At 42.6% G+C, this 72,089-nt stretch overlaps 1 protein-coding gene and 1 pseudogene across 1 annotated transcript; one reads left to right on the forward strand and one right to left on the reverse strand.

The window, feature by feature from the left end:
- Nucleotides 1–376: 376 nt before the first annotated feature.
- Nucleotides 377–2,862, forward strand: LOC110485625 (alpha-2A adrenergic receptor-like). The gene is made up of 2 exons (XM_021556728.2): nt 377–682; nt 822–2,862. Exon 2 carries the CDS (start codon nt 1,015–1,017, stop codon nt 2,332–2,334), a length of 1,320 nt encoding a protein of 439 aa, XP_021412403.1. The 5' UTR covers nt 377–682; nt 822–1,014; the 3' UTR covers nt 2,335–2,862.
- A 16,621-nt stretch (nt 2,863–19,483) lies between these two features.
- On the reverse strand, nt 19,484–49,559 carry LOC110487268 (annotated as a pseudogene).
- Between the last annotated feature and the right edge of the window lie 22,530 nt (nt 49,560–72,089).

The raw sequence follows: 72,089 nt of genomic DNA on the forward strand, positions 1-72,089 counted from the left end.
CAATATTGATCCATCAATGATCATCACATGGGCTGACATTGGTTATTTTACCCTATAGGCTAACTATTAACCTTAGGCTAAAGCCAATGTTAACTGGTCAATAGTTTACTGCTTAGTCTATCTTACCATTGACTATGAACCCCAGCCCCTTTCGTTTTTTCTATATCGTTTTAACAGTTTTATAATGGTTGGTGGGACAATAAATGGTGCTTGAAATGGGTTGGTTCGTGAACGGAATGGAGTTGGCGCGCGCCAAGTAAATAAAAAGCCTGTGTTTAATTTCCACGTGGTGTAGGCTCCGGGTGCTGCTATAGCAACCCAGTTCTGGGAGGTTGGGGTTATAAATAGAGGGCGTGGCAGAACTGAGTTTGGAGCGGCCAACAGTAGCATAGTAGGGCGATAGTCTCCACTGATAGAACCGACAGCGGCAGCAGGAGCAGCAGCCACAGGATAACGTGATTACGGATCTATTAGCTCTCAGCTATTGAGACAGACTTAGATACAGAGCTGTGCAGAGGAAAACTGACTGTGAAACCTTAGCTCGCGCTCGTCCATGGAACACAGAAGAGATGCGTGAGAAGCCAGCGGATTCGGGTAACTGACCTGCATGAAGAAGTTGCTCACTGTCCATTCTATTGTCGGCTACTCAAAAGGACCCAAGTGACACAGCACAATGCTTGAGGTAAGAGTTATATTTAGTGTGTACCTGCTATATTCTTGGAAAGTATAACTATAGAGTTATGTTGTATTTGTGTAAATTGACAGTTAAGGCATCTCCAGTTCCTGCTAAAATTCTTACTTCTGCACCTCCTATTTTTCAGATGAAGTGACAATCAGCTGTATTCAACCTAAACTGTTCTTGATCGACCAACATGCAATGGAGCGAAAAATAACTAAAACACTGAAGAGTCCCACACCCTCACTTTCCAGTCTTCCAGTTGCAAACTACATGGTCTCCTGGATGACATTTGCTGACCTTACATGATTGGATCCCTGAGGATCTAAGGAGAATCAATGGCGGGGTGGGATAACATGACGAACGTGACCAATGAGACTCTTACAAGCACGACCATCATGAGCAACATGACCAATGAGACCATCCTTTGGGGTCCGCCCTATAGCCTCCAGATCTCGTTGCCCCTAACGATCCTGGTCGGGATGCTCATCCTATTGACAGTCTTCGGCAACGTCTTAGTGGTCATCGCTGTGTTTACTAGCCGGGCCCTGAAGGCCCCTCAGAACCTCTTCCTGGTTTCGTTGGCGTCGGCGGACATTTTGGTTGCGACCCTGGTCATTCCCTTCTCCCTGGCCAACGAACTCATGGGCTACTGGTACTTTGGTAAAGTCTGGTGCGAGATCTACCTTGCACTGGACGTTCTCTTCTGTACGGCATCCATCGCCCATCTGTGTGCCATTAGTCTGGACAGGTACTGGTCAATCACCAAGGCCATCGAGTACAACCTGAAACGGACACCGCGCAGGATCAAGTGCATCATCGTCATCGTGTGGGTCATCGCCGCGGTGATCTCGTTCCCGCCCCTCATCAGCATGGAGAAGGAGAGCGATAAAGAGGAGGGGCCGGTGTGTAAGATCAACGAAGACAAGTGGTACATGATCTCGTCCAGTATCGGCTCGTTCTTCGTGCCCTGCATCATCATGATCCTCGTTTACATCCGGATCTATCAGATCGCTAAGAAACGGACGCGGGTACCACCGGGCGACCGGAAACCCAAAATGGCGGCCTCAGTGTCGCCGGTGACGGGCAAGAAGGAGAACGGAGCTGGGGGAGTCGGAGGTGACCAACACGCTTGTCACGAGAAGCTCAACGGAGAGCAAGGAGACAGAGAGGGGGATGAACACAGAGGAGAGGACGAGAAAGAAGGGGAGATAAACGGCGTGGACATGGAGGACTCCTCATCGTCTGACCACCAGGTCAACAACCCCTGTTCTATCAAGAAGAAGAAACACACGGCTAAAACCAAACTGAGCCAGATCAAACCAGGAGTGGACCACCCGGCGCTGCCTAAACTGGTGGTGAGACAGAGCTCTAAGGGGAGTCGATGGAAGGGGAGACAGAACAGGGAGAAACGTTTCACCTTCGTCTTGGCTGTGGTCATTGGAGTTTTTGTTGTTTGCTGGTTCCCCTTCTTCTTTACCTACACTCTGACGGCGCTCTGTGACTCGTGTTACATACCTGACACACTGTTTAAATTCTTCTTCTGGTTCGGCTACTGTAACAGTTCAGCCAATCCCATTATCTATACAATCTTCAACAATGACTTCCGAAGATCTTTTAAAAAGATCCTCTGCAGGGATAACCGTAGAATGGTATGATTAGACTTGGGACTTTTTGGTTGTTTGTATGTTTTTTTTAAAAATATAAATTGTTATCGTGCATGGTCGGATCCGTGGCTTTAAACAAATAATGTACCTGTGACAAAACATCTACATGTTTTATGTTGCAAAGGCTTTTTGGGGAAAGACTAAAACCCACTAAAAGCATCAAAATGTTGTTTTTCCAAAAGGTCGGCAGCACTACGCCACACCACAGCTTGGAAACAAACTATCCTGTGAATACAGACTTTAAAAAAGCTCAACCATTCCAGCCACGTTCATTCAACCAATGTTTTTCTACAGTTTTGTGAATGTTTGAATCACAATATTGGATAAACGTGGCCAGGAGTATGATACTATATGTAGTATTTTATGATATGATGTTGAAATAATTGTCTCTTTCTGAGCCACCTTGGTGTGTTCTATTCATTGTTATTGAAACACACGGCCATTTCATATGATATCAAGCTACAACTGGGAGAATGGGTTACCATAGTTATGTTAAAGAATAAACATCTCCCAATGACCATTGTCATGGTTTCTGAACTCTTATATGAAGGTCAACTCTGAGATGACAGCATCACAATAGTATACGTGGTCACACGCACACAAACACACACACACATACACACACACACACACACACACACACACACACACACACAGAGCAGTGTTACTTCTGATGAAAATAATAATAATGCCTTAAGTTCATAGCTAGGGAGAGAACACAGACAATGGGATCGGGAGAAAGAAGTGAGACTGATCATTGTTCATGAAAGAGCTGAAAGACACTGCTTCAGTGTGAGGACAGGGAATATAGTGTGTCATTTCAGAAGTAGCACACTGTATAAGGAATAGCGTTCCATTTTGAACATAGCCTAGCAGCTGTAATCAAAGGAACAATGTTAATTCCCAGTCTGTTCAGACTGACACACGCACACACACACACACTGGTAGTTAGGCAGTTATAGAGCAGGTCTCATCCATGTTGCAGAGTAACGTATCATTTAGAGTTCCACGTACCGCCGCCTCACGCATCATTAAACCCAGGATGTGGATCTAGCTGGCTCATCAAACCAGAACCTGATAGACTGGTCATGGGCAGAACACTCACAAACAAACACACACTCTCTCTCGCTCTCTCTGACTACTGAGCTCACATTTAAAGAAGACATCAAATGAATGTTAGTCTAACCCTAGCTATGAATGTTAGTCTAGCCCTGGCTATGAATGTTAGTCTAGCCCTAGCTATGAATGTTAGTCTAGCCTTAGCTATGAATGTTAGTCTAGCCCTAGCTAGGAATGTTAGTCTAGCCCTAGTTATGCTAGTCTAGCACTAGCTATGAATGTTAGTCTAGCCCTAGTTAAGTTAGTCTAGCCTTAGCTATGAATGTTAGTCTAGCCCTAGCTATGAATGTTAGTCTAGACCTATCTATGAATGTTAGTCTAGCCCTAGTTATGTTAGTTTAGCCCTAGCTATGAATGTTAGTCTAGCCCTAGCTATGAATGTTAGTCTAGCCCTAGTTATGTTAGTCTAGCCCTAGCTATGAATGTTAGTCTAGACCTAGCTATGAATGTTAGTCTTGCCCTAGTTATGATAGTTTAGCCCTAGCTAAGAATGTTAGTCTATACCTAGCTCATAGAGGAGCACAGCATGGTTTTTAAATGCCAATATCGTCTGTGTGAAGATATTGGCTATGTTCCCTCATTTTCAGGCAGAGAAACAGACCATAGACCTTTTTTGTAGATTTTTTACTCCAAACAAACCACCACGCTCTGTGTTCGTTCACTTGGGCCACATAACAAGAACCTCATATGAATCAGCTCAACTAACAGACCTGCTGGTAAGTCTACAGCCCTCCCTACACACGCACACACACACACACACACACACACACACACACACACACACACACACACACACACACACACACACACACACACACACACACACACACACACACACACACACACACACACACACACACCCCCCTCATGGTAATAGATCAACAAACCTGAGTGCTCATTTGTCACCAAGAAGGCCCAACCAATCAAAATAAAGGAATCAATGTCACCCTCTTTCCTGCCATCTCGGACATATCAATTGAAGTTAGGAGGAGATGCTGTGGAGCTGGAATCACATTTGACCTGACTGCCTCACTGGTGATGTCATAATACCGTATAGTGGAGGAGGGAAATGATGATGAATCCAACACACCTGCGTAATATTCTGACCTCCAGTGCACTTTCAGCAAAAAACATCAGCTTTTTCAAGGGGCCTACCCAAACATACCAAACAATATCATCGGGGCAGAATAGGGCAATATGATTATGGGCATTGGTGTGATGACGAATTGTACAAAGCTGAAAAACATACGCACATCCAGGTACTTTTCTCAGGTACTGGAGTTGTAAGCAAACTAATGGACAACAGGAAGGAAAACGCTGCACACTGCTGCTCATGCTCCCAGGTGATATTTATTAACAACAAGGTTTCGACCCTTAGGTCTTCATCAGGCATCCATAACCCAGGTGGGGGCGGAAGGTCCTATATATAGGGGCAGTACTCAGTGACATCACTTCCTGAAACAGGTAAGATAGGTCAAATAAATTATAACACAGTTTCCCAATGTTAACATTCAATGTATCAATATATATGATCATACACAGGGAATGTGATCAATATTTACAGTAATATACATACACATACAATATTCAATTAGGATTTTTTTTAAACACAGTTTAGACATATTGAAACTATAAAAACGGTTTCAAGTCAAACTCGTCATTAAGGCCAAGAGGAGACAGTGTGTTGAGCCTGTGGATCCAGAAAGAATCCCTTTGATGAAGTTTCCTCTCAGTGTCTCCTCCCCAGCGTGACGTCTTGACCATTTCTATTCCAACGTATCTCAGAGAACTAATAGGAAGTCCTGGTTGTACAAAATGAGCAGCAACCAGATTGTTTTGTCTCACCTGTCTGTATGTTGCTGCGGTGCTCACTGATCCGTGTCTTAAGGCTTCTATGGGTTTTCTCTATGTAAGACAGACCACAACGACATTTCAACATGTAAATAACATTGGTGGACATGCAAGTAATCAGGCCCTTAATCTTAAATCTTTGGGGGGTGAATGAGTTGCATTTGTATGTGAAGCTGCATTGAGCACATCGGCCACATTTGTAATTACCCCCCGGAACCTTGTCCAAAAACGTTTCCCTTTTCTCTGGTGGGTAATCAGTTTTAACCAAAATATCTCTCACGCTCTTTTAAAAAACATACCCGGGGGATATTTCAAAATGGGTTTAAATTGTGGGTCGGTATCAGTAATGTACCAGTGCTTCCTGATAATGTCCTTAAATGCCATCTCCAATGGTGAGTATTGGGTAAAGCATGAATTGACTGATAGTGAGATTTTTAATAAGTGGACGTGGAGGAAAGCTATCACCACTAAGGAGGGTAATTCTGTCCATAGGTTTCCTATAGAGATCTGCAGAGAGGGAGGTTTTGTCCTGAATAACCATCACATCAAGAAAAGAGATTTGCGAAAGGTCATAGTTAATGCTGAAGTGAAGGTGTTCATTCATAGAGTTTAGGTAAGCATGGAATTCCAAAAGTTCTTCCTGGGTGCCTGTATAGATCACAAAAATGTCATCCAAATATCTCAGAATTAGGAGAATATTGGAGAGAAAAGGGTTAAGGTCTGGATTCAGCATCAGCTGTTTTTCATACATACCTAGATACAGGTTAGTATAATTAGGAGCCATAGTGCTCCCCATCGTTGTCCCTTTGGTCTGGAGGAAGAAGTCTCCTCTGAAGAGACAATAGTTGGAGGGTAGTGCCAGTTCAGTCAAGTCCACCATACAATTGGTGCTGGGTAGAGCATTAGGGGGACGTACATTGAGGTAGAACATGAGGGCCTCTTGGCCGCCCTGATGGGGGATGTTAGTATACAGACTGGTAACATCAAAGTACACAGAGTAGAATTTTCAGGTACAGTTGAAGTCGCAAGTTTATATACACTTAGGTTAACAAACAATAGTTTTGGCAAGTTGGTTAGAACATCTACTTTGTGCATGACACATGACACATGCATGAAGTAATTTTTCCAACAATTGCTTACAGACAGATTATTTCACTTATAATTCACTGTATCACAATTCCAGTGGGTCAGAAGTTTACATACACTAAGTTGACTGTGCCTTTAAACAGCTTAGAAAATTCCAGAAAATTATGTCATGGCTTTAGAAGCTTCTGATAGGCTAATTGTTATCATTTAAGTCATTTGGAGGTGTACCTGTGGATGCATTTCAAGGCCTACCTTCAAACTCAGTGCCTCTTTGCTTGACATCATGGAAAATCAAAATAAATCTGCCAAGACCTCAGTCACCTCTGGTTCATCCTTGGGAGCAATTTCCAAACGCCTGAAGATACCACGTTCCTCTGTACAAACAATAGTACGCAAATATAAACACCACGGGACCACGCAGCCATCATAGCGCTCAGGAAGGAGACACGTTCTGTCTCCTAGAGATGAACGTACTTTGGTGCGAAAAGTGCAAATCAATCCCAGAACAGCAGCAAAGGACATTGTGAAGATGCTGGAGGAAACAGGTACAACAATATCTATATCCACAGTAAAACAGGTCCTATGTTGACATAACCTGAAAGGCTGCTCAGCAAGGAAGAAGCCATTGCTCCAAAACTGCCATAAAAAAAGCCAGACTACGGTTTGCAACTGCACATGGGGACAAAGATCGTATTTTTTGGAGAAAATGTCCTCTGGTCTGATGAAGCAAAAATAGAACTGTTTGGCCATAATGACCATCGAATACTTCTAAAGTTGTGGCAAAATGGCTTAAGGACAACAAAGTCAATGTATTGGAGTAGCCATCACAAAGCCCTGACCTCAATCCCACAGAACATTTGTGGGCAGAACTGAAAGCGCGTGTGCGAGCAAGGAGGCCTACAAACCTGACTCAAGTTGCACTAGCTCTGTCAGGAGGAATGGGCCAAAATTCACCAAACTTACTGTGGGAAGCTTGTGGAAGGCTACCCGAAATGTTTGACCCAAGTTAAACAATTTAAAGGCAATGCTACCAAATATTAATTGAGTGTATGTAAACTTCTGACCCACTGGGAATATGAGCTGAAATAAAATAATTCTCTCTACTATTATTCTGACATTTCACATTGATAAAATAAGGTGGTGATCCTAACTGACCTAAGACAGGGAATTTGGCGACGGTGCATGTAAACTTCCGACTTCAACTGTATATGGTCCACGGATTTAAAAAAATGGACGAATTGTAAAAAAAAAAGAACAGAGAGAGAGAAAGAGATACATGAATGTATTTGGCTACCTGTGTTTTCCACAATGAGAATGTAGTCTCCGTGGTGGTAGAATGCCCCCCAAAATGTTGATGATTCATCTGATTTAAAAACCTGTTATTAACTTCCAGTAGGCCTAACTTAATACCTATTATTAAATATGTTAGCTTAATAACGGCAACAATCTATTTGCAATTAGTACTGTTCGTACACTGAGATTGTAGCCTAGAGGTTGGACATACCAACAATAGGTCATGGTAACCTTAATAATAATCTCCATGACAACTACATTATCATTTTTTATTTTATTTAACCTTTATTTAACTAGGCAAGTCAGTTAAGAACAAATTCTTATTTATAATGATGGTAGCTACTGTATTCTAGTCTGGGTGAACACATAAAGCTATTGTTCACTTTAACTGGAATAATCTATTTGATAATGGATTGGGCTGTATGTCCAACACATGATGAATATATGCCAACACCAGTTTATGGTTAACCTTAATAATAACCTTAATAATCTCTTTGATAAATACAGGGAAATGCCAAAATAATGGAAACACTTGATTAAATGAGGGATACAAAGTATTTTGAAAGCAGGTGCTTCCACACAAGTGTGGTTTTCTGAGTTAATTAAGCAATTAACATCCCATCATGCTTAGAGTCATGTATAAAAATGCCCAGTTGCCCATTACTGTGGCTACCATGGCTAGAAGAAGAGCTCTCAGTGACTTTGAAAGAGGGGTCGCAAAGGAGCATAGGGAGTATAAAGTATGTGTGTGTATGTGTATGTGTGTGTGTGTGTGTGTGTGTGTGTGTGTGTGTGCGCGTGTGCGCGTGTGCGTCAGTCAGTCACCAGATCTCAACCCAATTGAACACTTATGGGAGATTCTGGAGCAGCACCTGAGACAGCCTTTTCCACTAAATTATGGAATTTCTCGTGGGAGAATGGTGTTGCATCCCTCCAAGAGTTCCAAACACTTCTAGAATCTATGCCAAGGTGCATTGAAGCTGTTCTGGCAGCTCGTCGTGGCCCAACTCTCTATTAAGACACTTCATGTTGGTGTTTCTTTTATGTTGTCAGTTACCTGTATATGATAGTACCATAGAAATATAATGAATATCTATTTTAAATGAATAGATCCATCTTTCTATGGATAGTACTGTATTAGGCTGGGTGTATTGTATACTATGATGCCAAATTCCCTAAACACAGATTTCCCGGAAAACTATTTGGGTGGACAATCTATTTTCCAGAGCTCATTATTACCGAACGCAATTATCTCTCATCCTCTCACAGACAAACAGAGGACATTTGGGGATTTGATTATTGAACCTTCCTGCCATTCTGAAACACACACAGGCGCACATGCACACATTCAGACACACACAGACACAAACTCTAAACAGACACACATACTCAGCCGTTTTTTCTCTCCTCTCTCTCTGTGCCATCGATGGAAACAGGAAGATTTCCTGTTCACTCTGATAAGAGACATAATATTGATGTTTTCAGTCGCTCACAGTTGCATTAATGAGGCTTTAACAGAATACAGCAAAGACACACACACACACACACACACACACACACACACACACACACACACACACACACACACACACACACACACACACACACACACACACACACACACAATCATAAAGGAGATTCTTCCCATGAACAAACGTCAATCATGGATATTACTGTAGAGTATATTATATTATAGGGTTTAATTCTGATATACTAATGATAGATGAATATAACAGTTATATTAAGACCCATTCTTATTGGTGCTCACTGTTCCAGTGTTCCGGGTGTTCCTTCCTCACTGTGTGAGGGCATACAGTATAAAGACTGTTGTAAAGGAGGGACAGAGCTTCACTGTGTTCTCAAACTCACGTTCAGGGAGAGATATTATTATTTTAATCTGAAGTCACATTGATGTACGTGTGTGTGTATGTGTGTGTATGTGTGTGTGTATGTGTGTGTGTGTGTGTGTGTGTGTGTGTATGTGTGTGTGTATGTGTGTGTGTGTGTGTGTGTGTGTGTATGTGTGTGTGTGTATGTGTGTGTGTGTATGTGTGTGTGTGTGTGTGTGTGTGTGTATGTGTGTGTGTGTATGTGTGTGTGTGTATGTGTGTGTGTGTGTATGTGTGTGTGTGTATGTGTGTGTGTGTATGTGTGTGTGTGTGTATGTGTGTGTGTATGTGTGTGTGTGTGTATGTGTGTGTGTGTATGTGTGTGTGTGTGTATGTGTGTGTGTATGTGTATGTGTGTGTATGTGTGTGTGTGTATGTGTGTGTGTGTGTGTGTGTGTGTGTGTGTGTGTATGTGTGTGTGTGTGTGTGTGTATGTGTGTGTGTGTGTGTGTGTGTGTGTATGTGTGTGTGTGTATGTGTGTGTGTGTATGTGTGTATGTGTGTGTGTGTATGTGTGTGTGTGTATGTGTGTGTGTGTATGTGTGACTACACATGAAATTGTGATGCTGTCATCTCACAGAGTTGACCTTCATAAAAGAGTTCAGAAATCATAACAATGTCCATTGAGTCCATTAATCCAATGTCCATTAATCCATATTCCCTGTAACTTGATATCAGGAGGGACAGAGCTTTACCATAATCAACAGCCTCTCTCTCCTCTCCCTCTCTCTGTAGAGAGCTCTAATCTTCTATCCAGTGGGTGGTGATGGACAGCTTGTGGGTGTGTGATGGAGATTAGACCCAAGTACTCTCCTATTTGGCAGTCTGTAATGGCCTTAAACATAAACTGACATTTCGTTAGTCGTAAACCCATGTCCTCATTGTCTTGTACAAAGGAGACGTTTTGATTTTCAAACTTGATTCTCAAGCAGTGATAGAGTAGTTTGGGTGTTCTCAATAAAAGCTTTTTTATGATAGCAGGGCGTGATGGTTTAATACAAGTAAGCCATTATCCTTGAAGTCTTGTATGACCAGTCTGTGATAGCTTGATGGTGTAAATGGCCATTTTGATAGCAGTGGGATGTCGTGCAACATCATAGTCGTGTACAAAGGTGTTTTGGGTATTTTCTATGAAAGCATCTCTAATATGTTTGTAGTAGAAATTAGAGTAATGATCAGTGTCAGTCTGGCTGAAAAGAGGCCGTTATGCCTCCATCCACAGAAAACTGGAGCAGGCCCATATGCACAAAGCAGCTCATACATAACTAGTGACCTTAATTCATCATTAGGGTTAGACTGACATTCATAGCTAGGGCTAGACTAACATTCATAGCTAGGGCTAGACTAACATTCATAGCTAGGGCTAGACTAACATTCCTAGCTAGGATTAGACTAACATTCATAGCTAGGGCTAGACTAACATTCCTAGCTAGGGCTAGACTAACATTCCTAGCTAGGGCTAGACTAACATTCCTAGCTAGGGCTAGACTAACATTCATAGCTAGGGCTAGACTAATATTCCTAGCTAGGGCTAGACTAACATTCCTAGCTAGGGCTAGACTAACATTCATAGCTAGGGCTAGACTAACATTCATAGCTAGGGCTAGACTAACATTCCTAGCTAGGATTAGACTAACATTCCTAGCTAGGGCTAGACTAACATTCCTAGCTAGAGTTAGACTAACATTCCTAGCTAGGGCTAGACTAACATTCATAGCTAGGGCTAGACTAACATTCATAGCTAGGATTAGACTAACATTCCTAGCTAGGGCTAGACTAACATTCCTAGCTAGGGCTAGACTAACATTCCTAGCTAGGGCTAGACTAACATTCATAGCTAGGGCTAGACTAGCATTCATAGCTAGGATTAGACTAACATTCCTAGCTAGGGCTAGACTAACATTCATAGCTAGGGCTAGACTAACATTCATAGCTAGGATTAGACTAACATTCCTAGCTAGGGCTAGACTAACATTCATGCTAGGGCTAGACTAACATTCCTAGCTAGGATTAGACTAACATTCCTAGCTAAGGCTAGACTAACAACCCAAAAGGCAGACTATTATGTATCAGGCATCTACTATGGTGGAAAATGAAGACAGCAGCTGACAACTTGTGATAAGGCTGAGGACTGCTGGCAGACTTAGCAAGACAGAGGAAATGACTATTCATTAGTTAAAGGACCAGTTTAGAAAATGTATTGAGGAAACAGAATGGATGTGATAATGAGGATTCAGGAAGTCAGTGAGAATGGAACGGATGAAGCAGAGGGCCGCAGATGAAGGATCCAGACTCTGTAGAGTTTGGCTTGGAGTCTCAGGTAGACGTCCCCGTCAGGCTGTGGTAGTAAGGCTGCTGTGGTGATGACAATCCCCCCCCAAGAGATCCTCGGAAGAACCTTATAGATACTAGCTAGACGGATGCAAAACCTTGATCAGGCTCGTAACATGCAGTGTCATTCAACACAACATGCACTAGACTAACATTCATAGCTAGGGCTAGACTAACATAACTAGGGCTAGACTAACATTTATAGCTAGGTCTAGACTAACATTCATAGCTAGGGCTAGACTAACATAACTAGGGCTAGACTAACATTTATAGCTAGGTCTAGACTAACATTCATAGCTAGGGCTAGACTAACATTTATAGCTAGGGCTAGACTAACATTTATAGCTAGGGCTAGACTAACATTTATAGCTAGGGCTAGACTAACATTCATAGCTAGGGCTAGACTAACATAACTAGGGCTAGACTAACATAACTAGGTCTAGACTAACATTTATAACTAGGTCTAGACTAACATTTATAGCTAGGGCTAGACTAACATTCATAGCTAGGGCTAAACTAACATTTATAACTAGGGCTAGACTAACATTTATAGCTAGGGCTAGACTAACATTTATAGCCAGGGCTAGACTAACATTCATAGCTAGGGCTAGACTAACATTCACATAACTGTAAACTCTCAGGCAGAGATTGTATTGCCAAAGAATTCCTTCACATAATTCAAACCAGACGCAAAGAGATTCAGGTTCACAGCCAACAGGTGTGTGTGTGTGTCTGTGTGTGTGTGTGTGTGTGTGTGTGTGCTTGCATTGTGATGAAATTCCTGGCTATCCCCGTCCACAACACCCTAGCAAAACTGAAACCTACTTGAAGGTAACAGTGCTCACTGTTGCCCCTAGTGGCTGATTTCCACGTAATCTCCTGACGTCCTCAGATGGATGGACGTCGAATACTGACTTGTACCGTGAGCTACCGGGCTGGAACAGATACCTACAGAAAGCATATCTGTGTCATTTTATTGGGGTTGAATGTAATGGTGTTATCTTTCATATTGGAACCTGACACCTTGATTCTGTATATGTTATGTTGTTAGAGGAAAGTTTCCTATCAAAGATACGTCTCTTATACTTCCTACTGAGATGCATTGTGATCATAACTCATTTCAATCTCCTGTTACACACACACACACACACACACACACACACACACACACACACACAACTCGCCTTTCCTGACACAGTTGAAACAGTCCGTCTCTGTCCTATTCAGACACAGTCGGCAAATTTACCACGGTAACTCTTCCTCTCTGTCCGTTGGTTTATAATGAATCTATACACCAGCCTAGCGCTCCAGTCTCCAGCAGAAACAGACCGGCCGTAGGGCAGTTTGGCAAATGCCAGATGGGCTGGTCCATTGTTAGCTGAGTGGGCCTGTCTAAATAGTTTTTTCTTGAGCAGAATTATCATTATTTGGCTAATACTGGGGGCCTTGAAGAAAACAATGGGCTAGTTTGGGGGCCTCAAGGAAAACCGGTGTATTAGAAATGCCCAGGCCGATTTCTGGTCCCAGTCCGTCTCTGGTCTCCAGCCCATAAAGCATTATATTATATTAGATTATATTATATTACACAAATCTCTCCTGTCATTCTCTCTCCGCAGTCTCTATGGGGTTTTTTCATTACTGGTACCTACTAAAAGAGAATGCTAGAAATTAATGGAATGCCTTCTTATCCTATTAGAACCCAATGGCCTGTGGAAAGTATTGGGGGCACACACACACACACACACCACTTCCCTCTGTCATCGCAATGCGTCATTAGAAGTTTTATACATTTTTGTATTTCTAGAAAAAAAATCATGCCGGTGATTCATAAATGCAGATTTTTTTATACAACTGCATTTTTCTATGAGTATCTTGTTGTAGCTGGAACCTGATGCACCTGAGGGAGGGATGTGTGTGTTAATGTGTGTGATGGACAACAATCAGCCAGGAGCAGAGAGCTCTTAATGGGATGACATGAATGAAACAGATATTGTGAAGTGGCAAACAGATATTGAAGAGGGCCAACAGATATTGAAGAGGGCCAAGCGTGTCATGATGAATGTATTATTCAACAAATTAGATATTTTCACTCATCTTTGGTAAACTTTTTACAACATTGCTCCATTTCAACTGACACTATTTTTTGTGCATGTTATGGGTGCATTATATAGGGAATAGGGTGCATTATATAGGGAATAGGGTGTTATTTGGGGTGCTTCCTAGAATGCAATTCAGGCCCCTAGTCTAGGTCAATATATAGTAGGAGGAAGATAGATAGCCTTACTGTCATAGTCAGACTTACTACCTGTATGTCAGTTGGGATAGAGCCTTGAGTGCCGGTTGGGCCCTAGCCTGTCAGAGATGTCTTCATGGGCCTGTTCACAGCACCACAGTGTAGGAGGAGGATAGTCTTACTGTCATAGTCAGACTTACTACGTGAATGTCAGTTGGGATAGAGCCTTGAGTGCCGGTTGGGCCCTAGCCTGTCAGAGATGTCTTCATGGGCCTGTTCACAGCACCACAGTGTAGGAGGAGGATACTAGAGGATAACCTTCCTGTCACAGCCTGTGATTTACTACCTATCTGTCTGAAGGGGGGCTCCAGTCTCTCACTCATTCAATTACCACTGTTTTATGACTCGCAGACCATCCACAGAGCACACATGCGCACACGCACACACACAGCATCCCCCAGAGTAAACACAGTAATCTCTGCTCAATCAAATACAGCCAGAGGGCCTCATTCAGATGGGATAACTCACAGTCCTGAAGATGCCATGCTGCCAGGCAGTCCCTACTCCCCACCTTTATTGGTTTGTTTGGGCTTTTACAGCAAATAGCTAATAACTGAGTCTGTCTGGTCTCTACCCGCTGCCGCCACAACACAACAATACAAAAAATGGGTCTGTTTTTTTTACACTAATTTTCTCCTGGCTGTCACTGAGGGAAAGAGCTGTTTGGTTGTTCATCGATAATCTGTTTATCAATATGTTTCCAAGCCCACAACCAAACATAACATGTAATGTTCTACCGTCTATGTTGGCGATGAGGACAAAACAACAATCGGGATATTGACGATTCCTCAGACATTTTCTTTTCTATTTCCTGGCTGTCACTGTAGAAAGAGCCGTTTGTCTGTCCTTCGATAAACTCGACAAAACCTTCCACCGGTAGTCCAAGTAATCACACATTACAAACATCTCGTAGACCGTCTATGTTGGAGATTAGAGCAAAACAACAATTATCACTGCCTAGGCTTCTCCTTATTGGTTCAATGAATCTCAATCACATGCTGGTAAATGATCATAACAATCTCCTTCCACACCTTGCAATAACCCTGATGTAATGTTGGCGCGGTGAGACATCCTCCTCCGGGAGTCTCTGCAAACCTAAGAAGGATGCCGGCAATTGAACCTCTGTCGGTTGCCTGACTGCCTCTAATTTCAACCATTTGAAGCACATCTGTAATCTTTTCCTGTTGCATTACCTTCGGGGTGTGTGTGTCTCTCCAAGGATGAGGAGCTTCTGAAAGAACAAATACTCGTTATTGCTTATCTCCTCGCGCCGACACCAGCCGGTGACGACGGTGGCAGGCCTGTATAGCCTACAGTACAGCCTTGAGTCCCACTCTCTCTTCCATGTTTGTGTGGTTTTATTGGACGATAGGACAGTGTAAAGAAGACAATAAAGGTATGAGTGTGAGACAGAAGGGGACTGGGTAGAGTTTGATCCCATGCCAAATCAGGCCAATCTGTGTCCTGTCCAGGGGGTGTACTTAAACATCAAATTGCCTCAAGTTACAACAAATCAAATCAAATCAAATCAAATCAAATCAAATTTTATTTGTCACATACACATGGTTAGCAGATGTTAATGCGAGTGTAGCGAAATGCTTGTGCTTCTAGTTCCGACAATGCAGTAATAACCAACAAGTAATCTAACTAACAATTCCAAAACTACTGTCTTGTACACAGTGTAAGGGGATAAAGAATATGTACATAAGGATATATGAATGAGTGATGGTACAGAGCAGCATAGGCAAGATACAGTAGATGGTATCGAGTACAGTATGTACAAATGAGATGAGTATGTAAACAAAGTGGCATAGTTTAAAGTGGCTAGTGATACATGTATTACATAAGGATACAGTCGATGATATAGAGTACAGTATATACGTATGCATATGAGATGAATAATGTAGGGTAAGTAACATTATATAAGGTAGCATTGTTTAAAGTGGCTAGTGATATATTTACATCATTTCCCATCAATTCCCATTATTAAAGTGGCTGGAGTTGAGTCAGTGTCAGTGTGTTGGCAGCAGCCACTCAATGTTAGTGGTGGCTGTTTAACAGTCTGATGGCCTTGAGATAGAAGCTGTTTTTCAATCTCTCGGTCCCAGCTTTGATGCACCTGTACTGACCTCGCCTTCTGGATGATAGCGGGGTGAACAGGCAGTGGCTCGGGTGGTTGATGTCCTTGATGATCTTTATGGCCTTCCTGTGACATCGGGTGGTGTAGGTGTCCTGGAGGGCAGGTAGTTTGACCCCGGTGATGCGTTGTGCAGACCTCACCACCCTCTGGAGAGCCTTACGGTTGAGGGCGGAGCAGTTGCCGTACCAGGCGGTGATACAGCCCGCCAGGATGCTCTCGATTGTGCATCTGTAGAAGTTTGTGAGTGCTTTTGGTGACAAGCCAAATTTCTTCAGCCTCCTGAGGTTGAAGAGGCGCTGCTGCGCCTTCTTCACAATGCTGTCTGTGTGAGTGGACCAATTCAGTTTGTCTGTGATGTGTATGCCGAGGAACTTAAAACTTGCTACCCTCTCCACTACTGTTCCATCGATGTGGATAGGGGGGTGTTCCCTCTGCTGTTTCCTGAAGTCCACAATCATCTCCTTAGTTTTGTTGACGTTGAGTGTGAGGTTATTTTCCTGACACCACACTCCGAGGGCCCTCACCTCCTCCCTGTAGGCCGTCTCGTCGTTGTTGGTAATCAAGCCTACCACTGTTGTGTCGTCCGCAAACTTGATGATTGAGTTGGAGGCGTGCGTGGCCACGCAGTCGTGGGTGAACAGGGAGTACAGGAGAGGGCTCAGAACGCACCCTTGTGGGGCCCCAGTGTTGAGGATCAGCGGGGAGGAGATGTTGTTGCCTACCCTCACCACCTGGGGGCGGCCCGTCAGGAAGTCCAGTACCCAGTTGCACAGGGCGGGGTCGAGACCCAGGGTCTCGAGCTTGATGACGAGCTTGGAGGGTACTATGGTGTTGAATGCCGAGCTGTAGTCAATGAACAGCATTCTCACATAGGTATTCCTCTTGTCCAGATGGGTTAGGGCGGTGTGCAGTGTGGTTGAGATTGCATCGTCTGTGGACCTATTTGGGCGGTAAGCAAATTGGAGTGGGTCTAGGGTGTCAGGTAGGGTGATATGGTGATATGGTCCTTGACTAGTCTCTCAAAGCACTTCATGATGACGGAAGTGAGTGCTACGGGGCGGTAGTCGTTTAGCTCAGTTACCTTAGCTTTCTTGGGAACAGGAACAATGGTGGCCCTCTTGAAGCATGTGGGAACAGCAGACTGGTATAGGGATTGATTGAATATGTCCGTAAACACACCGGCCAGCTGGTCTGCGCATGCTCTGAGGGCGCGGCTGGGGATGCCGTCTGGGCCTGCAGCCTTGCGAGGGTTAACACGTTTAAATGTCTTACTCACCTCGGCTGCAGTGAAGGAGAGACCGCATGTTTTCGTTGCCGGCCGTGTCAGTGGCACTGTATTGTCCTCAAAGCGGGCAAAAAAGTTGTTTAGTCTGCCTGGGAGCAGGACATCCTGGTCCGTGACTGGGCTGGATTTCTTCCTGTAGTCCGTGATTGACTGTAGACCCTGCCACATGCCTCTTGTGTCTGAGCCGTTGAATTGAGATTCTACTTTGTCTCTGTACTGACGCTTAGCTTGTTTGATAGCCTTGCGGAGGGAATAGCTGCACTGTTTGTATTCGGTCATGTTACCAGACACCTTCCCCTGATTAAAAGCATCAAAGCATGCTGCCATCAATCCACGGTTTCTGGTTAGGGAATGTTTTAATCGTTGCTATGGGAACAACATCTTCAACGCACGTTCTAATGAACTCACACACCGAATCAGCGTATTCGTCAATGTTGTTGTCTGACGCAATACGAAACATGTCCCAGTCCACGTGGTGGAAGCAGTCTTGGAGTGTGGAGTCAGCTTGGTCGGACCAGCGTTGGACAGACCTCAGCGTGGGAGCCTCTTGTTTTAGTTTCTGTCTGTAGGCAGGGATCAACAAAATGGAGTCGTGGTCAGCTTTTCCGAAAGGGGGGCGGGGCAGGGCCTTATATGCGTCGCGGAAGTTAGAGTAACAATGATCCAAGGTCTTTCCACCCCTGGTTGCGCAATCGCTATGCTGATAAAATTTAGGGAGTCTTGTTTTCAGATTAGCCTTGTTAAAATCCCCAGCTACAATGAATGCAGCCTCCGGATGAATGGTTTCCAGTTTGCAAAGAGTTAAATAAAGTTCGTTCAGAGCCATCGATGTGTCTGCTTGGGGGGGGATGTATACGGCTGTGATTATAATCGAAGAGAATTCTCTTGGTAGATAATGCGGTCTACATTTGATTGTGAGGAATTCTAAATCAGGTGAACAGAAGGATTTGAGTTCCTGTATGTTTCTTTCATCACACCATGTCACGTTAGTCATAAGGCATACGCCGCCGCCCCTCTTCTTACCAGAAAGTTGTTTGTTTCTGTCTGCGCGATGTGTGGAGAAACCCGTTGGCTGCACCGCTTCGGATAGAGTCTCTCCAGTGAGCCACGTTTCCGTGAAGCAAAGAACGTTACAGTCTCTGATGTCCCTCTGGAATGCTACCCTTGCTCGGATTTCATCAACCTTGTTGTCAAGAGACTGGACATTGGCAAGAAGAATGCTAGGGAGTGGTGCACGATGTGCCCGTCTCCGGAGTCTGACCAGAAGACCGCCTCGTTTCCCTCTTTTTCGGAGTTGTTTTTTTTTTGGGTCGCTGCATGGAATCCACTCAGTTGTCCTGTTTGTAAGGCAGAACACAGGATCCGCGTCGCGAAAAACATATTCTTGGTAGTACTGATGGTGAGTTGATGCTGATCTTATATTCAGTAGTTCTTCTCGACTGTATGTAATGAAACCTAAGATGAGCTGGGGTACTAATGTAAGAAATAACACGTAAAAAAACAAAAAACTGCATAGTTTCCTAGGAACGCGAAGCGAGGCGGCCATCTCTGTCGGCGCCGGAAGTGAGAGATAACAAGAGATAAGTTCCTGACCAATGGGCTGTTCTGGCTCCTTTCCTATGGGCCGTTCTGGCTCCTTTCCTATGGGCCGTTCTGGCTCCTGCCCTATGGGCCGTTCTGGCTCCTGCCCTATGGGCCATTCTGGCTCCTGCCCTATGGGCCGTTCTGGCTCCTGCCCTATGGGCCGTTCTGGCTCCTGCCCTATGGGCCGTTCTCAAGCTAGGCTACTTACTTTACTTACTACATCTCAGGCTGCTACGTGTTGTTTTCATATTTCAGCTGAGAGTTCCCACTTAGCCACTTAGCAGGGGGGAGGAGAGGTCCCCAGATGTGAGAGCAATGGAGGGAGGGATGGTGGAGCTGGAGGACGACTGGGGGGGAGAAGAGGGAGAGGGGTTTGTTAGTAAGAGGGACCAGAATAAGCTGGCTGTTTGTTATATTGGCCCCCCAGGGACCCTGAGGATAGACTACTAGGAACTCTGGACAGGCTCCATCTGGCTCCATGCTGAGTGGGTCAGAGAGATAACACACACACACACTCTGGACCAATCACTGGGGGATGACACATCCAGGAAAACGTTCCTCTCTCTAAGATCACATCCTTAAAGTGGGCTATGGGGTAATGTTTCTGTTTATATATATCAATATGGGATCAGCACTTTTCCTTGACCCATGAGACCTGAGATCAGGAAAATACTCCAGTTATAAGAGAACTAAAAGTGTGTGAATGTTTAAATGAGGCCTCTGACTGGACATCCTACTGTACCACATAGTAGTTCATGACAAATGGAATACCACGGACTATCTGCTGCTTTTTGGGGTCATTTTTCATTTCGTGAAAGATTCGATCTCACTATTTTGCTGAGAAAATCCCCCATGGTCTGAGTAATTCCCCATGAAACAAACAAAACTACCAACATGTGAGCAGAGAAAGAGAGAGAGAGAGAAAGAGAACAAGAGAGCGAGAGAGAGTTTAGAGAGTAGAGCAGATGGTTTCCCTCCCCTAAGCTCTCCTCTCCACTTTTCCTGCTGCTGCTCGGATGGACAGATCTGCCTGTTGTGAGGAAAGAAGGATCAAATGATTACTTCATCAGCATTCCACGCAGCAACTCACACGGACAACTGACTCTCTCACTCCTCTCCCTGTACATGGCCCCGTACACACTCAGGTTGTACAACTGACGTACAACACATTTGACACAACTGTTTTAATACAGCAGAGAGTTTGTCTGCACAATTTTACGTAAACAAAGGTTGTCAAGAATCAATGGTTGTGTAATTGCTTTTGTGCAGTGAAGCTCTCCGTTGTCAGACACAACAATACCAGTTGTAACACAACCGTTGTGTCAAATAATTAGCATTTGACCTGCTTTGTGTCTTATTTTTATATTCCCCCATCCTTCCATCCATCCATCCATCCATCCACCCATCCATCCATCCATCCTTCCATCCATCCATCCTTCCACCCACCCACCCACCCACCCACCCACCCACCCACCCACCCACCCTTCCATCCATCCATCCACCCACCCACCCACCCACCCACCCACCCACCCACCCACCCATCCTTCCATCCATCCACCCACCCACCCACCCATCCTTCCATCCACCCATCCCCATCCACCCATCCTTCCATCCACCCATCCACCCATCCTTCCATCCACCCATCCTTCCATCCACCCATCCTTCCATCCACCCATCCTTCCATCCACCCATCCTTCCACCCACCCATCCTTCCATCCACCCACCCATCCTTCCTGCCATCCACTAACCACTAATAAGCTCTAAGGATATAAGGCTTCTTTGTAAATCAAAAACATGAGGCATATGTCTGCCTTTTTCTCAGCGATTGTTGATGTAGAAGATGTATTTAAAAACTTCCCATTTGTCTTTCCCTGTGGGAAGGGATTGAGGGAGGGGTGAGAGGATGGAAGGATAAGAGGATAGAGGGCAGATGTGGTTGGAGCGGTAGAGGAGAGGAGAGAGAGAGCATGGAGTTGCTTCAGGGGCCAAGGCTTATTTCTAAAATGCACTCTTTGTTTCGCTCTCTCTCTCACACACACACACACACACACACACACACACACACACACACACACACACACACAACTGTATTGATTAACAATGTGTTGCTCAAGAGAGATACAAACAAAGTGACTCCCTGCAGACTCTCTACAAGAGCTTCTCTTTACTATGACCTGTGCTGCCATGCAACCAATACATCGGCATAGTTTAAAAGCCTTTTCTTCCCAAACAGTAAATAAATCCATGGGCTGTAAGTGGGATAGAATTCAGTTTTCCACTAGCTGTCAGAAGTATTTGAATATTTTATTTTTATTTGATCCTTTATTTAACTAGGCAAGTCAGTTAAGAACAAACTCTTATTTATTTTACAATGACGGCCTACCCCGGCAGACCCGGACGACACTGGGCCAATTGTACGCCGCCCTATGGGATTACAATTACAGCCAGATGTGATGCAGCCTGGCTAATAATAATGGATGGTTCTGGATACAAGTTGAGCTATCAAGTGGAATAGAATAGTCAAATGACACTGTGAACAAGTCTATCTGAAGAACAGAACAAAGCCCATGCTTTTGAAAGAAAAGTGAGAGATTGTTTCATTATGGTTGTCTAGTAGGCTTAGAGTTAAGGCAATAGACTACGTAGTTACTGTGGATCAACTATTTTAGAGCATATGATCATCTCCGGTTTATGACAATTGATTATTATTTGATATGGATTAGGTCCTATTAAACAGTAGCCAACTGTCATTGCTAATTCAATCTAAAGATTGATAAAAGCATCCAACTGAACCTATTTGCCACCCATTTTCCAGATCAAATAAACGTACAGTATAAACACACAGAGAGAGAGAGAGACAGAGAGAGAGAGAGAGCGAGAGAGACAGAGAGAGAGAGAGAGAGAGAGAGAGAGAGAGAGCGAGAGAGACAGAGAGAGAGAGAGAGAGAGAGAGAGAGAGAGAGAGACAGAGAGAGAGAGACAGAGAGAGAGAGACAGAGAGAGAGAAAGACAGAGAGAGAGTGAGCGAGAGAGAGAGAGAGAGAGAAAGACAGAGAGAGAGACACAGTCTTGTAACAAATGTATATTTGCTAATGCACCTGTTTTTTGTTTTAAGGTCCACGCGACAAGGCTCATTCCCAGCTTAAATATTTGCTCGTCATGTAGGTTTAACATCCGCATTGTTCTTCTAGCTCTCTGAGGTGCATTAAATAACATGTACGAGTAACCACCTCTTAGATTATGTCCCAAATGGAAACCATTGTGTCCCAAATGGCCAATAGGGCTCTGGTCAAAAGAAGTGCACTATGTAGGGGATAAGGTGCCGTTTGGGAAGCATATCTTTCATGCTCTCTCATGTAGCGCAGCACAAAGCAGCACTCCAAAAACCAGCATAAATACAACACCCCTCACTGTTTATATCCTCTTTCTTTGATAGATATGAACATGAAGTTTGTGTACGATAAAAAATTATACTAATGCTCAATTTTACATCATATTCATTTATGTTTTGTTATATTCTTGTCTACATTTACCCTTTTGTGGATCGGTGAAGTAATTTAAGATCAATCTTATATTACATGTCTGTCTGGTATACTCATAACAGCAATGACATTTATATTGTGTGTTTTCCTTTAATCCTGTAACAGCAATGACACACAGCCTGGTATGTGACTGGTGTCAACGTGAAACATGGTCAGTCGCTTTTTTCCAGGAAATACAATTATTTAGATGATGTACACAGTGTGTGTGTGTGCCACAGGAGGCTGCTGAGGGGAGGACAGCTCATAAAATTGGCTGGAATGGAGTCAATGGAATGACATCAAACACATGGAAAACACAGGGTTAATGTACAGTGCCTTGCGAAAGTATTCGGCCCCCTTGAACTTTGCAACCTTTTGACACATTTCAGGCTTCAAACATAAAGATATAAAACTGTATTTTTTTGTGAAGAATCAACAACAAGTGGGACACAATCATGAAGTGGAACGACATTTATTGGATATTTCAAACTTTTTTAACAAATCAAAAACTGAAAAATTGGGCGTGCAAAATTATTCAGCCCCTTTACTTTCAGTGCAGCAAACTCTCTCCAGAAGTTCAGTGAGGATCTCTGAATGATCCAATGTTGACCTAAATGACTAATGATGATAAATACAATCCACCTGTGTGTAATCAAGTCTCCGTATAAATGCACCTGCACTGTGATAGTCTCAGAGGTCCGTTAAAAGCGCAGAGAGCATCATGAAGAACAAGGAACACACCAGGCAGGTCCGAGATACTGTTGTGAAGAAGTTTAAAGCCGGATTTGGATACAAAAAGATTTCCCAAGTTTTAAACATCCCAAGGAGCACTGTGCAAGCGATAATATTGAAATGGAAGGAGTATCAGACCACTGCAAATCTACCAAGACCTGGCCGTCCCTCTAAACTTTCAGCTCATACAAGGAGAAGACAGATCAGAGATGCAGCCAAGAGGCCCATGATCACTCTGGATGAACTGCAGAGATCTACAGCTGAGGTGGGAGACTCTGTCCATAGGACAACAATCAGTCGTATATTGCACAAATCTGGCCTTTATGGAAGAGTGGCAAGAAGAAAGCCATTTCTTAAAGATATCCATAAAAAGTGTTGTTTAAAGTTTGCCACAAGCCACCTGGGAGACACACCAAACATGTGGAAGAAGGTGCTCTGGTCAGATGAAGCCAAAATTGAACTTTTTGGCAACAATGCAAAACGTTATGTTTGGCGTAAAAGCAACACAGCTGAACACACCATCCCCACTGTCAAACATGGTGGTGGCAGCATCATGGTTTGGGCCTGCTTTTCTTCAGCAGGGACAGGGAAGATGGTTAAAATTGATGGGAAGATGGAACGAGCCAAATACAGGACCATTCTGGAAGAAAACCTGATGGAGTCTGCAAAAGACCTGAGACTGGGACGGAGATTTGTCTTCCAACAAGACAATGATCCAAAACATAAAGCAAAATCTACAATGGAATGGTTCAAAAATAAACATATCCAGGTGTTAGAATGGCCAAGTCAAAGTCCAGACCTGAATCCAATCGAGAATCTGTGGAAAGAACTGAAAACTGCTGTTCACAAATGCTCTCCATCCAACCTCACTGAGCTCGAGCTGTTTTGCAAGGAGGAATGGGAAAAAAATTCAGTCTCTCGATGTGCAAAACTGATAGAGACATACCCCAAGCGACTTACAGCTGTTATCGCAGCAAAAGGTGGCGCTACAAAGTATTAACTTAAGGGGGCTGAATAATTTTGCACGCCCAATTTTTCAGTTTTTGATTTGTTAAAAAAGTTTGAAATATCCAATAAATGTCGTTCGACTTCATGATTGTGTCCCACTTGTTGTTGATTCTTCACAAAAAAATACAGTTTTATATCTTTATGTTTGAAGCCTGAAATGTGGCAAAAGTTCGCAAAGTTCAAGGGGGCCGAATACTTTCGCAAGGCACTGTACCTGATACCATTACATCTATTCTACTCCAGCCATCACCACGAGCCCGTCCTCCTCAATGAAGGTGCCACCAACCAAATCAATTTAGAGTTTTCCTTTTTTCAATATAAATTATTATAAAAAAATATTGCAACCAATAGACTGGTATACAGTATATATGGGGGATACGACAATCCCAGCTCTGCAGATTTTGCTGCAACGAGACAGAATCGTTCGATCTGTTTTGATACTGTCCATACGTAGCTGGTTGTTGGTTGCAGGTCCAGGAACAGATGAAGAATTGCAACACATACCTGGAGTTAACTCTGGAGAGAGGGTGATCTGAAAAGTCAGAGTCAATCGATCAATAATATAATAATACTCTAAGCAGAAATGGTTTTCTTTCATTTATAATTTGTGGAAACTATGAGAATAGAGAGAACTTTTGTGAAACGGCACAGTTGGAAAGATATATGGCAAATAGAAATCAAAACTGGATGGTGTTCAGAGATAGATCAGAGGGGTTGAGTGGAGCTGAAGGACTAAAAACAAACTAAATATAACTAATGTCAAATATACTGTGTCTGTAAAATGTATATAGTGTGTATAAGCTGGAAGTAGAAGCCTAAGTGTTGTTGTTCATTAGTTAACTCCAATTACGGAAGGTAGGGTTAGGGGAAAATATTAAAGGAAAATATATATAAATAAATTATAATATATCTACATCTATATTTTTTACATAATATATACACTATATTTATACACTACCGGTCAACAGTTTTAGAACACCTACTCATTCAAGGGTTTTTCTTTATCTTTTGCTATTTTCTACATTGTAGAATAATAGTGAAGACATTAAAACGACGAAATAACACATATGGAATATGTAGTAAGTGTTAAACAAATCAAAATATATTTTATATTTGAGATTCTTCAAATAGCCACCCTTTGCCTTGATGACAACTTTGCACACTCTTGGCATTCTTTCAACCAGCTTCACATGGAATGCTTTTCCAACAGTCTTGAAGGAGTTCCCACATATGCTGAGCACTTGTTGGCTGCTTTTCCTTGACTCTAAAATATTCCTTACACAGCCTGGAGGTGTGTTGGGTCATTGTCGTGTTGAAAAACAAATCATAGTCCCAATAAGCCCAAACCATATGGGATGGTGTATCGCTGCAGAATGCTGTGGTAGCCATGCTGGTAAAGTGGACCTTGAATTCTAAATAAATCACAGACAGTGTCACCAGCAAAGCACCCCCACACCTCCTCCTCCATGCTTTACAGTGGGAAATACACATGCGGAGATCATCAGTTCACCCACACCGCGTCTCACAAAGACACGGCTGTTGGAAGCAAAAATCTCCAATTTGGACTCCAGACCCAAGGACAAATTTCCACCGGTCGCCTCCCGAGTGGTGCAGTGGTCTAAGGCACTGCATCACAGTGCTAGCTGTGCCACTAGAGATTCTGGGTTCATCGCGCATTAGCGACTCCTGTGGTGGGCCGGGCGCAGTGCACGCTGACACGGTCGCCAGATGTACGGTGTTTCCTTCGACACATTGGTGCGACTGGCTTCCGGGTTGGATGGGCATTGTGTCAAGAAGCAGTGCGGCTTGGTTGGGTTGTGCTTCGGAGGACGCATGGCACTCGACCTTCGCCTCTCCGTCCGTACGGGAGGTGCAGCAACGAGACAAGACTGTAACTACTACCAATTGGATACCACGAAATTGGGGAGAAAAAGGGGTGAAAAATCTACTAAAAAAATAAAAGAATCCACCATTGATGGATGTCCATTGCTTGTGTTTCTTGGCCCAAGCAAGTCTCTTCTTATTATTGGTGTCCTTTAGTAGTGGTTTCTTTTCAGGAATTCGACCATGAAGGCCTGATTCACACAGTCTCCTCTGAACAGTTGATGTTGAGATGTGTCTGTTACTTGAACTCTGTGAAGCATTTATTTGGGCTGCAATTTCTGAGGCTGGTAACTCTAATAAACTTATCCTCTGCAGCAGAGGTAACTCCGGGTCTTCTATTCCTATGGCGATCCTCATGAGAGCCAGTTTCATCATAGCTCTTGATGGTTTTTGTGACTGCACTTGAAGAAACTTTCAAAGTTCTTGACATTTTCTGTATTGACTGACCTTCATGTCTTAAAGTAATGATGGACTGTCATTTGTCTTTGTTTATTTGAGCTGTTCTTGCCATAATATGGACTTGATCTTTTACCACATAGTGCCATCTTCTGTATACCACCCCTACCTTGTCACAACACAACTGATTGACTCAAACGCATTAAAAAGGAAAGAAATTCTACAACTTGAACTTTTAGCAAGGCACACCTGCTAATTGAAATGCATTCCAGGTGACTACCTCATGAAGCTGGCTGAGAGAATACCAAGAGTGTGCAAAGCTGTCATTAAGGCAAAGGGAGGCTACTTTGAAGAATCTCAAATATAAATATATTTGGATTTACTTAACACTTCTTTGGTTACTACATGATTCCATATGTGTTATTCCATAGTTTAGATGTTTTCACTATTATTCTACAATGTAGAAAATACTACAAATAAAGAAATTCACTTGAATGATTAGGTGTTCTAAAACTTTTGACCGGTAGAGTATATGGGGGATTGGAAATGACGGAGACAATTAAATCTATCTGCAATATTAAAGCTGATCCACCCCATAAAAATAAATAATTAAAATAAAGTGCCACCAACCTCCTGTGGTGTGTCTTTGCATCTCTCTCTCTCTCTCTCTCTCTCTCTCTCTCTCTTAAACACACACACAGCGTCACAGGTTGTTGAACAGAGAGTGAGCGTAGAGCGTGAGAAAGAGAGAGAGCGTGAGAAACAGAGTGAGAGAGACAGAGAGAAAGAGAGAGAAAGAGACAGAGAGAGAGAGAAAGAGACAGAGAGAGAGAGAGAAAGAGACAGAGAGAGAGAGAGAGAGAGAGACAGAGAGAAAGACAGAGAAGAGACAGAGACAGAGAGTGAGCGTAGAGCGTGAGAAAGAGAGAGAGCGTGAGAAAGAGAGTGAGAGAGAAAGAGACAGAGAGAGAGAAAGAGAGAGAGAAAGAGAGAGAGGGGAAACAACCCTTACAGAAAAAACATTTTGAATTTCACTTGATCACGTGAAGTGTTCCAAAAACACATGTTTTCATGTGATCACGTGGTCTTATGTAAAGTTTATATGATAATGTGACAACATGTAAACCAACGTGATAACATGGAACTATACGTGTTAATACATGTGATCACATATGAAGTGTTCCAAATTAACATTTTCACATGATTTCACATGTGAAAGTTCATGTGAAATCGTGTGATTTTCCACATGTGAAATGATGTTTTTTCCGTAAGGGAACTTGATGAATACTAGAACATGAAGCTTAAGTGACGCTGAAATGCATTGGTTGGATGTTTTTCTATTCAACTCCATTCTCATTGTCCATAAGGGGGTGACTAAATTAATATTGTCTTAACAACGGTACACACACACTCACACACACATACAGTACACTAGTTGCGGTCGGTGTTTTTATGAGCATGGCCTTATTTCCATTACAGCATATTGGATGACTGTCAGTCATATTCCATTCACCCACCTCAATGTAAATATCGATAGGTTTAGGCTACTACAGGATACAGTTTCTCTATACCCATCATGAGGTTGCTACAACCTAGCCTATGAATGAAAGTTTACGACGTAGGTGCACAGGTCGAGAGAAACATTTGAGTAATCAAAGTGACAGACAGTGACACATTCAATAACCCCTTGCACACACGTGCATGCATCTAGCGTGTAATCATTAGCCCAACAGTTCCAAAATATAGTTTCTATTGGAGAAATTCAGGTATGTTTATCCCTGTTTCATTCCTTTTGCTTCCATTTAAGAAACGCTTTCCAACCGAATTGGCGGAATGAATACACCCCTGATCACACGCAGACACGGTTCACTTTCATAGCAGCCACATACAAACAGCATGATCACTTTGCACGTTGTATAATTCCTTCTCGCATCTACGCGCTCTCCTCCTCTCGCCCTTTGCTTGTGGACTTCAGTGCACAAAACATCAGCTGGTTGTGGCCAGGCGGAAAAAACTTTCTAAACCAAATCTTTATACTACACACAGCCTACATTGTTGTCACCTAATTAGCGAACATCATATTAGTCAACATAGCTATTGGATCTAACACTGTTACGGTTTTCTTCGGTTGAAGGAGAGTCGGACCAAAATGCAGCGTGGTAATTTTCATACATGTTTAATAAAGACGAAAGACGAACAATACAAAACAACAAACGTAACGTGAAAACCTATACAGCCTATCTGGTGACAACAAACACAGAGACAGGAACAATCACCCACGAAACACTCAAAGAATATGGCTGCCTAAATATGGTTCCCAATCAGAGACAACGATAATCACCTGCCTCTAATTGAGAACCAATTCAGACAGCCACAGACTTACCTAGAAAACCCCACTAAGCCACAATCCCAATACGTATGAAAATCCCAAGACAAAACACCCCACATAAAAAAAACCATGCCACACCCTGGCCTAACCAAATAAATGAAGATAAACACAAAATACTTCGACCAGGGCGTGACAAACACATTAGTAAACTCACTACAATCATGCAGTACAGTGTGGTCAGCAAGCAGTTTAGCGGTTACACCGGCGGGCCCTGTTGGCAATAAATTAATAAAACCAAAAGATTACCTTAACTTGGAAGAATGCCAATGTTAGATAGCCATAGCCAGCTAGCTAACATAGCATCCCTTTCGGGTTGAGCCAGGTGTTTGAGTAGGCTAAACTAGCTAGCTGCATTCTCTAGCTAAGTGAAAGTGAAAAAAAATACAACGACATATACAGTGCCTTGCGAAAGTATTCGGCCCCCTTGAACTTTGCGACCTTTTGCCACATTTCAGGCTTCAAACATAAATATATAAAACTGTATTTTTTTGTGAAGAATCAACAACAAGTGGGACACAATCATGAAGTGGAACGACATTTATTGGATATTTCAAACTTTTTTAACAAATCAAAAACTGAAAAATTGGGCGTGCAAAATTATTCAGCCCCCTTAAGTTAATACTTTGTAGCGACACCTTTTGCTGCGATTACAGCTGTAAGTCGCTTGGGGTATGTCTCTATCAGTTTTGCACATCAAGAGACTGAATTTTTTTCCCATTCCTCCTTGCAAAACAGCTCGAGCTCAGTGAGGTTGGATGGAGAGCATTTGTGAACAGCAGTTTTCAGTTCTTTCCACAGATTCTCGATTGGATTCAGGTCTGGACTTTGACTTGGCCATTCTAACACCTGGATATGTTTATTTTTGAACCATTCCATTGTAGATTTTGCTTTATGTTTTGGATCATTGTCTTGTTGGAAGACAAATCTCCGTCCCAGTCTCAGGTCTTTTGCAGACTCCATCAGGTTTTCTTCCAGAATGGTCCTGTATTTGGCTCCATCCATCTTCCCATCAATTTTAACTATCTTCCCTGTCCCTGCTGAAGAAAAGCAGGCCCAAACCATGATGCTGCCACCACCATGTTTGACAGTGGGGATGGTGTGTTCAGGGTGATGAGCTGTGTTGCTTTTACGCCAAACATAACGTTTTGCATTGTTGCCAAAAAGTTCAATTTTGGTTTCATCTGACCAGAGCACCTTCTTCCACATGTTTGGTGTGTCTCCCAGGTGGCTTGTGGCAAACTTTAAACAACACTTTTTATGGATCTTTAAGAAATGGCTTTCTTCTTGCCACTCTTCCATAAAGGCCAGATTTGTGCAATATACGACTGATTGTTGTCCTATGGACAGAGTCTCCCACCTCAGCTGTAGATCTCTGCAGTTCATCCAGAGTGATCATGGGCCTCTTGGCTGCATCACTGATCAGTCTTCTCCTTGTATGAGCTGAAAGTTTAGAGGGACGGCCAGGTCTTGGTAGATTTGCAGTGGTCTGATACTCCTTCCATTTCAATATTATCGCTTGCACAGTGCTCCTTGGGATGTTTAAAGCTTGGGAAATCTTTTTGTATCCAAATCCGGCTTTAAACTTCTTCACAACAGTATCTCGGACCTGCCTGGTGTGTTCCTTGTTCTTCATGATGCTCTCTGCGCTTTTAACGGACCTCTGAGACTATCACAGTGCAGGTGCATTTATACAGAGACTTGATTACACACAGGTGGATTGTATTTATCATCATTAGTCATTTAGGTCAACATTGGATCATTCAGAGATCCTCACTGAACTTCTGGAGAGAGTTTGCTGCACTGAAAGTAAAGGGGCTGAATAATTTTGCACGCCCAATTTTTCAGTTTTTGATTTGTTAAAAAGGTTTGAAATATCTAATAAATGTCGTTCCACTTCATGATTGTGTCCCACTTGTTGTTGATTCTTCACAAAAAAATACAGTTTTATATCTTTATGTTTGAAGCCTGAAATGTGTCAAAAGGTCGCAAAGTTCAAGGGGGCCGAATACTTTCGCAAGGCACTGTAGCTAGCTCTCTCTCCTGCTTCTCATTCTTTTTAAAATAAATACATTTGTTCAAAACTGTTCAACTATTGTCTTTCTCACTCTTTGAGTCGACTACTCACCACATTTTATAAACTGCAGTGCTAGTTAGCTGTAGCTTATGCTCTGAGTACTAGATTTATTCTCTGATCCTTTGCTTGAGTGGAAAACATGTCAGTTCATGCTACAAGAGCTCTGATAGGTTGGAGGACATTCTTCGGAAGTTGTCATAATTACTGTGTAAGACGTAAATATATTTCGTATAGTTTTATCTAAAAAGGATAATTATTTTAATGTTTCACTATTTTTATTTTTATGAAATTCACTGAGGAGGATGGTCCTCCCCTTCCTCCTCTGAGGAGCCTCCACTGACACACACACACACACACACACACACACACACACACACACACACACACACACACATCAGTGCGTAATAACGTTACAATCATCATAGCTGCATTGCATTTCAATGTCTGCGTGCCAAATGGTTTTCTATTCCCTATGGGACCTGGTCAAAAGTAGTGCACTATATAGGGAAAGGTTGCAATTTGGGATGCAAACAATGTTCCTTTTTGAAAAATAAATGTTACTTTTTGAAAGAAAATGTAATTTTCGATGTAATTACTCTTAAGCCATTCGGTTGGTCATGGACGACCCGAACCAACATTGGAGGATTTTCCAGGTTTTTTTGTTACACTTATTGAAAACCCACACTGGTATTTGAGCATGAAGACATTAAAACACATGATCTATGACCCAAATGGCACCCCATTTCATTTTTAGTACCCTACATTTGACCAGGAACCATAGGGCCTCCAGGCACAATATTGGGTGCTGTTTGGGATGCAGCCATTATCGTTGGCCACAGAAGGTTTTGTTCTCGCTTTTATAAAGGTCATACACTCCTACAGTACCAACATTCCAACGTAATTTACACTAAACGTACCACTCCATAAGCCATTAGACCGATCACAGCCTGCACTTTCACACTACGTGAGTTGTCAGAAGGGCTGGGATGTGCATGTGTGTGTGTGTGTGTGTGTGTGTGTGTGTGTGTGTGTGTGTGTGTGTGTGTGTGTGTTGCTGTCAGAAAGGAAGGGGAACCATTTGTAATGCTAATGAGAAATAGTGAATTTAAACATTTAGCTGGTGCTAATAAAAGAAGATAAGAAGTTTTACATTTTTCAAAGTAAGTCATGTTTTTCACTTGAAGGGAGAAAGAGACTTGTTTCCTCTACCTTCTTGCTTGTATCCGACTATGGTGATACCTTGTACATGTATGCCCCTGTTGCATCATTACGTATGCTTGACACTGTGTATCATGGGGCACTGAGGTTTATTACGAACACCAAAACCCTCACTCATCACTGTACCCTCTATGTGACAGTGGCTGGCCTTCCTTAGCGCTTCAGGGAGACAGAGACTATGTCATTGGTATGTTTTCATTTACAAGGCCATACTGAGACAGCTCCCATTTTAAGTGTGAATCTACATTGTTCAGCAGGCTAATGGCAATTATCTCCTACGCTCACAGGAATGTATCGAAGGCCCGTACAGAGCTAGGTAAAAAAGCATCCCAGTAGCTCACTCTGCCCCCTCTACTTGGAACGAGTTACAAAAAGACTTGAAAGCACAGGAGATCGTCTCCTCAAATTATTTTACAGCTAGGGTCAAATCTATTGTGAGAAATGATTTAGTGGGCTGTCTATGTTTTGACCCTTAATTGAACCCTCCTCCCAAACCCTATGTGCCTGTTCAATGTGTAAACGGATGTTTTTCAACTGTAGTGCTTTGTGTTTTATGTTGTAAGTTACGGAAACTTTGTGTGCAGTTCTTTTGGCCAGGTTTCTCTTGGAAAAGATGTGTTTAATCTCAATGAACCTGGTGAAATAAAGGTAAAATAATCAATTATATATATATTTTTTTATTGCATTGTTCTGTTTGCTCTTTCTCAATAACACACACACACACACAATCAATATTTAACATTGCATTCACTGTGGACACATGCAAGAACTCTTTGTACAGTGCAGAAACAACAGAATTAGTCAGTCAGGTAAATGAAGACCCATTTCAGTTGAATGGATTCAGTTGTGCAACTGACTAGGTATCCCCTTTCCCTTCCCTGCTCCTATTCTCAGACAGCCACGCTTCACACTATTTGCCAACACTGTGTGTGTGTGTGTGTGTGTGTGTGTGTGTGTGTGTGTGTGTGTGTGTGTTTGTGTGTGTGTGTGTGTGTGTGTGTGTGTGTGTGTGTGTGTGTGTGTGTGTGTGTGTGTGTGTGTGTGATATGGTCACGCTTCATAGACCATTGTAAGCCAAGCATGGGCAGTGTTCAAACAGTTGTGTGTGTTGATTTATTACTGCTTGTTCAGTCAATTGAATCATCACAAAGTGCTACAGATCCTGCTCTATATCCGGATAGGTTTAGGTTTATCAACCTTATCAACTATGTACAGTTGAAGTCAGAAGTTTACATACACCTTAGCCAAATACATTTAAACTCCGTTTTTCACAATTCTTGCCATTCAATCCTAGTAAAAATGCTCTATTTTAGGTCAGTTAGGATCACCACTTTATTTTAAGAATGTGAAATGTCAGAATAATAGTAGAGAGAATGATTTATTTCAGCTTTTATTTCTTTCATCACATTCCCAGTGGGTCAGAAGTTTACATACACTCAATTAGTATTTGGTAGCATTGCCTTTAAATTGTTTAAGTTGGGTCAAACATTTTGGGTAGCCTTCCACAAGCTTCCTACAATAAGTTGGGTGAATTTTGGCCCATTCCTCCTGACAGAGCTAGTGCAACTTGAGTAAGGTTTGTAGGCCTCCTTGCTCGCACACACGTTTTCAGTTCTGCCCACACATTTTCTATAGGCTTGAGGTCAGGGCTTTGTGATGGCCACTCCAATACCTTGACTTTGTTGTTCTTAAGCCATTTTTCCACACCTTTGGAAGTATGCTTGGGGTCATTGTCCATTTGGAAGACCCATTTGCCACCAAGCTATAACTTTCTGACTGATGTCTTGAGATGCTGCTTCAATATATCCACATAGTTTTCATTTCTCATGACGTCATCTCTTTTGTGAAGTGCAGCAGTCCCTCCTGCAGCAAAGCACCCCCACAACATGATGCTGTCACCCCTGTGCTTCACGGTTGGGATGGTGTTCTTCGGCTTGCAAGCCTCCCCCATTTTCCTCCAAACATAATGATGGTCATTATGGCCAAACAGTTCTATTTTTGTTTCATCAGACCAGAGGACATTTCTCCAAAAAGTACGATCTTTGTCCACATATGCAGTTGAAAACCATAGTCTGGCTTTTTTATGGTGGTTTTGGAGCAGTGGCTTCCTCCATGCTGAGCATCCTTTCAGGTTATATCTATATAGGACTAGTTTTACTGTGGATATAGATACTTTTGTACCCGTTTCCTCCAGCATCTTCACAAAGTCCTTTGCTGTTGTTCTGGGATTGATTTGCACTTTTCGCACTTTTCGCAAGTACGTTCATCTTTAGGAGACAGAACGCGTCTCCTTCCTGACCGGTATGACGACTGTGTGGTCCCATGGTGTTTATACTTGCGTATTATTGTTTGTACAGATGAACGTGGTACCTTCAGGTGTTTGGAAATTGCTTCCAAGGGTGAACCAGACTTGTGGAGTTCTCCAATTTTTTTTCTGAGGTCTTGGCTGATTTATTTTGCTTTTCCCATGATGTCATGCAAGGAGGCACTGTGTAGGTAGGCCTTGAAATGCATCCACAGGTACACCTCCAATTTACTCAAATTATGTCAATTTGCCTATCAGAAGCTTCTAAAGATATGGAATTATTTTCTGGAATTTTCCAAGCTGTTTAAAGGCACAGTCAACTTAGTGTATGTAAACTTCCGACCCACTGGAATTGTGATACAGTGAATTATAAGTGAAATAATCTGTCTGTAAACAATTGTTGGAACAATTACTTATGTCATGCACAAAATAGATGTCTTAACCGACTTGCCAAAACTATAGTTTGTTAACAAGAAATGTGTGGAGTGGTTGAAAAACAAGTATTAATGACTCCAACCTACGTGTATGTAAACTTCCGACTTTAACTGTATGTGTCATATGAGGACAGGATGGGCTGTGTGTGTGTGTGTGTGTGTGTGTGTGTGTGTGTGTGTGTGTGTGTGTGTGTGTGTGTGTGTGGAGGACTAAAATCACTAATGGAACTCAAAGAAGATAACTACCCCCTAGAGTCGATTGACTCTAATCTAATTAGCATAATACAAATAATCCTCATCAAAATCCATCCGTTTTAGATAGAGATATCTGTTTCTGCATGGGCTACTGTCCGCGGACCATCAGCGGTGGAAGCTGGTAGAGCTAAACCAGGAGACATCCCGGAAGTCTGTCTTCTCATGTAAATGTCTGTAGCGACCAAACAGTACGCGCTACAAACTAATTACCCCACTGTAGAAAGAGGAGACTCTCACGAACACGTACATGTCAGATTTTGCTCTACGATGCTTACAAGCTTCGTCTGAAGTAACCCTGTACCAGTTTTAAAAACGGAACGGAAGTATGGAGGTACTTTAGTGCCAAAAAAGGGTTAAATATGGGTCAAAATATATGTAATAATTTCCTGAGCTTTCTTATAGCTCTCAGATATAGAACAGACACTTCAAAATATGCTTCCTTTTAATGTATTTTTTGACTATGTTATTCAATGTGTTGTTATTGGCTAATAGCAGGAAAGCCAAATGTAATGTTTCATCAAATTATTATTTTTGTTGGGTCCTAAAATTCAAACAATTACTTGGTATGACCATCTTAAAACAATTACATATGTTAGCTTATTAGAAACCCAGCCCGGGCCCTTAGACTCTAGGGGGTTTAACGGGAAAAGAGCACGCCGCAAAGAACCCACAGCAGTGCCAGTAACAATAAACCATGTCTACAGGATGAACCTGTCCCCACTGAGACAACCTCTGCACGTCACCGATTGGCCTATTCAGCTATCTCCAGACCAATAGCAAGCCAGACCCACACCACAACCCAAACACAGTATACTTGGAAGGAATCATACTGGACTAAGAGGGATCCCAAAGGAAGGTGTGTGATTATGCACACCAATGTGTGTGTGTGTGTGTGTGTGTGTGTGTGTGTGTGTAAAGGGCTTAATACGTAGAGAGATTAGCTGTACATGTCAGCTTACTCTGAATTTCATGAAAACATGGTACTGAGTGTGCTAACAGGGTTGAAATTTGTCACATTTTACTCAGTGGATACATTATATTTGCATACTCTCTACATTACATTTTAGCATAATTATTTCAAATGGGTAAGATGCTCCACAGCTCCAAGATGAAGGAATCCTTGGATTTGAACTCAGCCGTGACATACTATGTTCTTTGTGTACGTGACAGGAATGTGAAAAAGGAACGTGACGAAACGTACAGCCACTGAACTCTACAACGGCATAAAGTACTAGGGGTTTCATTCTCAACTTCGATGTGACGTCTGTAAAGTTCAGGAATATGATTCGTTGACTGTTGGTTGAGTCCAAAACAACAGTCGTTCTTAACAGTGCTTCATACAACTACACTGCTCAAAAAAATAAAGGGAACACTTAAACAACACAATGTAACTCCAAGTCAATCGCACTTCTGTGAAATCAAACTGTCCACTTAGGAAGCAACACTGATTGACAATACATTTCACATGCTGTTGTGCAAATGGAATAGACAACAGGTGGAAATTATAGGCAATTAGCAAGACACCCCCAATAAAGGAGTGGTTCTGCAGGTGGTAACCACAGACCACTTCTCAGTTCCTATGCTTCCTGGCTGATGTTTTGGTCACTTTTGAATGCTGGTGGTGCTTTCACTCTAGTGGTAGCATGAGACGGAGTCTACAACCCACACAAGTGGCTCAGGTAGTGCAGCTCATCCAGGATGGCACATCAATGCGAGCTGTGGCAAGAAGGTTTGCTGTGTCTGTCAGCATAGTGTCCAGAGCATGGAGGCGCTACCAGGTGACAGGCCAGTACATCAGGAGACGTGGAGGAGGCCGTAGGAGGGCAACAACCCAGCAGCAGGACCGCTACCTCCGCCTTTGTGCAATGAGGAGCAGGAGGAGCACTGCCAGAGCCCTGCAAAATGACCTCCAGCATGCCACAAATGTGCATGTGTCTGCTCAAACGGTCAGAAACAGATTCCATGAGGGTGGTATGAGGGTCCGACGTCCACAGGTGGGGGTTGTGCTTACAGCCCAACACCGTGCAGGACGTTTGGCATTTGCCAGAGAACACCAAGATTGGCAAATTTGCCACTGGCGCCATGTGCTCTTCACAGATGAAAGCAGGTTCACACTGAGCACATGTGACAGACGTGACAGAGTCTGGAGACACCGTGGAGAACGTTCTGCTGCCTGCAACATCCTCCAGCATGACCGGTTTGGCGGTGGGTCAGTCATGGTGTGGGGTGGCATTTCTTTGGGGGGCCGCACAGCCCTCCATGTGCTCGCCAGAGGTAGCCTGACTGCCATTAGGTACCGAGATGAGATCCCTTGTGAGACCATATGCTGGTGCGGTTGGCCTTGGGTTCCTCCTAATGCAAGACAATGCTAGACCTCATGTGGCTGGAGTGTGTCAGCAGTTCCTGCAAGAGGAAGGCATTGATGCAATGGATTGGCCCGCCCGTTCCCCAGACCTGAATCCAATTGAGCACATCTGGGACATCATGTCTCGCTCCATCCACCAACGCCACGTTGCACCACAGACTGTCCAGGAGTTGGCGGATGCTTTAGTCCAGGTCTGGGAGGAGATCCCTCAGGAGACCATCCGCCACCTCATCAGGAGCATGCCCAGGCATTGTAGGGAGTTCATACAGGCACGTGGAGGCCACACACACTACTGAGCCTCATTTTGACTTGTTTTAAGGACATTACATCAAAGTTGGATCAGCCTGTAGTGTGGTTTTCCACTTTAATTTTGAGTGTCACTCCAAATCCAGACCCCCATGGGTTGATAAATTTGATTTCCATTGATAATTTTTGTGTGATTTTGTTGTCAGCACATTCAACTATGTAAAGAAAAAAGTATTTAATAAGAATATTTCATTCATTCAGATCTAGGATGTGTTATTTTAGTGTTCCCTTTATTTTTTTGAGCAGTGTATGTTAAATAACAGGAATTTCAGTCTGTCACGTGTCGAACACATACATCTTGTTGAAAATAACATCTATTACAATGACTCATACAAGTCCTCGACTCTACAGGACACAAAAATAATCATTTCCATCTTAAATTCAGCCTGACAACCAAACACACGTACACTCACTGAACTTGTACATAATCCATTAAAACGCCAAGTCTAATTCATCAGTCTAAAACAACAGCCATTATGGTGATTCATATCAACACACAGCACTGAGGGGGAGAACCAACCATCCATCCATAATGGAGAGGACCTGTAGCAGGCCCATTATCCCCACATTACAACTTGGAGAAATGCCTTATTTGTCATGGTTACGTTTCCTGTCTGTCAGCGTGTTCTAGAACACGCAGCTCCAAATTACCCATGAGAGGGATACTTGGAGGGGTGTAATCACCCAGGTGCTACGACCTCCATTAGGTTCGCTAGTACACACACACACACACACACACACGCAAGCGCATACGTGCACCTTGCATACAGAACACGTGCGTGAACACACGCAGGCATGTACACATATTTCTCTCTCTATTGTGTACAGTATGTTCCATACTTGAGATATGAGATGACAGTGTGTGTGTGTGTGTGTGTGTGTGTGTAATAGTTGTGTTATGTTCAGCTAAGCCTTCCAGCCATTATGTTCAGTAAAGGGAAGGGTGAGGTACATTATAAGGAGAGGTGACAGATGATTCCGACACCAGCGGCTGATTTGCGCTGGGACTTTGTCAGCCTCTTGGACTTCATCCACCTTTAGCATCCTCCTCCACTAATGCTAGAGAGGGTTGAAAGGTCACTCGTTCACTGTTGTTGGCATTAGATCATCTACTATTACATTTTCACATTGTTTATCAGTTGATGTAAAATGTGTGGACCTGGTTGGTCATTTGATCTCGTGGTGTGGTTATTAAATATGGACCCACCTGGTGGAATTTTATAATCTATAATTTTTTTGTATTGTTTATTAGTTGTTATATGTGTATCTATGGACCCCGATGACCAGCTGCATTTGATACTATAGATTTTAAGGAAACTAATCCTGAAAATCAAATTAGAATCTAATAAGTATCTGGTAAGATGTTGAATGGCTTTCCTGATACAGCGCCTTCAGAAAGTATTCAGACCCCTTGACTTTTTCCACATGTTGTTACGTTACAGCCTTATTCTAAAGTTGATTAAATATTTTTTTTTACCACTCATCAATCAACACACAATACCCCATAATGACAAAGCAAAAACGGTTTATCAAATTTGGGAAATGTATCAAAATAAAGAAAGGAAATGAAACATTAACGTAAGTATTCAGACCCTTAACTCAGTACTTTGTTGAAGCACCTTTGGCAGCAATTACAGCCTTGAGTCTTATTGGGTATGACGCTACAAGCTTGGCACACCTGTATTTACGGAGTTTGTCCCATTCTTCTCTGCAGATCCTCTCAAGCCCGATCAGGTTTAATGGAGAGCGTTGCTGCACAGCTATTTTCAGGTCTCTCCAGAGACATTCGATCTGGTCCAAGACCAGGCTCTGGCTAGGCCACTCAAGGACATTTAGAGACTTGTCCCGAAGCCACTCCTGCGTTGTCTTGGCTGTGTGCTTAGGGTCGTTGTCCTGTTGGAAGGTGAACCTTCAGTCCAGTCTGAGGTCCTGAGAACCCAGGAGCAGGTTTTCATCAAGGATCGCTCTGTACTTTGCTCAGTTCATCTTTGCCTCAATCCTGATAAGTCTCCCAGTCCCTGCCACTGGAAAACATTCCCACAGCATGATGCTGCCAACCATCATGCTTCACCGTAGGGATGGTGCCAGGTTTCCCCAGACGTGTCGTTTGGCATTCAGGCCAAAGAGTTCAATCTTGGTTTCATCAGACCAGAGAATCTTGTTTCTCATTGTCTGAGAGTTTTTAGGTGCCTTTTGGCAAACTCCAAGCAGGCTGTCATGTGCCACTCTACCATAAAAGGTGTGATTGGTGGAGTGCTGCAGAGATGGTTGTCCTTCTGGAAGGTTCTCCCATCTCCACAGAGGAACTCTGGAGCTCTGTCAGAGTAACCGTCGGGTTCTTGGTCACCCCCCTGACCAAGGCCTTACTCCCCCGATTGCTCAGTTTGGCCGGGTGGCCTGCTCTAGGAAGAGTCTTGGTGGTTCCAAACTTCTTCCATTTAAGAATGATGGAGGCGACTGTGTTCTTGGGGACCTTCAATGCTGCAGAAATATTTTGGTACCCTTCCCCAGATCTGTGCCTCGATACAATCCTGTCTCAGAGCTCCAAGGACAATTCATTCGACCTCACGGCTTGGTTTTTGCTCTGACATGCACTGTCAACTGTGGGACATTATATAGACAGGTGTGTGAATTTCCAAATCATGTCCAATCAATTGAATTTACCACAGGTGGACTCCAATCAAGTTGTAGAAACGGCTCAAGGATGATCAATGGAAACAGGATGCACCTGAGCTCAATTTTGAGTCCCATAGCAAATTGTCTGAATACTTAAGTAAATCAGGTATTTCTGGTTTTTGGATTTAATAAATTTGCCAACATTTTTAAAAACCTGTTTTTGCTTTGTCTTTATGGGGTATTGTGTGAGGATTGCTGAGGAAATTGTTTTATTTAATCCATTTAAGAATAAGGCTGTAACGTTTCAAAATGTGGAAAAAGTCAAGGGGTCTGAATACTTTCCGAAGGCACTGCATGTCAGTGGTGTAGTTGATTATGTGTTAACTTATATGCCTTAAATGACGTACACAATTGATTACATGATTGTGGTGAATTTCCTACATGAACATGGTATGACACATTTGAGACAAAATATATTAATTACATGAATATTATAATACAATTGTATGTTCTGACAAGGTCAATTCTACAAAATAAATGTGTTCCTTATAGGTTTAACATTGTTTTTTATAAATTACCATATAAAAAACTATAAGAACATTCCAATATTTGTATATACACTGAGTGTACAAAACATTAGGAACATATTGAGTTTGTCCTCAGAACAGCCTCAGTTCTTCAGGGCATGGACTCTACAAGGTGTCGAAAGCCTTCCTCAGGGATGCTGGCCCCTGTTGACTCCAATGCTTCTCACAGTTGTGTGAAGTTGGCTGGATGTCTTTTGGGAGGTGGACCATCTTGATACACACAGGAAACAATTGAGCGTGAAATACCCAGCAGTATTTCAGTTCTTGATACACTCAAACTGGTGTGCCTGGCTCCTACAACCATACCCTGTTCAAAGGCCCTTAAATCGTTTGTCTTACACCTTCACCCTCTGAATGGCTCACATACACAATTGATGTCTCAATCGTCTCAGGGCTTAAAAATCCTTTAACCTGTCTCATCCCCTTCCTCTATATTGACTGAAGTGGATTTAACAAGTGACATTTATAAGGGATCATAGTTTTCACCTGGATTCACCTGGTCAGTCTATGTCATGGAAAGAGCAGGTGTTCCTAATGTTTTGTACACTCAGTGTACATTTTCAGATATGAGTTTCCATGGTTAAAGCTGGGCAACACCTTCTACGGGACAGTTCATTTATCTACGGTCTCCCTAACCTGGCTGGCAGGTTGCATTTGGACATCGTGTTTTATATTCACATAGTGTATCTTGTCACTATTTCCAAGAACAGTATTTTGTCCTTTCTATTTTTTCTAAGAAATGGATTATGATGCATGCAGCAGAGCTCCGATAGTCATGAAAGATGTTCCAATAGGAAGAAGTGATACCCCAAGACCAGAGCCATATAGTGGGATACACCAACATGCATCATCCAATATTACTATTCTTATGTCCAGAATGTACTTCCCACCACCACCACCAGCACAACCAAGGCACAGTAATGCTAGCTAGGCTGCAAAGGCTGTTAGGTTAGTCACGTGGGAATCCACCAATACCTTATTCCCAGGTGGGAAGAAATATAGGAGGATAGGAGGACGGGCTCATTGGAGTGGAATAAATGGAACGGAGTCAAACATGTGGTTTCAATATGTTTGATACCGTTCCATTGATTCCATTCCAGCCATTTCAATGAGCCCGCCCCTCTATAGCTCCTCCCACCAGCATCCACTGAAATCTACCCACGACCCAAACCACCCCGAGTCCCCAGTAATGTTATGCAGCAAAGGCTCTTGGCCTCATCAATTGGGTTCAATCATCCAGCAATACTGGTCTTATACCCAAACACGGGGACGCAGGCATGCACTCATTCTCTCTCTCTCTCACACACACACACACACACACACACACATACATACATAAGAAACAGGCAAACAGTGAACGTGAATATGTCAATAAGTAGTTCTCATTAACTTAAGTTAATTATGATTACCATACATTTTCATCACATTCGGTAGGTGGACTACTTGACCTCAAATAGGCAAATACTTTTTTGGGGGGGAATAGGTGTATTGTGCCTATTAGAAAATACCACTGGTCACTAGATCACTGTACCAGACAGAACATTTAGAATGTTACATCTCCTCTTCTTTACTCTTCTCCTCCTCCCCTCTCCTCCCTTCATCTCTCCCCTCCTCTCCGTCGCCTGTGCTGTCCTGTCCTCATCTCCCTCGCCTCTCCTAAATTATTGATCTTCCTGGCAGAAATACTGAGAGAGGAGATGTATTGGGTCTATGGGTGAAGGTTAGAATGTGCAAATGAGGTGCGATGCGAGTCGCACTTCGTTAAAGGATGCCAGTCATTAACAGAAGTCTGTGTGTGTGTGTGTGTGTGTGTGTGTGTGTGTGTCAATCCCAATAACAAATGCATTGTCTGGATGGTACATTGGGTTCTTTAGTTTGTTCTCTGGACTGACATGAAAGAGCACAGAATATATTATCATAAATATCCATGTGTCTTTATGCTACTGAAAATGTGATCCAAGTTTTGGCACGCCTGCTTTCTCCGTGAAATGACGAAACAACAGTTGAAGAATGTCTGATCTGTCTGCACAGACAGGTCATACAGCCTATTCTGTCTCTCTGCAAACTCTCTTTCTCCCATAAACTGTTTTCAAAAATGATATCAAAGTGATGGTGCTATTTCCTGGAGTGTGTTTGCGCCGGCTCACGCACAGCAGCGCAAGGAAACCCACAGCGGAATCACAATTCTCCACAACCTCCAATTTCATGTGAACGGTAACCAAGCAACCCACAGAAACACAATTATCATTCATGCGGTGTGAGCATTCAGTTTTTATACCATTTTCCTTTCCTCCCTTCCTCCCCCCACTCAATTTACAGGGTAGTATCCTAAATGGCACCCTATTGCCTATATAGTGCACTACTTTTGACCAGAACCCTGTGGGCCCTAGAACACCATATAGTGAATAGGTGGCCATTTGGGACGAAGTCGAACATAAAAGCGGTATTTGAATAAAGGGAGAGGTATTGTCAATACTCGTGGGGGAATGCCGGTAAATGTAATTTCCTGCAATTTACACCTAGCAGCATCAAACAGACAGATAGTCCTACCTGTCTGTCTTGTCCTGAAAGGGGGGTGGAATCAACAATGTTCTATGGTGAATCAGGCGACAGGAGACACTTGTCCTCAGATTTGAAAGACACATTTCAAAGTCTATATTGGAGAGAAAGACAACGAGAGAATGGGAGAGTAAAATAGAGAGAAATATGGATGGGGAAGGAGGATAAGAGAGAGACTGAGGTAGAGAAAGAAAGAGATGGGTAGAGAGAGAGAGAGAGAGATACGATAGAGAAAATATAGCAAGAGAACAAAAATGGGCGAGAATGTAAGGGGAACCCCCCCTAGCATTGTAAGCGCAGCTCATATAGATTAGCCTGATTCTGCTGGCTCATTTGGCAGCTCTAGTAGGTCTAGTACACATCGTACATTAACACACACATATACACTGCTTCATTTGGCAGCTCTAGAAGGTACTCTGTACTCCTGTTCTTCTGGGTCTGGTTCATTATGCATCAAATGTTTCAACAACAAAAAAACAGACAAATGGGAGGTCTTTACCTGAACTTGTCCAATAAGAAATGCTCGTTTTAATTTCCGGTTGCAAAACATTTTGCTACAGTGTGCCAAATGAATTTGAACCTGTACTCCTGTCCCCATCCCCAGTTCCAATCCGTGGGTGGTCACTTCCTGATTAAACAGATTGGGTAAACACTGGCGAGCTAGGAGGAAGGAGGCGGACTCCCAATTGGCACCCTATTCACTACACAGGCCCATGGGGCTCTGGTCAAAAGAAGTGCACAATATAGGGAATACGGTGTCATTTGGGATGCATCCCCTGCTCCATGATTAGGGTTAGGATGTTCTGTACATAACGTGACACATGGTGAAGAGTTTCGAGAAGAGTAGGGTGTCTAGACAGCTCACTCTCTCTTTCCTTCTCCCTTTCTTTTGCTCACTCACTATCACTTTCTGTTGCTCCACCTCTTGCCTTCTAAAACCAACAACATATTTTGTAAGGGAGGAGACTTGGGCATTAGACCAATTTTAGAATCAGAGGAGGGGTGGTAGGAATATATTTTTGTTTGGGGAGATATCTACAGTATCACAGTGACATGGAAGGAGCAGCTTGTTCTGTCCTTGTGAGTGGAGTTACAGACAGAAAGAGCAAGAGAGAGGGCGATAGAGAAAGAGGTACTGGGACTCACAAACAAAAACAGACCCCACAAAGCCCCAGGACAGCAATACAATTAGACCCAACCAAATCATGAGAAAACAAAAAGATAATTACTTCACCCAAAAACTGAGCAAACTGGAAATCTTTTTGGCACTAAACAGAGAGTAGACAGTAGCAGAACACCTGACAACTGTGAATGACCCAAAATTAAGAAAAGCTTTGACGATGTACAGACTCTGTCACCCCCTGATCTGTTTCACCTGTCTCATGCTTGTCTCCACCCCCCACCAGGTGTCTCCTATTTTCCCCATTATCCCTTGTGTATTTATACCTGTGTTTTCTGTCGGTCTGTTGCCAGTTCGTCTTGTCTCGTCAAGTAGTCCCAGCGTGTTTTTCCTTCTCTTTAGTCTTCCCGGTTCCCTTTCATCCCAGTGGGTCAGAAGTTTACATACACTCAATTAGTATTTGGGAGCATTGCTTTTAAATTGTTTAACTTGGGTCAAACATTTCGGGTAGCCTTCCACAAGCTTCCCACAATAAGCTGGGTGAATTTTGGCCCATTCCTCCTGACAGAGCTGGTGTAACTGAGTCAGGTTTGTAGGCCTCCTTGCTCGCACACGCTTTTTCAGTTCTGCCCACAAATTGTCTATAGGATTGAGGTCAGGGCTTTATGATGGACACTCCAATACCTTGACTTTGTTGTCCTTAAGCCATTTTGCCACAACTTTGGAAGTATGCTTGGGGTCATTGTCCATTTGGAAGACCCATTTGCGACCAAGCTTTAGCTTCCTGACTGATCTGGGATTCATCCTGTGTCGTTGTAGACTCAGTGAGCATAGCCTCTTATCGATAGAGGCCACTGTAGGCAGACCTGGCTCTCAAGAAAAGACAGACTATGTGCACAAATTAGATGGAATCTGAGCTGCACTCCCTGACCTCCTGCCAAATGTATGACCATGTTAGAGACAGATATTTCCCTCAGATTACACAGACCCAGAAAGAATTTGAAAACAAATCAAATTTTGATAAACTCCCATATCTATTAGGTGTGCAAGCACAGCAGCAAGATTTGTGACCTGTTGCCACAAGTAAAGGGCAACCAGTGGAGCACAAACACCACTGTAAATCCAACCTATTTATATCGGTTTATTGATTTTCCCTTTCGTGCTTCAACTATTTGCACATTGTTACAACACCGCACATAGCCAATAATGTAATTTGAAATGTCTACATTATTTAAACTTTTGTGAGGGTAATGTTTCACTGTTAATTTCTGATGGTTTATTTTCCTTTTGTTCATTATCCATTTCACTTGCTATGGTAATGTAAACATATGTTTCCTATGCCTGTAAAGCCCTTTGAATCAAATTGAATTAAAGGACAGTGTGTGTAAGAGAGATAAAGACTGTGAGAGAGAAAGAGAAGCAGAGAGAGAGAGAGAGAGAGAGAGATAGATAGATAGATAGATAGATAGAAATACGACATTATAAAATTCATGTACACAAACAAGTGTGTGGTTAAAATTGGAAAAAAAAACAAATTTCTTCCCACATGGCCGTGGGGTGACACAGGGATGCAGCTTAAGCCCCACCCTCTTCAACATATATATCAACGAATTGGAGAGGGCACTAGAACAGTCTGCAGCACCCGGCCTCACCCTACTAGAATCTGAAGTCAAAGGGTCTACTGTTTGCTGATGATCTGGGGCTTCTGTCACCAACCAATGAGTGTCTACAGCAGCACCTAGATCTTCTGCACAGATTCTGCCAGACCTGGGCCCTGACAGTAAATCTCAGTAAGACTAAAATAATGGTGTTCCAAAAAAGGTCCAGTCACCAGGACCACAAATACAAATTCCATCTAGACACCATTGCCCTAGAGCACACATAAAACGATACATACCTTGACCTAAACATCATCGCCACAGGTAACTTCCACAAAGCTGTGAACGACCTGAGAGACAAGGCAAGAAGGGACTTCTATGTCATGAAAAGGAACATAAAATGTGACATACCAATTAGGATCTGGCTAAAAATACTTGAATCAGTTATAGAACCCATTGCCCTTTATGGTTGTGAGGTCTGGGGTCTGCTCACCAACCAAGAATTCACAAAATGGGACAAATACCAAATTGAGACTCTGCATGCAGAATTCTGCAAAAATATCCCCAGTGTATAACGTAAAACACCAAATAATGCCTGCAGAGCAGAATTAGGCCGATACCCGCTAATTATCAAAATATAGAAAAAAACGTTAAATTCTACAACCACCTAAAAGGAATCGATTCCCAAATCTTCCATAACAATGCTATCACCTACAGAGAGATGAACCTGGAGAAGAGTCCCCTAAGCAAGTTGGTCCTGGGGCTCTGTTCAAACACAAACACAGTGTTAAACTACCATATCTATTGGGTGAAATACCAGTGTGCCAAAACAGCAGCAAGATTTGTGACCTGTTGCCACAAGAAAATGGCAGCCAGTGAAGAACAAACACCATTGTAAATACAACCCATGTTTATTTTTATTTATTTTCCCTTTTGTACCTTAACCACTTGCACATCGTTACAACACTGTATATTCAGTATACACATAATATTACATTTGTAATGTCTTTATTCTTTTGGAACTTCTGTATGTGTAATGTTTACTGTTCATTTGATGTTTTATTTCACTTTTGTATATTATCTACTTCACTTGCGTTGGCAATGTTAACATATGTTTCCCATGCCAATAAAGCAGAGATAGTTAGTGTGAGAGAGAGGGAGAGAGAGAGAGAGTCAGCCCAAATGACCACTTCTACTGTAGCCTTCCCAGGGGTTTCCAGGCTTACCAAGAGAGTAAGGATTTTGTGGTTTCCCTTTGTCATCAAGGGTTCACGATCTGCCAACTGCTCACATGGACACTAGAATGCTATCCACTAGAAGGCTGTCCCATGATCTACAGTCCCAACAATGTTGTGAATCTCTAGTTTACACTGAGTGTCTGTGAATCCCATCAGCACAATCTTCTTCTCCTCATTTCTCTCTTTCACCTTCATCCCCAGAAGGGAGGAGCAGCGTATTGATCTCTGCAGGTCAGACCCTGCCAGACACACCTTCTGTACAGGATCATTGGGAGGCTGTTCTTTGTCCAGAAGAAGCGATAACCTCCTGGGGCCTCAGCCAGAGGCCCTTTTCAACCTCAGTGAGGGGCCAACCAAGCCGCTTAGCATTGCTGACAGCCTGGCTAGACTGCAGAGTTAAACCGAGGATGTCATTGCCTAGGCGATATCCTTCCACTCCATAATTGTAGATCAGTTCAGCCATGAAGTCATCATCCTCTGGCCCAATGCCGACCATTGTCTTGGTCCATTTTCCATCACAAGGGCCCTTACAAGATGCCTTCTTTAAACTCTTTGTAACGCAAATATTGTGACGCAAAATCTTCATGCTGAGCACATCTGGGTAAAAATGTGGCCGTTTTGCTTCTGTCACCCACTTTGAAAACGAAATGCAAGGCTCGCCTCAAAGCCAATGTAATCCAAGTGAGTTTGCTGTGTACTGTACAATTATATATCACGCTCAGTTTGTCTACGTTGATTGAGGGTCCTTGCAATTGATTGCCGTATAGAGAAGTGAAAGGGAAAAAACAGAAGAAACCACAGAGAAATGAGAGAAAAACACCCTATGAGGCATGATCATCATCATTGTTTTAATTTTCTCTGATCCTGACTACGTTTCCCATTACCCTTTGCTGCCGTGACAGCAGTAACACATTTCCTCAAATGGAAACGCTTCTTCACACTCAGCTGGTCTAACCCCACCGTCACCTGGAACACAACAGCTGACCTCAAGAACTTATCAACATCAAAGGAATCTGCCAATTTGACAGATTTCCCAAAAGTCTGATCCAGGAACCCATTTACATCCTCTAAATTGTAAATTGAGTCGTCACCAGCTGCTATCATATCAACAGAGATGTCCATATCCTTCTCCTGATCCTCCTCAACTGAGGCCACAGACCACTGACTCCCCTCAGCCACATCCCTCTGAACACTCCCCACTTGCACCCCATCACTCGTACCGGGCATCTCCTCCACTACCTGGGAGACTGGCCCCACCTGAACCCCATTACCCATAGTGGGCATCTCCTCCACTACCTGGGAGACTAGCCCCACCTGAACCCCATTACCCGTACCGGGCATCTCCTCCACTACCTGGGAGACTAGCCCCACCTGAACCCCATTACCCGTACCGGGCATCTCCTCCACTACCTGGGAGACTGGCCCCACCTGAACCCCATTACTCATAGTGGGCATCTCCTCCACTACCTGGGAGACTAGCCCCACCTGAACCCCATTACTCGTAGTGGACATCTCCTCCACTACCTGGGAGACTGGCCCCACCTGAACCCCATTACTCGTAGTGGGCATCTCCTCCACTACCTGGGAGACTGGCCCCACCTGAACCCCATTACTCGTAGTGGGCATCTCCTCCACTACCTGGGAGACTAGCCCCACCTGAACCCCATTACACGTATCGGGCATCTCCTCCACTACCTGGGAGACTAGCCCCACCTGAACCCCATTACCCGTACCGGGCATCTCCTCCACTACCTGAGAGACTAGCCCCACCTGAACCCCATTACCCATAGTGGTCATCTCCTCCACTACCTGGGAGACTAGCCCCACCTGAACCCCATTACTCGTAGTGGACATCTCCTCCACTACCTGGGAGACTGGCCCCACCTGAACCCCATTACTCGTAGTGGGCATCTCCTCCACTACCTGGGAGACTGGCCCCACCTGAACCCCATTACCCGTACCGGGCATCTCCTCCACTACCTGGGAGACTGGCCCCACCTGAACCCCATTACTCGTAGTGGACATCTCCTCCACTACCTGGGAGACTGGCCCCACCTGAACCCCATTACTCGTAGTGGACATCTCCTCCACTACCTGGGAGACTAGCCCCACCTGAACCCCATTACCCGTAGTGGACCTCTCCTCCACTACCTGGGAGACTAGCCCCACCTGAACCCCATTACTCGTAGTGGACATCTCCTCCACTACCTGGGAGACTAGCCCCATCTGAACCCCATTACTCGTAGTGGACATCTCCTCCACTACCTGGGACACTAGCCCCACCTGAACCCCATTACTCGTAGTGGACATCTCCTCTACTACCTGGGAGACTAGCCCCACCTGAACCCCATTACTCGTAGTGGACATCTCCTCCACTATCTGGGACACTAGCTCCACCTGAACCCCATTACTCGTATCTCCTCCACTACCTGGGAGACTGGCCCCACCTGAACCCCATTACTCGTACTGGGCATCTCCTCACCAGTCTGGGGAATTGCCTCCCCAAATCCATTACCTCCTACAACAATACTTTTCTGCTGCATAACAGACTACGTTCTCCTCTGGTACAAGCTGCAAGTCCGTACCCTCAACACGAACAGCTTGTTCCTCAGCAACAGGTGCTTGTGATTGCTCAATCACTGTCGGACCACCTGTCCCTACATCAGTGGACCCAGGCGTTACGAGGACCACCTGTCCCTACATCAGTGGACCCAGGCGTTACGAGGACCACCTGTCCCTACATCAGTGGACCCAGGCGTTACGAGGACCACCTGTCCCTACATCAGTGGACCCAGGCGTTACGAGGACCACCTGTCCCTACATCAGTGGACCCAGGCGTTACGAGGACCACCTGTCCCTACATCAGTGGACCCAGGCGTTACGAGGACCACCTGTCCCTACATCAGTGGACCCAGGCGTTACGAGGACCACCTGTCCCTACATCAGTGGACCCAGGCGTTACGAGGACCACCTGTCCCTACATCAGTGGACCCAGGCGTTACGAGGACCACCTGTCCCTACATCAGTGGACCCAGGCGTTACGAGGACCACCTGTCCCTACATCAGTGGACCCAGGCGTTACGAGGACCACCTGTCCCTACATCAGTGGACCCAGGCGTTACGAGGACCACCTGCACCCCTCCCTCCGCCTTCTCCCTTTTCGGGCAAGCATGTCGCTTATGGCCAACATCCCCAAACTCAAAACACCGTTGACTACCCGTACTAGCATAAGCCATACACAGTCTGCTGTCATACTTTAAAACAATAACTCCAAAGTCTGCTCCGGTGAGTCCAAAAACAAACACCTGTTGCCGTAACGACATAACCTGTTTCAAAGCCGGGTGTGAAAGACATAACCTGTTTCAGAGCCGGGTGTGAAAGACATAACCTGTTTCAAAGCCGGGTGTAAAAGACATAACCTGTTTCAGAGCCGGGTGTGAAACGACATAACCTGTTTCAAAGCCGGGTGTGAAACGACATAACCTGTTTCAAAGCCGGGTGTGAAAGACATAACCTGTTTCAAAGCCGGGTGTGAAACGACATAACCTGTTTCAAAGCCGGGTGTGAAACGACATAACCTGTTTCAAAGCCGGGTGTGAAAGACATAACCTGTTTCAAAGCCGGGTGTGAAAGACATAACCTGTTTCAAAGCCGGGTGTAAAAGACATAACCTGTTTCAAAGCTGGGTGTAAAAGACATAACCTGTTTCAAAGCCGGGTGTGAAAGACATAACCCGTTTCAAAGCTGGGTGTAAAAGACATAACCCGTTTCAGAGCCGGGTGTGAAAGACATAACCCGTTTCAGAGCCGGGTGTAAAAGACATAACCCGTTTCAGAGCCGGGTGTAAAAGACATAACCCGTTTCAGAGCCGGGTGTGAAAGACATAACCCGTTTCAGAGCCGGGTGTAAAAGACATAACCCGTTTCAGAGCCGGGTGTAAAAGACATAACCCGTTTCAGAGCCGGGTGTGAAAGACATAACCCGTTTCAGAGCCGGGTGTGAAAGACATAACCCGTTTCAGAGCCGGGTGTGAAAGACATAACCCGTTTGAGCCGGGTGTTTGCAACCCAAAGGGACCATTTTAATTCAACTTGCAAACTTCCCAAAATGCAATAACTTTTTAAAGTAATGATAACCTTAATCATGCCTAGAAAAAGGAAAACCGGGTGATGTAATTTTTGTATTGTTTATCCATTTCACTTGCTTTGGAAATGTAAACATATGCTTCCAATGCCAATAAAGCCCTGAAATTGAATTGAGAGGGAGACAGAGAGAGAGAGAGAGAGAGATAGAGATAGTTAGAGAGAGAAAGAGACAGAGATAGTTAGAGAGAGAAAGAGACAGAGAGAGAAAGAGAAAGAGAGTGAGCGAGAGAGAGTGAGCGAGTGAGAGAGAATGAGAGACAGAGCCTGAGAGACAGACCCTGAGAGACAGACCCTGAGAGACAGAGCCTGAGAGACAGAGCCTGAGAGTGAGAGAAAGAATAGAGAAAGAAAAGAGAGAAAGAGACAGAGATAGTTAGAGAAAGAGGGAGACAGAGAGAGAGAGACAGATACTTAGAGAAAGATGAGGTGGAAACTGAGCTGCACTTCCTAACCTCCTGCCAAATGTACGACCATATTTCCCTCAGATTACACAGAATCCACAAAGAATTTGAAAACAAATCCAATTTTGATAAACTCCCATATCTATTGGGTGAAATTCCACAGTGTGCAGTCACAGCAGCAATATTTGTGACCTGTAGCCACAAGAAAAGGGCAACCATTGTAAATACAACCCATATTTATGTTTATTTCTTTTCCCTTTTCTACTTTAACTATTTGAACTTTGTTACAACACTGCATAGGCATAATACGACATTTGCAACATCTCTATTATTTTGTGAGTGTCATATTTACTGTTGAAATGAATTGAAAGAGAGAGATAGTTAGAGAAAGACAGAGACAAAGAGAAAAATAAAGAGAAGCAGAGAGAGAGTCAGACAAAAAGAGAGAGATGGGTAGGTAGAGAGAGAGAGAGGTAGAGAGAGAGAGAGGTAGAGCGAGAGAGTCAGACAAAGAGAGAGACGGGTAGGTAGAGCGAGAGAGAGGTAGAGAGAGAGGTAGAGAGAGACGGGTAGGTAGAGAGAGAGAGAGGTAGAGAGAGTCAGACAAAGAGAGAGACGGGTAGGTAGAGCGAGAGAGAGGTAGAGAGAGAGAGAGGTAGAGAGAGAGAGGTAGAGAGAGAGAGAGAGGTAGAGAGAGAGAGAGGTAGAGAGAGAGAGAGGTAGAGAGAGAGAGAGGTAGAGAGAGAGGTAGAGAGAGAGAGTCAGACAAAGAGAGAGACGGGTAGGTAGAGCGAGAGAGAGGTAGAGAGAGAGAGGTAGAGAGAGAGAGGTAGAGAGAGAGAGAGAGGTAGAGAGAGAGAGAGGTAGAGAGAGAGAGAGGTAGAGAGAGAGAGAGGTAGAGAGAGAGGGGTAGAGAGAGAGAGAGGTAGAGAGAGAGAGAGAGGTAGAGAGAGAGAGATAGAGAGGTAGAGAGAGAGGTAGAGAGAGAGGTAGAGAGAGAGAGTCAGACAAAGAGAGAGACGGGTAGGTAGAGAGAGAGAGAGGTAGAGAGAGAGTCAGACAAAGAGAGAGATGGGTAGGTAGAGAGAGAGAGAGGTAGAGAGAGAGAGAGAGGTAGAGAGAGAGGTAGAGAGAGAGAGTCAGACAAAGAGAGAGACGGGTAGGTAGAGCGAGAGAGAGGTAGAGAGAGAGGTAGAGAGGTAGAGAGGTAGAGAGAGAGAGTCAGACAAAGAGAGAGACGGGTAGGTAGAGAGAGAGAGGTAGAGAGAGAGAGTCAGACAAAGAGAGAGACGGGTAGGTAGAGCGAGAGAGAGGTAGAGAGAGAGGTAGAGAGAGAGGTAGAGAGAGAGAGAGGTAGAGAGAGAGTGACAGAGAATGTGGGGGATTCTTGAGTAAAACACTTTCCATCCATCCAGGAACAGTCGTGCCAAGCTTGTAAATAATGAGCTAAAGCAATGAGGTAAAGGCCCGAGCACTAACGTCTTAAATTCGTTATTGATTTGGACGGATCGGCCAGAGCTGCCTCCCGACTCTCAAAACCAGAGAGTTGTTTTTTTTAATATATATATGTATTGACATATTTTCAATTTCGAGAAGAACACATTTTATTACACTTCAACAGAGTGAGAGAACAAACATAATAATAAAATGTAGGCATATAGGTGTAATATAGTGTATTTATGTGTCAGAAAATGTAATCAACTCTGGGGGTTGGCGTTTGTGTACTATATCATGGTGGCTGGACTTGTGACAGTCATTATTGTTTATTTAGTAAAAGAAATGTGTCACATCCCACACACTTGCATGCTTATGGGCAGGCACAATAGGCACACTCTCACACACACACCCCTCACTGTCCCATCCCGTCCCCCCATCACACACTCCACTATACGACATCACACACTGCAACAAGAGCAACTGGAAAAATGATGCCATTATCCCTGCAACACAAACATTAATAACGTTTCCATTGACACCGTCGCCAGCCATGACCGCCCGCCAGGCCAGATAACACACACACACACACACCCACTCACCCCCCCCCCCCACACACACACACACATCTAACACGGATGGTGTAGTGAGCCATTTTGCACCATTTATCTTGGTGCCTGTTTATTTTGGGTATATCACTCACACAGTGCAGCTGTTGGGAGGGTTAATGACATCTCACAACCTCCCCGCCTGGCCACACCACACGTCCGTCCGTCCGTCCGTCTGTCTGTGTGTGTGTGGCTGACCCGTATTGTGTGGCTAATGTGGTTGTGGTGGCCATTAGCCCAGGGCATGACCTCTCACTCTTTTTTTCTCACCTTCGTTTTTTACTCTCTTTTTCTCTCTCTCTCTCCCTTTTTCTCTCTCCTTGCTCTCTCACTCGTTTGCTCTCTCGCGCTCTCTCCCTCTAGCTTTGTCAGGATTTCTATCACTCTTCGGTCTTTCTCTTGATCCATCTGTCTCCTTCTCTTCTTCCCTCTCACTCATTTTCTTTTTCTCATAGACACTTTCTCTATTTTCCTCTTTCATATTCCCTTTCACCCCTCCTCTCATCAGAACCCTTTTACAGAGCTCACCAACAACATCTCACGGTTTGACTTCAGTATTCAACGTTTGTCAAGGGGGGAGGGGATAACCGCCCCTTTTTGACAGTTAAATATAGGCATTCATTCTGAATGGTTGAGTTAAGGGTTAAGGTTTGGGATAGGGTTCAAGACCTGCCTAGCACTGGCATTGAACACATGACCCTCGGAGCCCCGAGCTCGCAGCTTATCCGCCATCCACATCGCCCTTGCCGCAAGCCTACTTGATGGTAATGGAGCTCACCGTTGCCTCTAATGGCCGGTTTTGAAGGCATCTCCCGACATCCTGGGGACATGGATGAACGTCGAATATCGCCTTGGATCTCGAGTGACCTGACTGCCCTCACACTCCGTCTCTCCTCAGAACCCTTTTTTTCCCAGATCACAGGGCTTTAGATGGATTTTGTTGTCCTTTCATCTCTCTCTCTCCCTCTCTTTCTTCCTTTAACTCTCCCCCTCTCTTTCCCTCTATTTCTTCCTTTAACTCTCCCCCTCTCTCTCCCTCTCTTTCTTCCTTTAACTCTCCCCCTCTCTCTCCCTCTCTTTCTTCCTTTAACTCTCCCCCTCTCTCCCCCTCTCTTTCTTCCTTTAACTCTCCCCCTCTCTCCCCCTCTCTTTCTTCCTTTAACTCTCCCCCTCTCTCCCCCTCTCTTTCTTCCTTTAACTCTACCCCTCTCTTTCCCTTTCTTTCTCTATAGACGTGCGTACACCCGCGGTGTGGAAGGCTTTGCGGAAAATAAACCTATTTTCACTCCATATTGTTTTTCTCAATACCCAGACTTACTCAGCCCTAAAGGTCCACATATCTATTACCGAGAAGGGAGAGAAGGCTAGTGCTCAAAGTGGGATTACAACCCTGAGTCAGAACATTAATAAAGTCTCCAAGTTTGAGAAATAAAAGTCAACTTTGGTTGAAGAGCACAGATGCATGTTTTAGCATAGCTGCTCAATCAAGTAGAAATCTTAATGTCTTAAAAATACCATTATACTCTCTTCTCTCTACGGACGTGTTTTTCTATTTCACCCTCTGTTGCTACCTACCAGAGCGATTGAGTGGAATTCATTCATAATGGGTAGGCTTGCAAAGCTACTGGCTATTTAGCAAAGTTACCGCAATCTTCAGTAATTTTGGTAATGAACAGAAAATCTATGGCAATCTATCAGAACTTGGGTCATTTATAATTGAATAACAAAAACATATATATTCATATATAGTAGTAATTTATTATATCTGTGTCCATATTATCCATGACTTTCTAGTACATAGATCACACTATTCAAGAGAAAATAGATTATTCTTTTCGTTAATGATGCTAATCAACAATGACATGATTGTCAATTAACTCTGCAACTCTGCAACTAATGACTTTTTTCACAACTGACACCAGTTTGACACCAAAACATTTACAACAAATACATATTGATATAGTAAAAAAGTTTGTGTAAAAACATGTAGGGATATTTCATACTGAAACCCTCAAATTAAACACCAATCACTAAGTTGATGGTTTATATTTCAGATAACGTTTTACAGCTTTGTCAGCTTTACAACTTTTTTTTATCTTATTCAATTATTTTATATATTTTACATGTGATAAGGCCACACATATTTACATACCTGTGACACTGTGAAGTACCCTAAAGAGCCACTAGATGTGATGTGATAGATTAGATCAAATCCTTATAGTTTAGTGCTAAACTTTGAAGGTCTCCAGTAATATACCCTCCTTTTGAAATCCTAGTTATGGGTCTCTGGGATATTGCGGCTGAAATATTGTCACATTAAGCCTCTTCTTCCTCGTCGCATTTATCCCATCACCATGGAAACCATCTCCCAGAAGTCCTCTCTCTGTACAGAGAGAAGAATGATAATTGTGAGCTAGACTCGGCTGGAAGTAAAGAACACCCCTCTCCACGTTTCCCAGACTCATAAAACTAACTTCAGGGTTTCATTTGATTAGGTGAGTAGTGTTGTCTTTTGTCAACATTCTTCCCCAGCGTGATGATCCATAGGCTACAATGACTGTGGGGACTTTATGCTGTTTCGCTTCCTCTATCTACACTACCGTTCAAAAGTTTGAGGTCACTTAGAAATGTTCTTGTTTTTGAAAGAAAAGCACTTTTTTGTCCATTAAAATAACATCAAATGGACCACAAATACAGTGTAGACATTGTTAATGTTGTAAATGACTATTGTAGCTGGAAACGGCTGATTTTTTTATGGAATATAAGGCGTACAGAGGCCCATTATCAGAAACCATCAATCTTGTGTTCCAATGGCACGTTGTGTTAGCTAATACAAGTTTATCATTTTAAAAATGCTAATTGATCATTAGAAAACCCTTTTGTAATTATGTTAGTTAGCACAGCTGAAAACTGTTGAAAACTGAAACTGGCCTGAAAAAGCTGAAAACTGGCCTTCTTTAGACTAGTTGAGTATCTGGAGCATCAGCATTTGTGGGTTCGATTACAGGTTTAAAATGGTCAGAAACAAAGAACTTTCTTCTGAAACTTTCTTCTGAAACTTCTAGTTCTGAGAAATGAAGGCTATTCCATGCGAGAAATTGCTCCCTTCACAGAACAGTGCAAACTGGCTCTGACCAGAATATAAAGAGGAGTGGGAGGCCTCGATGCACAGCTGAGCAAGAGGACAGGTACATTAGACTGTCTAGTTTGAGAAACTGTCCTCAACTGGTAGCTTCATTAAATAGTACCCGCAAAACACCAGTCTCAACGTCAAGAGTGAAGAGGCGACTCCGGCATGCTGGCCTTCTAGGAAAAGTTGCAAAGAAAAAGTCATATCTCAGACTGTCCAATAAAAATAAAAGATTAAGATGGGCAAAAGAACATAGACACTGGACAGAGGAAGATTGGAATAAAGTGTTATGGACAGACTAATCTAAGTTTGAGGTACTCAGATCACAAAGATGAACATTCGTGAGACGCAGATAAAATGAAAATATGCTGGAGGAGTGCTTGACGCCATCTGTCAAGCATGGTGGAGGCAATGGGATGGTCTGGGGGTGTTTTGGTGGTGGTAAAGTGGGAGATTTGTACAGGGTAAAAGGGATCTTGAAGAAGGAAGGCTATCACTCCATTTTGCACCGCCCTGTGGGCGGTGCTTAATTGGAGACTATTTCCTCCTACAACAGGACAATGACCCAAAGCACAGCACCAAACTATGCAATAACTATTTAGGGAAGAAGCAGTCAGCTGGTATTCTGTCTATAATGGAGTGGCCAGCACAGTCACCGGATCTCAACCCTATTGAGCTGTTGTGGGCGCAGCTTGACCATATGGTACATAAGAAGTGCCCATCAAGACAATCCAATTTGTGGGAGGTGCTTCAGGAAGCATCAGGTGAAATCTCTTCAGATTATCTCAACAACTTGACAACTAGAATGCCAAAAGTCTGCAAGGCTGTAATTGCTGCAAATGGAGGATTCTTTGACAAAAGCAAAGTTTGAAGGACACAATTACAATTAAAAATCATTATTTATAACCGTGTCAACGTCTTGACTATATTTCCTATTCATTTTGCAACTAATTTCATGTACGTTTTCATGGAAAACAAGGACAATTCTAAGTGACCCCAAAATCTATCTATCTATCTATCTATCTATCTATCTATCTATCTATCTATCTATCTATAGCATGACAGCAAATAATGACAAGGAAATGGCATAAAAACAGCCAGCTGGCTGTTTAGATAGCAACCCCACAGATAGTAACTTATGTTATGTTCATAGGTCCTTTGAGGTGAATGCTGTCTGTCGTGGTCCTTTATGATGCTAGTTGAGAAACATATGGCATTCATAAAGATATTCCTGCTACCAAAATGCACTCACTTCTGGGTTAAAAGCATCTGCTTAAATGGCATATATTATCTTCCCTTCCCTGAAGTAGCTATGTTGAAGTAGGAAGCACGCAGAGTTAAAAGCATAACTGACTGGTATATCTTCACTTAAATGTTGACGGATGCCTTTTGCACATACTGTCCCTACCCGAGAGATCATGAAATATAACTCATATTCATCACTACTATTAACCTTTCACCTTTCCGTCTGGTGTTGGATCTTAATGTGATCACCCTGTTGCAGGAGAACGTTCCTGCAGTGCAGGACATTTAAAACTCGTAGTGTATTTGAGGTTTAAGAAGGCTTCTGAAGTTTGTAATTTCCACTTTGACATTTCAGACTTTATTTTCCGTTAAGAAAAATATATCAACCCCTACAGAAATGTCCCTGAATTATAATCCACATAATAATTCACATTTCCTGTTGCTGTGGAAATATTTTCCTGTTGTAGCAAACTGGAAGGAATATTACGAAGGAATATTATCAATACATGTGAACTTGGGCTTTCCTGCACATGGCCCTCTGGAGAACAAATGAACACTGTGTGTGTGTGTGTGTGTGTGTGTGTGTGTGTGTGTGTGTGTGTGTGTGTGTGTGCGTGTGTGGGTGTCACACAGCTATCAGTCAATATCTTAGATTATTATCACTAATGACCTTAATGATAAAAGAGAAACGGAATCATAGAATCATAGAACATGCAAATGACTCACAGTGGAGAGAATGGCAATGAAGAGGTCAACTCTCCCCCTCTCTCTCTCCCTCCCCCATCTCTCTCTCTCCCCCATCTCTCTCCCTCTCTCAGTAATGACGGTGGAAAACAGGCCTTAGAAAAACAGTCAAATGTTTGAGAACATTTTTCACTTAGTTTAGTTACAATCACATTTCGTAAGATCGCACCAGTGACCACGTGTCGCTAATGGCAACCAACTGGTACCCAAGGGAGTTGGGAATAGCAAAAACCTTATTCGAATGATGTAGAGTCATATTTATAAGCCATTAGCACTCCCTACTAGGGAGAACATTTGAGAAAATAAACACCAAATACAAGGCAACAGATTTCAGTACCTGTGGAGCCTTTCAGGAGTTTTAATCAGCATTTCATTTATTGTTGATTCGCCCAAATCATTCAGGCTCGGCCTTCAGATAAACATACTGTACTGGTATGGTACTGTAGGCAAGTCATTTTTAATATACTCTACCGTTCAAAAGTTTGGAGTCACTTAGAAATGTTCTTGTTGTTGAAAGAAAAGCACATTTTTTTGTCCATTAAAATGACATCAAATTGATCAGATCTACAGTGTAGACATTGTTAATGTGTAAATGACTATTGTAGCTGGAAACGGCTGATTGTACATCTATCTAGATATTCCATAAACAGAGGCCCATTATCAGCAACCATCATTCCTGTGTTCCAATGGCACGTTGTGTTAGCTAATTCAAGTTTATCATTTTAAAAGGCTAATTGATCATTAGAAAACCCTTTTGCAATTATGTTAGCACAGCTGAAAACTGTTGTTCTGATTAAAGAAGCAATAAAACTGGCCTTCTTTAGACTAGTTGAGTATCTGGCGCATCAGCATTTGTGGGTTTGATTAAAGGCTCAAAATGGCCCAAAACAAAGATACTTTCTTCTGAATCTCATCAGTCTATTCTTGTTCTGAGAAATGAAGGCTATTCCATGTGAGAAATTGCCAAGAAACTGAAGGTCTTATACAACGCTTTGTACTACTGCCTGCATAGAACAGCGCAAACTGACTCTAACCAGAATAGAAAGGAGTGGGAGGCCCCGGTGCACAACTGAGCAAATGGACAAGTACATTAGTGTCTAGTATGAGAAACTAATGCCTCACAAGTCCTCAACTGGCAGCTTCATTAAATAGTACCCGCAAAACACCAGTCCCAACGTCAAGAGTGAAGAGGCGACTCCGGGATGCTGGCCTTCTAGGCAGAGTTCCTCTGGCCAGTGTCTGTTCTTTCGCCCATCTTAATCTTTTCTTTTTATTGTCCAGTCTGAGATATGGCTTTCAGACCCCTTGACTTTTACATTACAGCCTTATTCTGAAATTGATTACATTGTATTTTTTCCTTATCAATCGACATACAATACCCTATAATGACAAAGGAAAAATGAGGTTGACAAAAAAAACTGAAATATCACATTTACATACGTTTTCAGACCCTTTACATAGTACTTTGTTGAAGCACCTTTGGCAGCAAGTACAGCCTCGAGTCTTCTTGGGTATGGCGCTACAAGCTTGTATTTGGGGAGTTTCTCCCATTCTTCTCTGCAGATCCTCTCAAGCTCTGTCTGGTTGGATGGGGAGCGTCACTGCTCTGGGTGGGCCAGTCTGAGGTCCTGAGCGCTCTGGAGCAGGTTTTCATCAAGGATCTCTCTGTACTTTGCTCCGTTCTTCTTTCCCTCAATCCTGACTAGTCTCCCAGTCCCTGCCCCTGAAAAACACCCCCACCTCATGATTCTGCCACAACCATGCTTCACTGTAGGATGGTCCCAGGTTTCCTCCAGGCGTGACACTTGGCATTTAGGCCAAAGAGTTCAATCTTGGTTTAATTAGACCAGAGAATCTTGTTTCTCATGGTCATAGAGAGTCTTTAGGTAACTTTTGGAAAACTCCAAGTGGGCTGTCATGTGCCTTTTACTGAGGAGTGGCTTCCATCTTGCCACTCTACCATAAAGGCCTGATTGGTGAGAGATGGTTGGACAGAGATGGTTGGACGGACAATTACTTCGACCTCATGGCTTGGTTTTTGCTCTGACAGGCACTGTCAACTGTGGGACTTTATATAGACAGGAGTGCCTTTCCAAATCATGTCCAATCAATTGAATTTACCACAGGTGGACTCCAATCAAGTTGTAGAAACATCTCAAGGATGATCATTGGAAACAGGACGCACCTGAGCTCAATTTTGGGTCTCATAGCAAAGTATCTGAATATTTATGTAAATAAGGTATTTCTGTTTTATACATTTGCAAACACTTCTGAAAACCTGTTTTCACTTCATCATTATGGGGTATTGTGTGTAGATTGCTGAGGATTTTTATTAATCCATTTTTAGAATAAGGCTGTAATGTAACAGCACGGGGGGGAAAATCAAGGGGTCTGAATACTTTCCGAAGGCACTGTATATATATATATATTATTGGCCTTCAGTTAATAAAAAGTAAGTAGGTCAAATCAAATATTCACAGTGGAATATGTAGCAGTTTATTCAAGGGCACTCATCCAAATGTATAAAAGATATCTAGACATTATGGTTAAATGATTTAAGTTGCCTTGTACCACCTGAATTCAAATCGCTATCAAGCTCTGTAACTGAAGTTGGAATGTAGATTATCGAAGTTATAAAGTTATAAAGTTATATATTAATCCTTTATGGTGGAACACACACACACACACACACACACACACACACACAGAGAGAGAGAGAGAGACACTTTGATACTGGTAGTGACAGCTCAGGGATTCTTATATCTCTCTTTTCGGTTTCCAGGTTGAGGTTTGGGGTTGGGTGGGAGACTAGGGTGGAGGGACATTGTAGCTCACCTTTTATTGTTGTTCTCAACTTGACTTTTATTAAAACAAACTTTATTGGGTTTAAAAGGTGTAAAGAATAATGAAGATATTGACATAAAAGTGAGGGTAAGGTTGTGTTGGATATAGGATACAAACCCGGTTTAGGGTTTAGGTTTGGGGGTAGGATTGGGTACATGATATGAACCCAGTTTAGAGTAAGGGTAAAGGTTTAGGGGTAGGTTATAGCATACTAACCCAGTTTAGGGAAAGGGTAAAGGTTTTGTGTAAGGTTGGGTGCAGGATACGAACCATGTTTAGGGTAAAGGTTTAGAGGGTAGGGTTGGGTACAGGATACAAACCCGGTTTAGGGTAAGGATAAAGGTTTGGGGGTAGGGTTGGGTACAGCATATTAACCAGGTTTAGGCGAAGGGTATAGTTTGGGGGTAGGGTTGGGTACAGGATACGAACCCGGTTTAGAGTAAGGGTAACGGTTTTGGAGGGTAGGGTTGAGTACAAGATACAAACCCAGTTTAGGGGAAGGGTAAAGGTTTGTGGGTAGGGTTGGGTACAGGATATGAACCCGGTTTAGAGTAAGGGTAAAGGTAAACAATATCAGAAACTTTGAACATCCCACGGAGCACCATTAAATCCATTATTAAACAATTTAAAGAATATGGCACCACAACAAACTTGCCAAGAGAGGGCCGCCCACCAAAACTCACAGACCAGGCAAGGAGGGCATCAATCAGAGAAGCAACAATGAGACCAAAGATAACCTTGGAACTGCAAAGCTCCACAGCGGAGATTGGAGTATCTGTCTATAGGACCACTTTAAGCCTTACACTCCACAGAGCTTACACTCCAAAAAGCCATTGTTTAATGAAAAGAATAAGCAAAATATTTTGGTGTTCGCTAAAAGGCATGTGGGAGACTCCCAAACATATGGAATAAGGTACTCTGGTTAGATGAGACTAAAATTGAGCTTTTTGGCCATCAAGAAAAATGCTATGTCTGGCGCAAACCCAAAACCTCTCATCACCCCGAGATCAACATCCCGACAATGAAGCATGGTGGTGGCAGCATCATGCTGTGGGTATGTTTTCATTGGCAGGGACTGGGAAACTGGTCAGAATTGAAGGAATCATGGATGGCGCTAAATACAGGGAAATTCTCGAGGGAAACCTGTTTCAGTCTTCAAGAGATTTGAGACTGGGACGGAGATTCACCTTCCAGCAGGACAATAAGCCTAAGCATACTGCTGAAGCAACACTCGAGTGGTTTAAGGGGAAACATTTACATGTCTTGGAATGGCTTTGACTAAAGCCTAGACCTCAATCCAATTGAGAATCTGTGATATGACTTAAAGATTTCTGGAGCTGGAGCAGTTTTGTCTTGAAGAAAAAAATCCCAGTGGCTAGATGTGCAAAGCTTATAGAGACATACCCCAAGAGACTTGCAGCTGTAATTGCTGTAAAGGTGGCTCTACAATGTATTGACTTGGGGGGGGGGGGGGGGGGGGGTTATGCAGACTCAAGTTCAGCTTTCCTGTCTCATTTCTTGTTTGTTTCAATATTTTGCATCTTCAAAGTGGTAGGCAGGTTGTCTAAATCAAATGATACAAGCCCCCCCAAAATCTATTTTAATTCCAGGTTGTAAGGCATCAACATAGGAAAAATGCCAAGAGGGGTGAATACTTTTGCAAGCCACTGTATATATAGGTGTGCATTTATATCTGCCTGGAGTGGAAGTCTCTATTGCCTAGACAAAGAGAGAAGTATTTCACTGAATGTATTTCCCTATGACATATCCCTGAAGAGGTTAGTGTAGTGGAGAAGACAATGGCTGAATCTTAAATGGCACCATATTCCCTACATAGTGCCCTACTTTTGACCAGGAACCATAGGGTGCCATTCGGGCCACACTCTGCCATCCTCAAATACTACACAGCTGGTGGTGTTCACACATACACACGCGTGTTTGCCTCTGTTATCCACCCAGTGAACTACAGCTGGACGCTTCACATCATGAAATGTCAAGTGATGATGAGGTGTTTAGAGGGAGAAAAGAGAAAATATGGTGTGTGTGTGTGTGCACGTGTGTGTTTGTGTGTGTTCGTGTGTGTGCGCGCGTGTGTGGGTGCATGCGTGTGTGAGTGTTGTTGTTGTTTTCTTGTGTCTCGGAACTGCGAGTTAAACTTGGAAACAGATCAAGTAAGATAACCATGATGGATGTTAGATCTTGACACATTAAAACTCAACCCTGTGGGTAATTCACAAGAACAGAACAGCCCGCTAGAACTGCCTGTTCAATTCCTAGAACTTTTGCTCAACCCCCCTGCTGATCCCCTATATGGTGCACCCGGTGTGTGTGCGCGCGTGTGTGTACGTATGTGTTAGTGTGTGTGTGCACGCATGTGTTAGTGTGTGTGCACATTTCAACAGCCTCTTCAATTCAATTCCTCCTACAAGAAGAGCCTCAGCTCAACCCCCACTGATCCTCCTTGATGGTGTCCTCCCCCGCTAATCACCACAACAACAAATATCGGCAGATAATGCTACCAGACAATAACCAGCAGATCATGCTACCAGACAATAACCAGCAGATCATGCTACCAGACAATAACCAGCAGATCATGCTACCAGACAATAACCAGCAGATCATGCTACCAGACAATAACCAGCAGATCATGCTACCAGACAATAACCAGCAGATCATGCTACCAGACAATAACCAGCAGATCATGCTACCAGACAATAACCAGCAGATCATGCTACCAGACAATAACCAGCAGATCATGCTACCAGACAATAACCAGCAGATCATCATGCTACCTTCAGGGCCATTTGATGCTTGAAAAGCCCAGCCAGACGTGAGGGGACACGAATGGGGAGGTTTTTTGAAAATGCATTAGAACTCATGAAACAAAGATGAACCGGCGAACCGGTGACCTCGACCCCCTCCGTTCATCCATCCCCCTCCTGATCGATTTGAGACACACACATGCCCGCCTGCATGCACATAATCTCTCTCTCAAACACACACACACACACACACACACACACACACACACAAGGTTGCCCATCCACTCTCCGATCTCAGCAGGGTACATACTCCAGCCGTCTGGCATAACATAAAAAAAAGGTTGTCTGATAGCGTTTATATCATGGATAGTGGATATAGGGCTACTTAATGGCTGAATCCCTATGGGCCAGGTCAAAGCTAGTGCACTTAATAGGGAACAGAGTGCCATTTGGGACGTAGACCATGTCTATTCTGTTTGTTTCAGACTTTGCACTAATGTCATAGCATTAACAAAGGTCCTACTTTGCGTAAATACAGATACCTATAGATCACCTAAAGACTGATAGTCCCCATCGGCTAAACCCACAGCAGACATTGTTATTTTCGGTTTTGTTTACTCATTGAAAGTGAGTGCATGTCATAGCATTAGTAAAAGGTTACGCTACTCGAAACCTGATATGTTCATTTCAAACCTTCCACTAATGTCATAGCATTAGTAGCAAATGTTCTACTTCGACCGAAACAGCCTATGCTCTGACACTCCCCATGGGTTAAAAGCACGGCACTGTTATTTTCTCTTACCGCTTGATGGAAGTGTGTTTTTAAATGTCTTTTTTTCATTGATGCAGAATTATTGAAGCACACATGCATCTGCTCTGAATGCATATTTCAATGGTGATATACACTACACAGCCAAAAGTATGTGGACACGGGCTCGTCGATCATCACATTCCAAAATCATGGGAATTAATATGGAGTTGTTCCCCCCTTTTGCAGCTATAACAGCCTCCACTCTTCTGGGAAGGCTTTCCACTAGATGTTGGAACATTGCTGCGGGACTTGCTTCCATTCAGCCATAAGGTCATTAGTGAGGTTGAGCACTGACTGGCTCGCAGTCGGTGTTCCAATTCATCCCAAAGGTGTTCGATGGGGTTGAGGTCCAGTCAAGTTCTTCCACAACAATCTAGACAAACTATTTCTGTATGGACCTCACTTTGTGCATGGGGACATTGCCATGCTGAAACAGGAAAGAGCCTTCCTCAAACTGTTGCCACAAGTTGGAAACACAGAATTACCTAGAATGTCATTGTATATTGTAGCGTTAAGATTTCCCTTCACTTGAACAAAGGAGCCTAGCCCGAACCGTGAAAAACAGCCCCAGACCATTATTCCTCCTCCACCAAACTTTACAGTTGGGACTATGCATTGAGGCAGGTAGCGTTCTCCTGGCATCCACCAAACCCAGATTAGTCCATCGCACTGCCCGATGGAGAAGCGTGATTCATCACTCCAGAGAACACGTTTTTCACTGCTCCAGAGTCCAATGGCAGTGAACTTTACACCACTCCAGCTGACGCTTGCCATTGCGCATGGCGATATTAGGCTTGTGGGCAGCTGCTCGGCCATGGAAACCCATTTCATAAAAGCTCCCAACTAACAGTTCTTGTGCTGACGTTGCTTGCAGAGGCAGTTTGGAACTCGGTAGTGAGTGTTGCAACCAAGGACAACGCTTCAGCACTCGGCGGTCCCCTTCTGTGCGCTTGTGTGGCCTACCACTTCACAGCTGAGCCGTTGTTGCTCCTGGATGTGTCCACTTCACAATAAGAGCACTTACAGTTAACCAGGGCAGCTCTAGCAGGGCAGACATTTGACGAAAGGTGGCATCCTACTGTATGATGGTGCCACATTGAAAGTCACAGAGTGACTGTCAGCAACGGATGTGGCTAAAATAGCCGAATTCACTCATTTTAATGTCCACATACTGTTGGCCATGTGTGTATTTCCACATTGTAATTTTCAGATTCTATACTTGTCTCCAGTATATTGATTAGCTTCATCTTATTTAATAGATTTTTGCTAACCATGGAGTTTAATGGCATAGATTAAACTATGAAGTCATGAAAAACTAACGTTTTATTTACTTTCATCTGATTTTGGCATCAGCCTGAAATCAGATCCGGCTTCAAATAGTGTTTGAAACTATTCCAAACACTTGATCTGGGCTTGATTGAACTTGCTTGGCGCAATGGAACCAATAGAAGTCTCAAAAAAGCACACCAAGGTCATCTGGCACTCCAGGCAGGCTAAAGCAAATGCAAAACGTTTTGAACCCAGGTCTGCCTCAAATCCAGATCAAGTTTGTTTAATAGTAGTGACACAGCAGTGACACAAAATGTTCAAATCAAATAAAGGAACGTGTGAACCCCTATTTACAGCCATCACGTTTCTCAGAGGGCAGTCATTCACTACACATGACACATGTTATGTATCTTGGTCAAACATTTAATAATAAGCAGACAGCTAGCAGAGCGAGGGGAGATACAAAGGTTGGTTTGTTGACACGGTGCAACAGGAAGTAGACTGTCTGTCCACTGACCAGACATTGGTAAAGATAGTTGGCCAAAGACCTCCATAAGTGGAGAGCCTTTGTTGCTGCATTATCATTTTATTTCATGTATTTAACCTTTATTTTGACAGGAAGACATGCTGAGACCAAGGTCTCTTTTACAGATGAGCCCTGAATATACATCAATACACTATACACATCAATACACTATACACATCAATACACTATACACATCAATACACTATACACATCAATACACTATACACATCAATACACTATACATATCAATACACTATACATATCAATACACTATACATATCAATATTCACATCAATACACTATACACATCAATACACTATACATATCAATATTCACATCAATACAATATACATATCAATACACTATACATATCAATATTCACATCAATACACTATACACATCAATACACTATACATATCAATATTCACATCAATACAATATACATATCAATACACTATACATATCAATACACTATACACATCAATACACTATACACATCAATACACTATACACATCAATACACTATACACATCAATACACTATACACATCAATACACTATACACATCAATACACTATACACATCAATACACTATACATATCAATACACTATACACATCAATACACTATACACATCAATACACTATACATATCAATATTCACATCAATACACTATACACATCAATACACTATACATATCAATATTCACATCAATACAATATACATATCAATACACTATACATATCAATATTCACATCAATACACTATACACATCAATACACTATACATATCAATATTCACATCAATACAATATACATATCAATGCACTATACATATCAATATTCACATCAATACAATATACATATCAATACACTATACACATCAATACACTATACACATCAATACACTATACACATCAATACACTATACACATCAATACACTATACACATCAATACACTATACACATCAATACACTATACACATCAATACACTATACATATCAATATTCACATCAATACACTATACACATCAATACACTATACATATCAATATTCACATCAATACACTATACACATCAATACACTATACATATCAATATTCACATCAATACAATATACATATCAATGCACTATACATATCAATATTCACATCAATACAATATACATATCAATACACTATACATATCAATATTCACATCAATACACTATACACATCAATACACTATACATATCAATATTCACATCAATACAATATACATATCAATACACTATACATATCAATATTCACATCAATACACTATACACATCAATACACTATACATATCAATATTCACATCAATACAATATACATATCAATGCACTATACACATCAATACACTATACACATCAATACAATATACACATCAATACACTATACACATCAATACACTATACATATCAATATTCACATCAATACAATATACATATCAATACACTATACATATCAATATTCACATCAATACACTATACACATCAATACACTATACATATCAATATTCACATCAATACAATATACATATCAATACACTATACATATCAATATTCACATCAATACACTATACACATCAATACACTATACATATCAATATTCACATCAATACAATATACATATCAATACACTATACATATCAATATTCACATCAATACAATATACATATCAATGCACTATACATATCAATATTCACATCAATACACTATACATATCAATATTCACATCAATACACTATACATGTCAATATTCACATCAATACACTATACATGTCAATATTCACATCAATACACTATACACATCAATATTCACATCAATACACTATACATGTCAATATTCACATCAATACACTATACACGTCAATATTCACATCAATACACTATACATGTCAATATTCACATCAATACACTATACACGTCAATATTCACATCAATACACTATACATATCAATATTCACATCAATACACTATACATATCAATATTCACATCAATACACTATACACGTCAATATTCACATCAATACACTATACACGTCAATATTCACATCAATACACTATACATATCAATATTCACATCAATACACTATACATATCAATATTCACATCAATACACTATACACGTCAATATTCACATCAATACACTATACATATCAATATTCACATCAATACACTATACACGTCAATATTCACATCAATACACTATACACGTCAATATTCACATCAATACACTATACACGTCAATATTCACATCAATACACTATACATATCAATATTCACATCAATACACTATACATATCAATATTCACATCAATACACTATACATATCAATATTCACATCAATACACTATACATGTCAATATTCACATCAATACACTATACATATCAATATTCACATCAATACACTATACACGTCAATATTCACATCAATACACTATACACATCAATATTCACATCAATACACTATACATATCAATATTCACATCAATACACTATACATATCAATATTCACATCAATACACTATACACGTCAATATTCACATCAATACACTATACATATCAATATTCACATCAATACACTATACATATCAATATTCACATCAATACACTATACACGTCAATATTCACATCAATACACTATACACGTCAATATTCACATCAATACACTATACACGTCAATATTCACATCAATACACTATACACGTCAATATTCACATCAATACACTATACACGTCAATATTCACATCAATACACTATACATATCAATACACTATACATATCAATACACTATACATATCAATACACTATACATATCAATACACTATACATATCAATATTCACATCAATACACAAAGGCAAAATACAGTCATAGAAAATAAACACATTCTTCAGTAAAAAGGTTTTCAATCAGCCTTCTGAATTACCCTAGAGACACCAATTCATACAGTTTCAGAGCGAGTCTGAGATTATTCCAGTAAGGTGAAAAAAGTAGATTTACCTAACTCAGTGTCGATTGAAGGGATACATGTACAGTTAAAGTCGGAAGTTTATATATACTTAGGTTGGAGTCAATTAAACTTGTTTTTCAACCACTCCACAAATGTCTTACTAACAAACTGTAACGATTTTCCTCCTCTTCTGAGGAGGAGTAGGAAGGATCGGACCAATGCACAGCGTGGTATGTGTCCATATTTATTTAATGAACACCGAAATAACAAAATAACCAAAGTGAAATAAATGAAAATCGAAACAGTGCTGTATGGTGAAACACAGACACAGAAAACAACTACCCACAAATCATAGGGGGAAAACAGGCTGCCTAAGTATGGTTCTCAATCAGAGACAACGATAAACAGCTGCCTCTGATTGGGTACCATACCAGGCCAAACACAGAAATACAACAGAATACAAAACAGAATGCCCACCCCGACTCACGCCCTGACCAAACTAAAACAGAGACATGAGAAAGGAACTAAGGTCAGGACGTGACACAAACTATAGTTTTGGCAAGTCTGTTAGGACATCTACTTTGTGCATGACAATTATTTTTTCCAACAATTGTTTACAGACAGATTATTTCACTTATCATTCACTGTATCACAATTCCAGTGGGTCAGAAGTTTACATACACTAAGTTGACTGCCTTTAAACAGCTTGGAAAATTCCAGAAAATTATGTCATGGCTGTAGAAGCTCCCGATAGGCTAATTGACATAATTTGAGTCAATTGGTGTATTTGTTGATGTATTTCAAGGCCTACCTTCAAACTCAGTGCCTCTTTGCTTGACATCATGGGAAAATCAAAAGAAATCAGCCAAGACCTCAGAAAACAATTTGTAGATCTCCACAAGTCTGGTTCATCCTTGGGAGCAATTTACAAACGCCTGAAGGTACCACGTTCATCTGTACAAACAGTAGTACGCAAGTATAAACACCATGGGACCAACTCAGCCGCCATACCACTCAGGAAGGAGACGCGTTCTGTCTCCTAGAGATGAACGTACTTTGGTGCGAAAAGTGCAAATCAATCCCAGAACAGCAGCAAAGGACCTTGTGAAGATGCTGGAGGAAACGGGTACAAAAGTATCTAGATCCACAGTAAAACGAATCCTATATCGACATAATCTGAAAGGCCGCTCAGCAAGGAAGAAGCCACTACTCCAAAACCGCCATAAAAGCCATACTACGGTTTGCAACTGCACATGGGGACAAATATTGTACTTTTTGGAGAAATGTTCTCGTCTGAACAAAAATAGAACTGTTTGGCCATAAAGACCATTGTTATGTTTGGAGGAAAAAGGGGGAGGCTTGCAAGCCAAAGAACATCATC

Source organism: Oncorhynchus mykiss, chromosome 17, assembly GCF_013265735.2.
Source record: "Oncorhynchus mykiss isolate Arlee chromosome 17, USDA_OmykA_1.1, whole genome shotgun sequence".
Taxonomy (NCBI): domain Eukaryota; kingdom Metazoa; phylum Chordata; class Actinopteri; order Salmoniformes; family Salmonidae; genus Oncorhynchus; species Oncorhynchus mykiss.

What these genes read in the sequence shown, in the direction of transcription:
- LOC110485625 (XM_021556728.2), top strand. Translation starts at nt 1,015, where the DNA reads ATGGCGGGGTGGGATAACATGACGAACGTGACCAATGAGACTCTTACA.